Source organism: Xiphophorus maculatus, chromosome 1 (genome assembly GCF_002775205.1).
Source record: "Xiphophorus maculatus strain JP 163 A chromosome 1, X_maculatus-5.0-male, whole genome shotgun sequence".
Lineage (NCBI taxonomy): Eukaryota > Metazoa > Chordata > Actinopteri > Cyprinodontiformes > Poeciliidae > Xiphophorus > Xiphophorus maculatus.
The window spans coordinates 5,896,146-5,961,630 of NC_036443.1; the positions used below are offsets into that span (position 1 = coordinate 5,896,146).

Below are 65,485 nucleotides of genomic sequence, written 5' to 3' on the forward strand. Positions count from 1 at the left end.
ACTAAACATCCTTTCAAAATATGATCTAAGAACAATTGCCAGAAACAAGCACATGAGATTTCATGGAGACATTCACCATTCGCTATCAGAGCACCTCCGTCATCAGGCACCAGAAAGAGACTCTGACCTTTTTTGGTCCCTGTTCTTGTCCCATCGTGTCGCCGTCATTGCTGGCCTTCAGGGCCCCGAGACAGGAAAGGATTTGTGAAGACTCAGTCAAAACAGCAGGGCAGAGAAGATAAGGAGCTGACAGCTGACCTTCACATGATGCTGCGCAGGAATGGAGGTCAAAGTTCAAATGCCTCTCCTGACTGAGCAATCTGCTTTGGGTTTGAGTCTCTCACAAGTTGCCCTGCGTCGCCCTGCTCTTATCAACCTCTGCTGACAGGAGAAAAGTCCAAAGTCATGAAAAGACCCTAAAAATGATGAGACACATCCTTCAGCTGTAAAATGTGTAGTTATTGTGTGTTAGGATGACGTCAGAGGACTTTTTAAAATGAGAAGCAAATGATTCCTCACATTTCTAAACAGCATTTGCTTTTCATTTACTGGACGTGAAGGATGTGAGCTCATTGCTCCCTTTTAGGAATTACCGAAGCAGCAGCCAACGACAGAGGCTTTCATATCTGGTTCAATGCTGCCCCCTACTGGGAACGTTTGAGAAGCACTTCTTAGAACCATTAAACTCTAGTACTGGCCAGTGGGTGATGCTTTTATTTACCTTCCGTGATCGACGGTCTAAATGTTTTATCCCCGAGTGAGTAAGACATTTCTTATTCAGTTTAATTTAGTTTATTCATAAAACACATACAAATTCAAGGGACTTTTAAGGACACATGGATCCGGACAAAACTCGTGATGACAGGGGAAAAACAACTCAGAGAACGGGCACCTAGCATGGGTGAAGATTACCCCCAATGTTTATGCCGCTTATTTGTCCATCATTTTAATTGTGTTGCTTTTCTTCCTCCTTCTGTCTTTGTAAGACACACACATCACACTCAATCAATAGCGCAGCTCAATTCTACAAATCTCAGCGGACCCATTTCTAAAGACAGGATTAATCAGCACCCTAAAAGTGTTCTCAAGTGTGAATAGTGCTACTCCAAAAAAAGTTAGTCAAGTCAAAATAAGAAGTAGACATCCAAGAATTTACTTAGGTAAGAGTAGAAAACAATATTTGGTAAAAGATGCCAAATTGCCAAATGCCAAATTGATGTGACAAGGGCCCTTTAAGAAGCTATTCGGAACCCCCCCCCCCCCCCCCGCCCACTGAAAAACTACATTTCCCAGCATTCTTTTTCATACATTTACGGGTTTTTTTAAAAAATAAAAATTATATTAATCTGTTACTTACAATACATTTAAGCCAAGAAACACATTACTACAAAAACTATCTTGTTAATATATATTTTTTTTTAAAATTCGCCCCTTCTGACCTCCGTCCTCATGACGCAGCGGAAGTGGGTTCTCCTTCCTTTCCTCCATTAGGTGAGTGAGTGGTGGCAGCGCGTTTTCTGGGTCTGCTCGTTTAAAAACACATTTTAAAGTTATTTATCTCTAAAGTTAACCTGGATTGAACCGAAGTAACTCGATTTTATTTACTATTTCACAGATTGTAACCATGGGCCGCCGACCTGCTCGCTGGTAAGTCTTGTGGGGTTTTTTTTTCTCTTGCGTCAGGCCGATTTCAGCGTCAGTCGGAGGAAAATGGCAGCTGCTCCGAGTCCGCTCCATGTGCACGGAGCCGGGCACCGGCAGGCCTCGGTACACGCTGCTAGTCCCTAGATAAAAATACTGGACGCCTCCTGAAAGCTTTTTGGAACATTTGGCGCCCGTCTGAGTCGCTTTAATGCTCTCATTCATTATATTAAATTATACTGTATGCTTGCGCTAACGTTAGCTATCAGTATACTAGCATTAGCACTGATGCTAAACTGAGGTTCCTGTAGAAGTTGGTAAATGCGGTTCGTGAAGCTGCATTTTATCAGGTGACACAGCATTTGTTGCAGTGGTTCTGATGTAATAATGTATTTTATGAGAAAACTTTTCTTTCCTAAATCTAACTTCCCAAAGTGAGGAAGCAAATATTGACTTAAAGTAAATGAATCGGGTTGGTTAAGGTTTTAAAGTTTATTTAGGCCAGTTTGACCTAATTTTTGTTTTCAGAGCCAACAGTCTGGGAAAATCTGTGTGTGTGATCCTCCAGATGTTTCGTTTTATTAGCATTAATAATATTAATCTGCATCAGTTGTACATGTGAATGATTTGTTAGGGATGGGTTTAAAAATATGTATTTTAGCTAATAGTAAAACAAGTACTGCCTAGTTTGTGTGGATTTTTAAAAAAAAATCTCTGTTGACATTCTCCTCTTGAAGGAGCTCAGCCGCTCGGATAAGTAAAATGAATATGTTTGAACTGATACAGTAGGTCTGATGAGAAACCTGTTTCCTCTCTTCCAGCTACCGCTACTGCAAGAACAAGCCTTACCCCAAGTCTCGCTTCTGCAGAGGTGTTCCTGGTGAGAACGAACATTTAATGTTCCTCTTCAGAATGTTTCAGGACCTGCTGCTCAGCCTTAAACCTTCTCTTTACTGTTTTCATCTGAGAACCGTTCTGCATCATTAGCAGAACGCTCCATGCTAATGGGCGTTCTCCATGACTGAGGTTCTGCTTTGCTTTGCAGGTTGACCGTCCAGTTTTTAAACATGTTGCGATGCCACAACTGTACAATCCCATTAACATTTTAAATCCCTGATGATGTGGAACTGATAGTTTTTCACTCGGTTGAGTTAAATGAGTGAGAAGATGCTAATAGTTTCAGCTAAAAGGTTTAGCTTTACGTAAACTGAAAAGATCAAGAGTGGTTTCCCTTAATAAAGGAAAATCTTCATTTTTAGATTAAAACTTAGATTATAGATACTCAACCAGTTAGTTGTGCTTCAGGGAGTAACAGCTAGCATCTGCTCAGTGTGGAGCAAACTTGATCAGGTTAAATCAGGAAGTTCTTCATTTAAAGATGTCTGATTAGTTTTTCAGTTTTCCTAAATTTCTGTCTTTTTAGGCACATAATATAACATCAGGAATCATTTGAAGCAATACTTGTATCTGTCATAAGGTGCAAATTTATCACGCACTATATAGAATATGGATGAAAATGTGAAGGCAGTGTCTGAATCCCATAAACATTGCCTCAAGCAGAGTTTGTGCAGAAATCCTTAGAATCAGTTTGCAGTGGCACCACAATGCGTTCCACTGCTGGTTCTGCAGCTTATTAAGCCGACCGGTTCCTCTGCTGTGTGGTTCTGGTGTGCAAAGGCTGCAGACAGCGACTCTCTGGTTGTGTATGTCCTCAGCTGGGAGGTGCTGAGTGCTTTAAGGGACCACTGAGACAGTTCTGTCCTGTGTGGAGTAAATCGGCTCGCCCCCAGATCTGCTCTTCATCTTCTTTTCTCTCTTTTTGCAGACCCTAAGATCAGGATCTTTGACCTGGGCAGGAAGAAGGCCAAGGTGGACGAGTTTCCTCTCTGCGCCCACATGGTGTCTGATGAGTATGAGCAGCTGTCCTCAGAAGGTAAGAATGTTCTTGTAGTTTCTCCTGATTAAGTTTTTTATTTTTTAAATGACAGCATTGGTACTAAATATACTTAAGTCTGTTGTGTTCAGAGCAGAGTTGTTTCATTAGCCCGCTCTCGTCCTCAGAGGTCACCCTCCTGTTTGGTTCCAGCAGAACCTGAAAAAACTTCCTCCTGGGATGTTATCAAGTGTGTAAATGATTGATGTATGGTGATGCGTTTTTAAAGTTAAACGTGCGGAATATTCTGGGGGTGCTGGAGATGTCAGTGAAGTTGTTTGACTCATTCAGAAGGAGCCACGGTCCAATGACTGCAAGCTGAAATAAAATGAAATACAAATTGTATCAAAGTTGAGGTTATTTTTTATACTAAAGCTGCTAAAAGTGGATCAAACTAAAAATATTAACTCCATTTAAGAACTGGTTCTAGGTTCAGCTGCGAATTTGTGGTGAATGTCTTGCAACTTTGGAATTGAATGTAAAAATAGTTTGGTTTTTTTCCTTCTTAAGCTGCTGATCGTGAAAGTGAAGGAAGGCTAATGAGTTTAGAGACAAACGTTGAACAATTGGATCCGTAGTCAGTGCAGAATGATTCAATGTAGGTTTCATCAGAACTGAAGTTAATCAGCCTGTTAGTTTACAACCACAAGCTCCATTTTAGTTCCTCCAGTCCACTGAGAAACCTTCTGAATCCGCAGCTTCAGCTTTTTAAAGGCTTATGGTGGCATTCCTACAAACCGGACCAGCTTGTCATCAGTCCACTAATAGTGAAAGTTGCATATGTGGAAACATCGATGGATATATTCAGAACTTCTCTTCAGTGTCTGAAATGTTTCAGTGAACTATAGTTAAGGCGCAGGTCCTGTCTGGGTATAAGTTGTAGAACATCGTCCCTCCACTGAAACAGCCACCCAATAGGACTTCCATTTGGTCGTCATGGCGCCCCAGCCCATTAACCATCCTGTCCTGTCCTCTAGCTCTGGAGGCGGCTCGTATCTGTGCTAACAAGTACATGGTGAAGACCTGCGGTAAAGATGGCTTCCACATCCGCATGCGCCTGCATCCCTTCCACGTCATCCGCATCAACAAAATGTTGTCCTGTGCCGGAGCTGATAGGTGATCACACACACACACACACACTTTATTTGTGCTCAGTGTGTGGAGGATTCCAGTCTGACGGTTGCTGTTGTTCCCAGGCTCCAGACCGGAATGCGTGGTGCGTTCGGTAAACCGCAGGGCACCGTGGCCCGGGTTCATATCGGCCAGGTCATCATGTCTGTGAGGACCAAGGCTCAGAACAAGGAGCATGTGGTGGAGGCTCTGCGCAGAGCCAAGTTCAAGTTCCCCGGACGCCAAAAGGTAAATAGGAAAGAAAACTGGAATCAGGGGAAAATTTTAACTCTGCAGCTTATTAAGCCGACCGGTTCCTCTGCTGTGTGGTTCTGGTGTGCAAAGGCTGCAGACAGCAACTCTCTGGTTGTGTATGTCCTCAGCTGGGAGGTGCTGAGTGCTTTAAGGGACCACTGAGACAAAAACGTCGTCGTTTTTCCTGCCTAATTTCGCCGTTGAGCTGTAATAACACATCGTCACTCTGATCTGCAGATCCACATTTCCAAGAAGTACGGCTTCACCAAGTTCAACGCCTGCGACTTCGACGACATGATGGCCGAGAAACGCCTGATCCCTGACGGCTGCGGGGTGAAGTACATCCCCAGCAGAGGGCCCCTGTCCCACTGGAGGTCCCTTCATGCCATTTAATCCTCCTGCACACTTCCTGTGCGCCGGAAATCAATAAATGCATTTGACTACAAAATGAATGTTGTGGTTCTTTTTTTTTTATTATTTCTAAAGCGAAATCCAGAATTATAGAACAGATTTCACTGGTGCAAATGAAACCAAACTTGTTAATCTTGTTAACTTGTGCCTCGCTCAGTTGAAGTATTTAACTGTGTGCACATAAATACACCAGATCTCTAGGCTGTTATGAGTCAAATTTCACAGAATATTGTATAAAAATTAGCAATGTAAACTGAAGTAGTAAGTAGAGACAGGTTGTCCAGAGCAGAGTAAAATACTGCTGTGCAGATATTCTAGATTAAGATCTACGTTAAAGCAGTAGCCATCACAAAGACGAGCTACTGTAGTTTTACAGGAACTCAAATGATTCTAGTGTCCACAGCCTAACAGGTTCTTTTTCCTCAAGGCTCAACTGGAACCCAGTGAACAAGAGTAGAAACGGCAGTGGGAATCAGATGAATTAAAAACAACTAATTCCACATTTTGTGGAGAATTTTCAGTAAAAATTTCTCTTAAAAACTTGCACTTGCTTCATTGTTGTGGTTTTGTGAAACAAGGCATGGTGAGGTTACATAAGACTTGAGAAGCATTTCTGTTTTTGCATTGGAGAAATAAGATCTTTTAAGGAAGTCACTGAAGTCTTTAGGCTCCACATTTTCCTCTAGCCTGTTAAAGGTAGTTTTATTTTTAAGATGCCTTTCTAAAAACATGTAAATGGATCATCTAAAGGTCCAAATATGCCTCCACCATATATTACATGGCAGAATAAGATGGGATGGTTTTAAGCATTCAAAATGTAATGCAGTAAATGACAAAAATCTTCACTACAATAAGATATTAAATGAATAAAATGTTTTTCTTTCCATCACAGGATCTAGTTTACATTTCATTCATTTCTAGAGACTCTGAAGATCTTTGCAATCGTAGTGAAGCCAATCAGTGGCGACGAATCAGGTTGATTTGTGCTGCTGGTCTAGGTCGGCTTATATGTTGTTTTTTTAAATTATTGCTAGCTTGGGTTGCCTTCAGAAGTTCGAGTAGAGTCCATCTGTTTGTCATATCAGCACAGCTCCAGATGTACTCCTGGCCTCTGAGGTTTGCTGTGAACAAACAGCATCATAAAAACACAGGAACCCAGCTCAGGTCAGAGAGGAGGTAGTCAGAGAGTTTCAACCAAGTTTGATTCTAAAGGCGGTTGGGTCTGTGGTGACTGGAGCCGCAGAGATGCACGGCTCAGCCGGGGAGTCTGTTGACGGGACTACATGTAAGATTCTCATGATCCTTCCTGGTGACTCCGTCTATTTTATGAAGTGCACCAGTTCCTCCTGCAGCAAAAAAGCCCCACAACATGATGCTGCCACCATGCTTCACAGTTATGAAGTGGTCAACTGTTCCACTTTAGTTCCGTCAGACCACAGGACATGTCTCCAGAAATGAAGATTTTTGTCCCTATGTGCATCTGCAGTCTGCCTTCTATGTTTCTGTTAAAGTAAAGGCTTCTTCCTCACTGAGTGACCTTTCAGCCCATATCAGGACATTTCACTGTGGATTGTGACTCTGTCTCACCAGCTATTCCCCCCATATGTAGGGGCATTGGTTCCAAGAGACTCGAGGGAGCAAAAGGTGTTAAATCACCTGAAAATTGTTCCCAGAACTGAACCAGAATGGTGCTGCTCCCGATTCTCATCCTGATGTCTTGGCTGATTTCTTTTAATTTTCTCATCTTGTCAAACCAGAAATCAGAGAGTTCCAGGTGTGGCCTTAAAATAAATCCACAGGTGAGCCTCCAATTAGGTATCAGGTAGCCTATCAGAAGCTTCTGAAACCATGACATCATCATTTGGGTTTTTCCCCCCCCCAATGTTTAAAGAAATAGTAATTATTTTGCATGCAAACTTCTGATTTTGTAGACAATGGTGAATATATCTCTGACATATTCTGTCTCTCAGTGTGGTGACATTTACCTAATAGAAATAATGTCAGTAAATCTGCCTGACACAAACAAGAGACGTTTGGTCTGAATTAACTTAAGACAGCGAGACAATAATGTATGTCAACTTCTAATTTTTAATTATATGTGTATATATATATACCAAAAAAAGAAAGTCTCATGATTTTCTAGGGACACTTGTGGACACTTGAGTCTACAGAATATGCGTCACAAGGAGTGAAATAAGGAAATGTGACTTTCTTATGCCTAAAATAAAAAGTAAAACCTAAGCAAATGAAGCCTGTCTGACAAGATCCAGTGGCTAAATTCAAATCAGTATTTTCTGTCTTGTCATATTTCACCAGGATGAGGTCAGTTAATTAGATAGTGAGTGAGTTTTCTTTGACCGTTCTCTAGCTGAAAATAACCAGCAGCAGCTGTAAATGTGGACCATGTTTTAGTCCCACCCCCAGGAAACAAAGAAGGCCGCCCTAGTTTTGAGTTTCAGCAGAGAGAAGACGGAGAGAAAACAAGGCTAGCGCCGGTAAGTTACCTTTCTGATGCTTTGCTTTGAGTAAATCTTCATTCTGCTGAAGTTTGGGGCAGGGGAACTTCTAGGAGAACCTGGTGATTAACCAGGTCCCTGAATCACTGGGAGAATATTCCTGATTGCAACTGGAAAACAGAGCAGGAGGGAGGAAAAGAGAGTGCACGTTCTGTCAGATATGTTCTACTGTGGACACTGAAATCCACAATAGAACGTCTTCATGAAAGATGAGAAGGCAAACACATTTATAGGTCTGTTTTGTTCTGGGACAGAACTCTGAGCAGGTCTGTTCCACTCACCTATAGTTCACAGGAATGACATTCTGACGATAGAGATGTTTTTCCTTCAGAAAACACACACACGCACACACACACCCCTCCATACAGTGAATGCTCCAGAGTTAACTCTACACACTGTTTTGGAAAACAGAAGTGTAACTCCAAGTCCAGCTGCTGAGTGTTAATGGTATGTTTTGATCGAGTCCTGACCAACAACAGGAACTTCTGTTGTTGGCTTCTTTTATGGTTGGGAGAAATCCACTGGCAGCACCTTCCGAAACTGTTCAGATCATCTTTTTCTCTTCTTGTTTTACTTTGCAAACACTAACTTAAAGTTTACAGTGGTTTTATGTAGCAGACCAACACTAAGCAGTGCATTATTGCAAAGTGAAAGCAAAATGATTTACACTTTGCACACTTTTTAAAGTAGTGAAATCAAAAAAGAAAAAAAGGAGTGCGTTTGTTTACATCCTCTTTTACGCTAAACAGAATCCACTGGAGCTCTTTGAAATCCAAAGTCACACAGAAGTGGTTGTTTGTCAGATGTTTGTAAATGAGCAAACAGCATAATGGAGAACAAGGAACACAGCAGACAGGTTAGGTTCTAAAACAATATCACACGCTTTGAACATCTGACTGGGATTCTTCACTCATCAGAGAGAAATGCTAAAAGTTATAAGAAGCGGAGGAGTTTAGCACTTTGGTACATTTAGAATTTGGCAAGAGCTTTAGATGAAGTCTGGGTCCCATTTATCAGAGTTCTGTAAGTTTAACACAAACTTTTGCTAAACTGAATGTGCAAATGCGGTTTACGATAAATTCCTAAAAAGTATCGCAAACCTTTGGAATGATGTAATGTTGCATATTACTAACTTTTTCTTAGTATTTTACGTTAAGCGTATCGGCGTATCGAATACGTCGATCGCGATCTACCAGTCGATCGCGATCTACCAGTCGATCGCGATCTACCAGTCGATCGCGATCTACCAGTCGATCGTGGGAAGGTTTTGAGTCGATCTGGGCAGTAGGTCGCAAAAAAAAAAAACTAATATCATACCGAACTGAACGTTATGTTTTTAACGTAGGCTAATCTCTGCTTGGCTTGCGGGGCGTGGGCGGTTGCCACGGCAACGGGTGTACTTAAGCGACAAAGAGAGAGAAAGAGAGTAAATAGGTAAGTGGTTTTGAGTTGATCACCTGTTCGGGTTATTTTACCTTTGTTTACCTTTGCCGTGGCTCATTACAGCCGCTGTAGTTTCGGAACGTTCAATAAACGACAAACTTGGACTTATTACCTCGTGTGTTTGCGAGTATAGGTAACAATAAATATCCATCCATCCATCCATCCATCCAGCCATCCATTTTCTTCCGCTTTATCCGGGGTCGGGTCGCGGGGGTAGCAGCTTCAGAAGGGAGGCCCAGACTTCCCTCTCCCCAGCCACTTGTTCCAGCTCTTCCGGGGGAATCCTGAGGCGTTCCCAGGCCAGCCGAGAGACATAGTCCCTCCAGCGTGTCCTGGGTCTTCCCCGGGGCCTCCTCTCGGTGGGACGTGCCCGGAACACCTCACCAGGGAGGCATCCAGGATGCATCCTGACCAGATGCCCGAGCCACCTCAACTGGCTCCTCTCGATGTGAAGGAGCAGCGGCTCTACTCTGAGTCCCTCCCGGATGACTGAGCTTCTCACCCTATCTCTAAGGGAGAGTCCAGACACCCTGCGGAGAAAACCCATTTCGCACTTGTATCCGCGATCTCGTTCTTTCGGTCATGACCCAAAGTTCATGACCATAGATGAGGGTGGGAACGTAGATCGACCGGTAAATCGAGAGCTTCGATTTTTGGCTCAGCTCTCTCTTCACAATAAATATCAAATAGGACAAATATATCAAATATATTTCTTGAAGTATTTAACAAATAATACCGCGATAATTATATATATAATTAGTTTGGTGCTCTCTGGCATCTTGCTTTGAGCTCAGAGTCTGAAAGGCTTTTCCTCTATCAAACGTGCTAATTATTTTCATGTCTTCTGTAGTGGAAATATTGGTGTTGAAGAGATTTTCTCCAAAATGACAACCTTTTTCAACCTTTATATGTCCACTGTTGAAAGTGAGGAGCTAAAATTCACAAATGACACTGAAATAAATTCCAGTCCAACATCTGGTTTGAGCTGACTCCTCTGTAACGTGTTGGAGGAAAAATATCCCAACTTCAGAAGATGTGCTTTTATCTTAACAGTGTTCTGTGGTTAATCGCGATTTCTTATGTTGAGGTCATCAAACCAAATTTCAGATCTACCATAACTGATTGATACCTGCTGGCCCAATCTTTAGCTTCTGACAGAGAAACCAGTAACCTCCTCCCAGTGTCCGAATCTCACTGAGGAAGAAACTGCATTAGGTTTTCTATCACTTTAATATTTCTGCTATAACTGATGTGTATTTGCAAATAAAATAAGTCAATAGAGTTTCATTTACAATTTTTATATCTTCGTGTCATGAGGCAGATCTCAACCGGCTGGTGAGAGAAAAAGTAGATCTTGGTCTCAAAAAGTTTGGGCACCCCTGTTCTGTTTTCTTCAGGAGATGGGCAACTAGCATCTCTGCAGACCCCACACATCCTGGACCTGGACACAAGACTTTTACCTCTAGGTCAGCATGTCACAGCGTTGTCTGCAAATACCAACCACTTCAGAGATGGTTTCTAACCTCCAGGCTGTCTGTGTGATGAGCGTCCACAGAGGCCCAGATACCACAAATATTTTACTGATACCACTTCAGCGTCGTCCATTGGAAAGAGATCTGTTTGTCTATCTTTACAAGACAGAAAAAAACTTTGGTTTTTACATGTCTTTATTGAGAACAAAACTGAACAAAAGAAATGAATTGCTTGTGCGCACAAGCTTGGTGAATGCAGCTGCTTGTTTTATTAGCGTAAAGCTGAAAATGTAAAAAAAAAAGAAAAAAGCAACTATTTCTGGCTTGGGATGGACTTATTAAATCTCAGTTCGCTGTGCAGGACTGGGTGAGTTTCTGTTTGGTTTTCCTTTTGAGCGTTTCCTGTTTTTTACCCCCCTAATATTCATCTTATCTCCTTCCAGTTCCTGCGACACAAGAAGCAAGAACAGGTAAGAGATTGCTTGCCAAGCTTTTAACAGGATCATATTAATTTGGACAAAACTTGTTGCACAGCTGTAACCTGAAGTTGAATTCAGAAATATGTTTGCTACGAAATCGTCTCGAACATGGAAACAAAGAAACATGAAATTCTGACAGAAGCTCTGAGTCACACAGAAAACACGAAGTTACCCAGAAAACTGCAAACTTTTCACCACAGTTGATGTTTCCACCCAACACTTCACTGATCCAGAACCTCTCAGCTGTAGATCAGCCGATATTTGAGACTTTAATTTTAGTCTTCTTCTTATGTGGTGTTTACTGGTGGAAAAATCATAGTTTTTAAAATTCTCTAAAAACCTGTAGGAGGAAGCTGCATGATGGCATCTGGAAGGACACAATATTTCTGACAGACCATGAAAGCACCTCAGTGGAGCGACGATAAGAAAAGCTCTGCCAACAGGAGCAGCTCCAGTCCTATTTAATAAATCAGAACATGCATCCTGTTGAGGCTCATTTGTCAGATTAACCTTTTAAAAATGGACAACTTAGGTGTAGGTGTTAGATTTCACATCCATCTGTACCTGCTTATCCATGCAGGGTCAGGCTGCTAGATAATATGTAAGAATGTGAATATGGTTCATCTTTCCCTTTCTTTCTAAACACCCTGAAAGCAAAGACAGTATGTGGTCATGTCTTAGTTTCTATTTGTTATGATGTACTTGTAAACCAAACGCTGTGTTTCTCCAGCTATGACGTCCGTGTCCCTCCTGCTGTCCCTCCTGCTGGGTGTGGCTGATGTTCGAGGAGGGTCAGAGTTCAGAATCTGTGCCTTCAATCTTCATCATTTCGGGGAATCCAAATCTAACAAGAACGAGATCATGATAACTCTGGCCAGGGTGAGGACTCGGTCGTGCTGTTGCGATATTGTTGTGATGGCGTAATATTTCTACTCAAAGTGTCTACGTCATGTCATTTCAAGAAGATCTAAGGTGCTTGAAAATAAAAGATAATACTGATCTTACAGTTTTACTGTAGCTCGACATTGAGGTCCAGTTAAATTGGATGCAGTTTGCTTTTATAAACTTCACTGGATTCAAATGGAAAATCTGTTTATTATAAAAATGTTTTCGCAGAGACAAACATGGAGCGTTTTTAGAGCTTTGAAGAACAACGGTTTGTGTCACCCTTACATGCTCTGTAATTTTTCAACACAAAGAATCTTGACGTCTAATGATCCTCTTATTAGCTTGGCTTCGTAATTGAAAGTGATATGCTATAAAATCGAACTGATATAACAGAAATAGTCAAAACTTGTTGACACCGGCTTCAAGGTCAGTAGGCCAAGTGTTCACTGATTGAGAAGTAACTATCTCCAGGTAAGGAGGTTTTCTTTACTTCTGAACACCAATTTAGATGCAAAAAGACCCACTTGAGATCTTTTTGCAGTGTTTGTAGTTTCTCCCGCAGCATAATGTATTTAATTTTTTCTGTAGGTATATTTCGGCGAGGTTAGACCCTGTGAATTTGACTGCCTCTGCCTCCGGCGGATGGGTGGCGTGGGCAGGGCGTGGCGATGGACAGCATTCACCCTGTGGGTGTCCACACCACCCTGTAACTCCTCTGTTTCCCGTCCGTTTCAGATCATTACTCGCTGTGACGTGTGTTTGCTTCAGGAGGTCAGAGACCGTAAAGGAACAGCCGTATCAAAGCTGCTTCAAACGATCAGAAGGTTAGTGAACCAGCCGACTGGCTTATTTTCTTACTAATAATATGAGTAATAATAGTTGGATCTACTTTATCTGTTGGTTATTCAGGTATGACACGAGGAACCAGTATGACCTTTTGGCCAGTGAGAGGCTGGGCAGGAAGGGGTCATACCAGGAGCAGTACGTGTTCGTCTACAGGTAAGCTGCGCTGCTTCATGCACCAATGTACTGCAACTTGTTGTAAACAGAAACATCGCTCCTTTCTTTATCTGAATGCATGTAGGACCAACACTGTGAAGGTTACTGATCGGTATCAGTACCCAGATAATATGCCAGGAGATGAAGACGCTTTCTCCAGAGAACCTTTTGTTGTTCGCTTCAAAGCCCCAAAGACCTGTGAGGTTTTTTTGTTGGTTTTTTTTAGACATTTATTACCATATACCTTTTCTTTTCTCCATCCTTCCTTATTTTCCCTTCTGCCTGTTTCCAGCTATACAGGAGTTTGTTCTCATCCCTCAACACACCACTCCGACCAACGCCACTAAAGAGCTGGATGCCCTGTATGACGTCCTGCAGAACGTGAGAAGGATGTGGAGAACTGAGGTAAAGGCTAATGCCGATCATTGCCGAAGAACGGTTTAAATCAATCAATGGATAAATCTCGCGTGGTTCTGAATGTTGCGCGAGCAGAACGTGATGCTTCTCGGGGACTTCAACGCCGACTGCGGTTACTTGGCAAAGAAGAACCGGGACAAAGTGCGTCTGATTACAGACAGGAGCCTCCATTGGCTGATAGGAGAGGACAGCGACACCACCGTGAAACACAGCACGTCCTGCTCCTACGACAGGTGAGCTCGGGTGTGATCCTGCAGGTTTAATCTGCTCACGTAATAAAACTAATCGTTTTACGTTTTTAGGTCAGAATAAACAAAACATTATTATATATCACCTAGAATGATGACATATCCGTCTGTTTGGACACATTGCGTTGAGTTTTCTGCTCGCTGAAATTCTACACAATTTACAATCCACATCGATTAGCAAGCATTTCATTTTGTGCACAGAAAATCTAGATTACTATAAAGCATATCTGATCATTCCTCTTCTGTCCACTTATGATTTTCCAACAGGATTGTCATCCACGGAGAAAAGTTTAACGGAGCAGTTGTCCCTTCCTCAGCCCAGCCATTTAACTTCCAACAGGAGTACAGACTAACAGAAGAACAGGTGTGGAGTTTTTTTTTATTTTTTTATGTAAATATATCATCCTGGCTTTACATCCACAAACAAAATAGCAAATCTATATATCTTGATTAGCTCTAATCTTGATTATGCATCGATTGTATATACAGCAGAATGTTTTGAGCAGTATATAGAAAGTTCTAAAAAAAAAGGCCGAGCCTCTACACTAAAACGTTTCCGTCAACACAAATTTAAAAACTATGGGTGTTTGCTCTGTTTCTCCTCTTTTTCATTCAGGCGCTAAATGTGAGCGACCATTACCCAGTGGAGGTCCTGCTGAAGGTCAGCAGTTCCAGATCCTTCAATGGAGTCACTTCCTTTACAAGCAGCTTCACTGCGTTTCAGTGTTTCTGCCTTATAATCTGTCACCTGTTGTCATAGCAACTGGACAGCGAATGTATTGAGATGTTTTGTAGCTCACCTCTCTATTTCATTAAATATGCTAAAAAATAAAAGCGAATCACATACTTGCTTCGGTATTTCAAAGAAATTTTGAACACATTCAACCTGAGTTCAACTTTAAAACCTTTTGATTTCTAGTTCTAGAAAATGAAATAATATGCATGGTTTTTTTTTCTCTCTAACTCTTGTTTTTCTTTGGTGTTGTACTTTCCACTGTTTGAAAATTCCTCCATTTTTTTTCTCACTTTCGTCATTTTATCCATAGAGATAAAATAAATATCTATTATTTTTTTTTAAATATTATTTATTTTTTGCACCAGAAATACTTCAGTTCTGTAAATAAAAGTTGGACGTTCTTAGCTACTTTTTGTGGATACATTTTCTCTTCAGTGAATCCTCAGCACCTTCAGAGTGATTAAACTATATTTATCTAGTAACCCTGGGATTATATCTGAATATAAAAGTACAAGATTTTAATCTTTGTGGCTCCACTTGACTTCAAAGTGCAATGCTTCTTTCAGACACGGCTAAACAAGATAAAAGTAATTATGAAGACATTTTATGACTAATGGAAATGGAATAAAACCTAAAAGACAAGTATCTAAAATGGTGTCAAATAGATATATTTTTTTTCATTGCATTGGGAGCCACATTTAAACACTCCTCCCTATATAATATATAGAAAGTGATTTAATGTTGGGAACACATATGATCCCCTAACCTAACAATTTACTAAAGATTATAGGTGGAAAAATTCAGTGCGTTATTTTGCGGTTATGAAAAGTTTATGAGTGAAAAAGACAGACATGTACAGTAACCATGTGCCTCTGGAGTTGGAGGGGAACTACGCATCATTTTTACACAGGAACCTGTGCCCAGAACCTCCAGGTTCTGGCCACCTGACCCAGAGCCTACAACCATAGAGCTGCAGGCGCTACTGCTTAAGACGACCAAATCCCGCTGCACATCTACATGTTAAAGTCGTCAAAACCAAGCTAGCACAACTGACCTCCCTCACTCCCTCGCTATTTTATTAGTTCTAACTTTTTACTGACATGATACCATTGGACCCAACATTAAAATATGTTGTGCTTTGTATTCGATTTTGGAGGACATTATTTTTTGTTTCCCTTTTCCAATTCATTTTTATAAATAATTTTCCTTTTTTTTTTTTTTTTTTTTAAATTGTGCTTTCTTACACTTTTTATCTACCAACTACACAGATATATATTTTTTGCAGCTAAGACCATTTACCGTGCTGTGAGAGAAAAAAAGCTGCCCCCAAAAGTATGACTGCTCTTACGGGACAGCTTTGATTTCCAAATTAGGTATTAGTGGACACTTCAGTTAATTTTCTCCATCTTGGAACTTCAGATTTAAGATCAATAATGAAATATGCCAAGGCAAAAGAGTAGCTGCTTGATCATTTAGCCTTTCACAGCTAGCTTAACTTGCCTCCAGAACAAGCGCTAAGCTCGGTGACCTGTTTGGTGGAGCTTTATGTCCTAATTCTATATATTAAAAAAATATTTAGACAGCCAAATAGTGACTGAAAGAACACAAGTTCTCACAGTGAAAACTTGTGTTTTGTGAATATCTAACTAACAGGCTCCTGGTAGCCCATAATGTTCCAATGCTGATTTGCTGATTGACTTAGACAGTTTCAGTACGCCATACAGGACAGCTGTCCCTCTGCTTCTTTCCTTCTGCAGAGCAATGGCTCTATCTGTCGTTCAGCAGTCAGTTCAGTAGAGATAATGTACAAACACATCTATGCATTTCATGAACCCATACAGACAGATGATGAGCAGCAGGGCGTTTCCCACGATCACTAGCACCAGTGTAGTGGTCCAGAAAGCAAACAAGTACACGGTCCTGTTGCAGTATGGTGACACAGACGCCACTTGTTGTGGCTGTTGTTGGGCGCCAGTCGGGTTTCTGTTGGTCCCTCTGTTTGTGCTGTTGAGGATTTGAATCGTCTCCCACAAGTTCTGGCTGCGGTTGCGGCTGTGAAGGCTCTGGTTCTCTGAGGTCAGGGGGTCAGGAACGCCGATCCTCCTGGTGGAGCTGTCGGAATCCGTGGTGTTCTTCTCGTAGTCGGGTGGGTATATGGAATAAACGTGGTAGCTGCCTGTGAGGGCGCAGAGAGAGTTGGCAGACAGACACACAATTGATTCATGTTCATCTTAGCAAGAAACGGGACATGGTTTGCTGTCAAACAAAACGCGGCGTCACAGACAAGCCTGGAGATCGGTTCTCAGCTGGGACTGACCGACTAGAAGCCAAACGGAAGACAAGAATAACAGGATGGTGAAGGAGACGACCCAGGCGCTGTGACTCTGTGCTGCTGGAGAGAGGAGCTTCGGCAGTGCGAACAGGGCCATCATCAGCAGGACCAAGATCCCAAACACCATCATATAAACTGGAACAACTGGTCCCGCTGGACAGTCATGTATGTAAACTGCACCTGTTAGAAAAATACTGATGTTAAATTTCATCATAAACTGCAACCGTCAAGGACTTGTCTAACTCTGTGACACTGTGTATATGAAGTAGAAATAGTTAAATTATATTTTTTAGAATCATATCTAAATTACATCATAATCACTGACAGAATCATACCGAGTGGAAAGCAGCCGATGATCAAGAACAGCTTTGAAATGGAAACTCTTAATCGAGGAGTTTTTTAAAGATTGCAAAACCGACTGGTGGCTTCAGAGGATTTTGTGGAAAAATTGGCTACAAAAGAAAGGTTTTCCACCTTTACATCATGTTCCTGTTCATTCACAAACACATGCTGAGCACTAATGCAACCACTGCTCGGGAAAAAAAATATGAAAAGTGATTTTTTTTTTCCCTACCAAGAATGGAAAGTAATGTTTCACAGCAACACGATCTACAACCAAAGATCTTTACACGATCTTTGGTTGTGTAAAGATTTCACTTCGCAGTGCAATATTTTAACCGGCACTGTTTGTCTCTTCATATTAGATGCGACAGAAAAGTGACCCGGTCTGGGTGTGACGAAAGTGATATGCCCGAAGAATAGCACATTATGCAGACATATCCATCAGTAATAAGTTGATTAAAAACACACACACACACACACACACACACACACACACACACACACACACACACACACACACACACACACACACACACACACACACACACACACACACGCACACACACACACACACACGCACACACACACACACACATCCAGGGCAGGAGAAATGTGTTTGAAGCAAACACAAAGTACAAACTTGAAAAGAAAACAATGTCTGACTTACCCAAAGCAATCTGAACAACGGGGAGCGCAGCTAGAATGAGGAAGGCGCATCCTAAACACCAGACAGGAGTTCTTGTCAGTGCATCATGTTGCTCCGTTTTTTTCCACCCCCAAGATCTTTACAGCGCTTACCTGCTATACACACGCCTGCACCGACAACGCCGCACAGACAGTTCCCCCGAAACGTACCTGCCATTGTGCTAAACAGAATCTAAAGTTGCTCGGATTAAAGTTCCCGTCTAGAACTATAGGAAGATGCTTACTACAGAGATGGCAGGCGGCGGCTTGACGTCTGCTAGACCGAGTAACACTGTCTTCACTGACAACATGTCTCAACTCCTCACCAGAGTGTTCCGTTGCAACACTGAAGAAGAGAACCTGCAAACGAGGAGATTCCTCCGTTGCATCAGAATCACACCGTCACTGCGTCGCAGGAAGGCCGAACGCTGCCAGCCGCCAGTCCTGATGCTGCCGCTGCCAGGTGAAGCCCAGAGAGTAAATGGCAAGAAGGTTCCTCTGCAGCAACAGCAGCAGGACATGATTAGAAACTCGGCGGTATCGAAATGTGGTTGTATTGATTGTCTCCGTCTGAGTCGCCACATGACTGAATGTGTTACTGTCTTGCTTTCATTCATCTCGCTCATTGCTGAGGGACCCAGAAGAGGAAGGGAGGCGCCCTGCTGCGCAATCTGTGTTAGCACCGAGGGCAGCGTGTCAGAGGCGAATGTCTGAGAGATGCCCCGAATTTATATCCGCCTTATCAGAGATAAAATTAATGAGCTAATTAGAACTTTTACTAATCTGATGTTTTTTCTTATTTTGAACGATCTATTATCTATTTAAAACAAAAAACAAACAAAAAAACAAAACAACTAATTGTCCTGTTTTTTCCCCCCTTCATGATTCATTGGTTGATTCACAGCTTTATTAATTGTAATGCCTATTTTGACCCTTTGTTTAGTCATCGGTGCCTTCTTGTGCTTTTCTTGTTAAAGACAGAATGTGGTTTCTATTTTTATACAATATCTGACTTATAAACATTTGTCCATCAACATTCTGTCGAATATATATATATATATATATATATATATATATATATATATATATATATATATATATATATATATATATATATATATATATATATATATATATATATATATATATATATATATATATATGGGTTGACTGTTTATAGTAAACGGACTATTTGAAAAGTGTCATTGTGGACTTTCAAGATTTACAGCTGAGTATCCCTGACTTATATCAGGAATGGGACAAAAAGGAGTCACACACCAAACTGGATCAGGAGTGTCCTTCTGTTCATAAAGTATCATCATAAGCAGGGGGCGCTGTGGAGTCGCCCTGATGTCCATGGTAGTTTGTAACTGTTGTTGGCTTAAACAAACTAACGACGAACACATAACTTCTGAGCTCCGCAAAGAGCTGCTAGCATTCAGTAAACCAAATCTAAATAGTTCTGAATCCGCGGAGTCGGTTGGACCTGCTCGGCTCTGATTGGCTGTTAATTTTTCCCTTCCTGCTGCATCATGTGACCAACACAAGTAGCGGAGCTGATCCAGAGCCGACAGGCGGACCGCTGCTGGACCTGCAGGTAAACGCTGTCCTTTAACCAAGCTGCCGCAACCGGCTGGACAGAAACGCAGAGAGACACAACATCTATCTCACTTATTTATTCTCTAGGACGGATTAGGATTAGGCAGAGTTTTCTGTTCGCGCTTCGAGCGGCGGAAGACTCACTGGACAGCGATCAGGTTATCATTAGGCTTCAAATCCCATATCAGTCGATCGGTTTTTAATTCTTAGAACTTTACGTTTAAAATAGAACTGAAGACGGTGAATAAATAAAACATTTAATCTTTGACAGCATCGCTTTTAGGAGGTTGTAATAAGTCTGCAACATTAGAATGAACATGCAGGCTCAGCAAAATCTGGAATGAGATGTCAGCAGTTTTTAGGTTAGAAGGCGTCATTTTAATTGTGTGCGCGCGTGACTGTGTGTCACTTATAGGATTCATTAAGGCATTAGCTGCAACAACATCAGCTCTTCTAGGGAATTTGACTGCTCTTCTAGAAGTGCATTTTTGGGGACAGACACTGATGTTGGACATAGAGGCAAAATGCACAGATTGTGTTTTGTTTTGGCTGCTTCACCTGTGAGCTGTGAATCATGGCTGGTTATCCTTCAACGTTTGGGAAAATTTACCAAGACAAGAAGGCGGAGAAGAAGCAGAGCCAAGATTGAAGCTTGCAGCTCCTAAGAATCGGCAAAACCTAACGTTATGTCTGTCAGGCTACTCTGTTGGTTATATTTTGCACAAATCAAGCAGCTCTCTTACTCGTTCTCACTCGATTTTTATTACCCGAATGTTGATTAGGTGAATATTTTTGTTGGCCAAGTCCTTTAATTCTAACTTAGAATCATTCGAACATTAAAAGGATTCAGAGTCAAGTGCCTAAAGAAAAAAAATGGAGAAAAAATAAATGCGAGAAAGCAGAACTGTGGTAAATCTAGGGGTGCACCGATTGCAGTTTTCTAACCCATCTTTTAAAAAGCTTAACCTGCCCATTCCGATTTTGGCCGATACCGATTTTTTTTTTTTGTCTGAATTGTTGCTCAATAGAGCAAGAAAATTGCCGAGTTGGCAACAGTGGGGTCAGTATTGTTAATTGTAAACTTGCAGACATGACTTGGTGGGCCGGTCTGTCAGCCAAACCTTTATCACCGGAGAGCAAAAGAGGACAGAGGCTGATTCTTACACGTTTGCCAAGTTAGATAAGATCAGTGGATAAGATCGGCTTCATATGTAAAATCGGCCGATCACCGATCTCCCAAAATTAAGAAAATCGGCTGGCCGATAAATCGGTGCGCCCCTAATTTTTTGTTATTCAGCTCAAACTTATTGGCATCTACAGACAAGCTTTAATAGTTAGAAGTGACCATTTTCACACTTTTGTTCTTCTGAATGTAATAAAAACGTAGGATGACGAATGAAGCGCAGCTGCAGCTGTAGAGTCAGCATGCAGTTGGTCCTGGTTGTTGATCTCGCCATGCCGTTTGATAGGAAGCATGTCTGTTGGGAAGCTTGAAGAGTGCCGGCAGCAGATCCGGGCGCAGCTGGACGCTGTCGTGGAATTCTGGCTCAAATATTCCCACGACACAGTACACGGGTACCGTATAGCTGCACATCTGCTCCACTACTGGTCATGGTGCATTCAGCTATGGTTTCCGTGACAAACGTGTCTCACTTCCTGTTTCAGAGGCTTCTTCACTTGCATTGGGAGGGAGGGGAATGTTTATGATGAGCTGAAGTATGTGTGGCTGCAGGGAAGACAGGTCAGTCTCTGCAATGGATGTTTCAATATATTCTTCTCTCGGTGAACTTTCTTCCAGACTTAACATCTGGATTTTTTTATTGATTTGTTCTAGGTGTGGATGTACTGCCGTCTGTATCGTAGCATGGATCGCTTCCGCAGGCCTGACATCCTGGCAGCAGCAAAGGCCGGTACGTTTAAGGCTCCTGTGAGTCGAAACATTCGAAACGTTAAAACTAAATTTGGCAGTTTGTTCTGATGTTAGGATAAACACACACACACACACACACACACACGCCTTGGTGTGATGAAGCTTTTTGTCCCGTTTTCAGCCGTGATCAGTCTAGTTCAGGGCAGGGGTTTTGTTTGCTCTGAGCTGCTTTCTGATAGCCTCCCGCAGGACGAAGATGGTAGGATTTTACAGTCCGACAGTGAGCAGTTATCTGTCATGTGCCTCAGCCAATTATTGGCCAGAATCAGATTGCCTCCTTTGTCCAAGCTCTCAATTCAACAACAGCATACGTCCTCTTTTCGTAAGACATTGATAATGTCAGAGCGTAACCAATCTGTTTTGAATTCACTTTATGCATTTTACAAATGCAAAACTAAATGAAAAGGGCGTTTTGGTGCGTCAAAACATAAATCACACTGATCTGTTTGCTCCGTAGGGGGAGAATTCCTCAGAAAGTTTGCACGTGTGTCCACTAACGGAAATCAGTGGAAATGTGCCTTTTGCTTAACAAGAGATGGCAAGGCTGTCAAAGTTCAGAGGACCATATTCAGCGAGTGTTTCTATATAATGGCCATGGACGAACTGAGCAGGGTCACTGGCGACAAGGAAATGGAGGTAGGAATAAACCTGGATTACTGATGAACTTTGACTTATTTGTGTTTTGTCTTAAATTTCTAAGTCCGTAGCTAAATGATTCTTCATCGCTGTTTACATAACAGGAAATGTAAAAAAAAAAAAATCTTTAAAATTCTGCTGTTATGCCAATGAAATTTTTGCCATTAATAATTGAGAAATTTCTTTTTTAAATAAAATGTCTTTAAAAAAAAAAAAAACTGGCACGCCTTCTACATTGTTGTGCCATCTTTTGAGAACTCCCATCCCATTTCCAGTCAGCAATAAAAACGTTGGTTGTATAAGAATAATTGTAAATGTGAATCTTCCGGAAGCGTAATTCCGGGTTTAACTGTAGATCCATTAGTCCCGGAGACACACACAGTCAGCAGCTGCTTGGGTTCCTCAAGCCACCAGAGGGCGCCCCTGCTGCTGGCTGCTGAAGTAAACTGGCCAACTTTACTGTAACTTTAGTGTTTATTAGCTGATGTCACGTTCAAGTAGTTAAAACAATATGGCGCCTCCAAACACCATTTATTCGGAGGCACATTCCTGATGGTTCTCACACTGTGTGTGTGTGTGTGTGTGTGTGTGTGTGTGTGTGTGTGTGTGTGTGTGTGTGTGTGTGTGTGTGTGTGTGCGGCGCGTTTCAGCTGGAGGCCGAGCAGATGATGGAGCAGCTGATCTACTGGGTCCGGGAGGACGCGTCGGGTCTGGGAAGGCCCCAGCTCCCAGGGGACGTTCCGACTAACAGCATGGCAGTTCCCATGATGCTGCTGTGCCTGGTCCAGCAGCTGTCCGACGGCCGGCCGGAGACTGGGGGAAAGTACTCAGAACTGGGAAGTTGGTGTGTGAGTGAGATTCAGCAACATGTCCAGGTGTGTGTCCAGTGAACACAAGGTTTTCATGCAAACATTTCAAAATTAACATATAGATGTAGGCTAATTCTGGTGTCTTAATTGCTAAAAAGGGACCATTTTCAACATTTATTAAAGGTCTACTTATAGACCTCTTTCAGAATTTACTTTTTTTTTTTTTTAAATCGGCATCTTATTTACTGTTCTAAGCAATTTTACAAGCTTATCTACTTATGTACTTCTAGTAAAAAAATAATATCTTAGAATATTTACCATCATTTTTTCAATTTTTGCCACATAGACATTTAGATGATTAATCCATGTTTTGATGATATTACTGCTTTACCACAACTGGAAAAATAAATGTATAAAATAAATGAGATAATATAATATTTGTTCATGTTTGATCAAATGAATCTGTTTCTGTTTATGCTTTCTTGCACTTTAAAATAGCTTACTGTTTTTTGGACCTCAAGTGTTTTTTTTTTTCTTAGTCTAAATCTATGAAGACATATAGGTCTAAATCATGGCTACAGGCAGATACATAATTGCTTTATAAAAATGAGGTTTGCGTAAAACCTTCATGTTGAATTCAGGTCTGTTGGTCAAATAACAAATGAAGAGTTATATGTGCTTAATCATTTGCTTTGAGATTATTCTAATAAAATATATAATATGATTGTTGATTCTTGCAAGTATGAGCAAGAATCATTTCTTTAAAAACAAAACAAAGAAGTAAAAGCGTTGCCTAAAAGTTGTTTTATACACGGACCAGACTGAAAGTGGGAGGAATCAGCTGGAGTTAAAGGAAAGCTCTGCAGAAAGCCTGACGGTTTACAGACGACAGTAAAATCTGGCTGCTTGGGAAAAGAAAGGAGGGTCGACTGACTTTGCACACGAGAGTGTGCTTTTTATTTTGCTTTAGGTTAATTGTTATTCATTCTGGATTAGAATATGGTTGAAGCCTTGAGTTGTTCTGTTGTGTGTAATCTGGCACAGAGAGACGGCACAGCGATCCTAGAGAACGTGTCTGCGACCGGAGCAGAGCTGCCTGGATGTCTGGGCCGGCTGCAGAACCCAGGTGACACTCAGTGTTAGTGAATGTTGAAGCATAAGGTTAGTAATTAAGGGCGTTGTAATATAAAAGGAGTCGGATTTAAAACAAAAAAACAACAAAAAAAACAAAACAATGTATTACAACAACCAAAATGAGTTTTTGTATATCAGTGTGTGGCGTTGATTTATGGAATGGATTAAATGATGAGCTTAAACAAAGTACAAATACAAGCCAGCTTAAAAAACTGTTCAAAAAGGAACTTATTGGGAATATGTTGCATGGGATGGGTGTCTCAAAGACCAAAAATCCAATTGTTGATACTAAAAACATATAAATAATTGCACATGTATGGAGGAGAATGTGAGGTCCAAGTGTCATAAAGTGTGGGAATAATTTAAGAGTTTATCTGGAGTGGAGAGACTGAAATGTCTGTAGGTTGATGAGTATGAGAGGGGCAGCAAATCACAAGGTCTTGTGTCTTCTGCCTGCTCCTTTTCAAACAAATTATGTAAAATTGCATGCAGTGGGCACAATCATTTTTTAAATTTTTTTTCTGTTTTTACTTTTTGTCAGTTTGAAATAAATACGTTTCCTGGTTCCCAGCTGCTTGCTCAGCGGTCTCCTCTGCCGTGTCTCGTGTGCTGACTCAGGCCACGCCCTGGAAGCCGGCTGGTTCCTGCTGCGGTACGCCGCCGACAACGATAACAAGGAGATCCAGAGAACTGCTATTGAAAAGTTTGTGGAGCTTCCCTTCGAGAGTGGCTGGGACAAAGCCCACGGTGGCCTCTTCTACTTCCTGGACGTGGACGGTCACTGCCCCACTCAGGTCAGTGTGCACGCAGAAACTGCTGCGCTTCGCTTTGCCTTTCCGTGTCCGTAAAGGCGCCAGGTTGGACCTTGTGTTTGTGTGAGCAGCTGGAGTGGAGCATGAAGCTGTGGTGGCCTCACAGCGAGGCGCTCGTCGCCTTCCTCATGGCCTACAGTCAGACCAAGAACCCTGAGCTGCTGGAGAACTTCTTCAGGGTCTACGAGTACACCTTTAGCCACGTGAGTGAACCCCGCAGGCGAAGCAGCCGCAGCAACAAAACGCTTTTATTTCTAATTCTGCAAGCCATGTCAGACCTAAAGGACTCTATCACCATCTTTAGAACCAAAGTGGACTTTTATATTTTAGGAATTTCTAGATGATACGACCCACAAAACTTTTTTTTTTTTTTCCACTTTAAAGAATCTGAAGCGTACTTTTTTTCTTCTTCTTAGATGTTAGATGTTTTATGTCGACTTTTAAAGTACGTTTTCTCTTTGCTAACATGAGGACAAGAGCGCGACTGTTTGGCCGGTGGGCTTTGGAAACAAATAGTGAAGCTCGCCGAATAAAGCCTTCACAAAAACCATCAAATAATGAAAACAAACTGAAACAGATCTTCTTATAAAGTATTCTAAATACCAACAAATTGCACACTGCACTGCAATAGATTTACTTATGCAGGAATATTTAAGATGAGCAGCTGAAGCCTATAGTGCCGTGGATCTGCAGTGGTCTTGTGATATTTAGAGCAGTGAGGTAGAAGACGTGGAATCTGATCAGCTTTCTCCGTTAGATTCCCTTTTCTTCCACTTGTTTTAAACCATTTTGTGTAAAAACATGTAAAGATACAGCTAGTTTCCCTTCTGCAGGGTTTGTCCTCTAAAAATCCTGGAATAAAACTGTCTCTTTATAGACGGCTGGTCCATGTTGACTTTGATGCTTATTGTCAGAGGCAGTTTTCTGGATCACGCATCATCATTTGGGATGGTGTTTAGAAAACAAAAAGAACTGTTTGACCAATTCTTATTAGAAACTCGTCGTTTTTTAGCTGCTTGCTGTTAAAGTTTGCACAAAAAACTCAAATCCAAACCAAATTATCTGTAGTCACAGATCAGAGTAAGACTTTATAATAGAGACAACAGCGCCACCATGTGGTTCAAATGTGGAAAATAACACATTTAGCTGTAGGGCTTAGATAAACAAGCTGATTTGATGGCCAGTGAAATTAATTGTGGCTGATAAGCAGTGCTTGTAGAGATATATGATTATGAACTCCCCACATTAGAGAACATGAGATATTGTTACTATTCTTATTGTGATAAACTAAAGTTACATTTATTTAGAAAACAAAAAAAATTCAGTTCAACTCCAATTCACAATGAATGTTGCTTCAAATCACTTCTAAGGCACCTAATTTATGTACAGAAATATGTTTTTAACTTAATTCAATCATACAGACAAATTCCAAGTCTATTGCAGTTCAATATGGCTTTAGAAAACGTCCTGCTGATCCTGGCTATAATACAAAAATATCATAGTTTTTACAACAGTCTTATAGGCTTCATTCTGTATTACCAAGTTTGGATGATTATATTTAAAGTTTTATTATACACTTTAGCCAGAAAATTGTAATCTGATCTCCCGAACTGCATACTGATGATACTAAGTATGAAGCTTAATTTTACCCAATAGTTCTAAGAGTAAGGATCATCAATAGCATACTATAGCCTTTGCTGCATTGAGATTTTCTTTCACCTTTACTATCCAATCATGTTGGGTTAGCAGATAAATTCCAAAACCAATCCTTAAAACTCCACAACTGTAGAAACTATCACAGCTTATCTTCTAATTGTGAATCAGTTCATTGTTTTGTTTTTTTTCTTACAACCTCTGAACCTGTTTTGAAACTTTGATTCTTGAATGCGCAACAAGCTCTGTGACTCTCCATCCACTGGGGTGTTTCTGTCTTTGTCCAGTTTCCTGACTCCGAGAGCGGCGAGTGGTTTGGCTATCTGACCCAAGAAGGGAAAGTAGCGTTGGATTTTAAAGGAGGACCGTTTAAGGGTAAGCAGAAAACCCGCGACATTCAAAGTCGCACGTGCTGCTTAAAATACCGAGCGATCAGTCAGACAAGACTGTATAATTCTGAACATGTATTGAACACAGTGGTCATGGGCTCGGGTTTGCTGCCACTTTAATTTAAGATTGTATTAATGTGCAGGTAGTTGGCATCACACCTCACATTTGCATAGTGGTAGTTATGGATCCGGCAAATTATAGCCCAATAACCTGAGAGCATAACCTGTTACTTGGTGAGTAAAAATCTATTTCAATTCCCATCAATTTACTTAAAAAAATGTATTAGTCCAGAGAAATGAAACGTTATTGTAACTCGTTTCATACAGGTTTCTTAAAGGAGTTGTGGCCCTTCCTGGCACAGGAAGTCTTTACTCTAGTCTTTACAGTCTTTACTCAAAACAAAACTGCAGAAGCTTTTCAACTTCCTGTCACCATCTTCTCACGTTTTGATTTTATTACAGGTCGCCTCTAGACACGGGGGTTATGCTAAAAGCAGAGAAATACAAGATTATTATGTACCGTGTTTGATTTTAGGGCTCCTACACCTTGAAAAAAATAGATCGGAGTTACAACAGCAGCCTGTGCCACATTCAATATCGCTTTGCTTTTTTACTTGGGATTATGTCATTGTGTGGACAGGAACTCACGGGGGAGGACAAACTACAATATAGAAACCCAACCATTTTTACAGAAAAAAAAACACAGCTCCCTTGAAAGTGGAAATTAGAAGTGTCTTAAGGCAATGCATAAATCTTAGGCATTGCCGCTCCATGCATTCTCTGTGTTGCCCGGTGTACCATGGGTGATGTTGTTTCAAACCGGATCTCTGATTCTAGAAAACCAAACTGGTTTCATTTTTAATTTTTTAAACCAGTTAGGAACATTTTCTTTCACATTATAATCTGTGTGTTGTCTCTTCTCCAGGCTTCTTCCACGTACCTCGCTGCCTGTACATGTGTGAGAGCCTCTTGGATGATCTGCTGGGAAAACATGGCTGAATATTCAGACATCAGTGTTCAGACTCAAGGGGAACTCGTCTGACTTGTAGTCCAGAGTTCTGACTCAAGGCACACACACACACACACACACGCACACACACACACACACACACACACACACACACACACACACACACACACACACACACACACACACACACACACACACACACACACACACACAAATTTAATTTGGTTAATATACTCATTTCTGTCTGAAGTCAAAAAGAGCTACAGAAAAATGATCTATACTGTGAATTTAGGGTAAGATTCTTTTAGTACTTTGTTGCTCGGCTAATCTAACTTCCAAACACATCCATGATGGACGGGTAGACAGTAGACATTTGTTGCTTGTATCGCTACTGCAGCTGCTCTGTGTTTTTTTTAAATAGAATTAATGCTGTTTTTGAATGAAAGGATGACCACTATCGAAGAGCCCGAGTGAAGACCTCCATCATCAAACGCAGCCAATAACGCACAAAACGGAACTTTTTTGTTAAAACGTGCCTTGTTCTTTAAACGATTTTATCTTTCCGACCTTCTCGTCCCGCGTCTCAGTGGCAGTTTTGGATTGACATGTCTTTTACAATCTGAAAAATCCAAAATAAAATCTCACATTTCAGTGTTGTCCAGCCGCTCATTGATTATGAATTTCCAAATGTTTCAATAGTGACACCGAACGCAAAGACTAAAGCTGTCGTAATTGTTGGTTTTAAAGTGGACCCAAATGCAGCGAGGCAAGGTGATGAAGTTTTTAATATTTCATAAAAAATTAAGAACAACAAAAAAGAAAAACAAATAAAAATCACAAAACCACAGGCAACCAGGGTAAAAGAACAGCAAGGACTCAATGGGGGGGGGAAGCAGAGAGATAACAGGAGGAACTAGTGAGGAGTGACTGAGGATCTTGATTACTAGAAGAAGGAACAGATGGCTGATTAGAAATGGGATGCAGATGAGAAGGGAGAGAGCAGACGGCAGTCTGAGGAGAGAGAGAAAATGGCACAGGGGGCGAGGGAGCAAACCTAAGGGACTAGGAAATGAATCTAACACAAGAATAACTAGACATAAGGAACATATTAAAATTAGAGTTCTAGATACAAGGAATAAACATTATAAACTAGAACCACTAAGAAGGATTGAAGTAAAGAAAAGCAGAAACACGGCTGATCTATTCAAAGAAAGAGACTAAGGAACACAGAATAAAAAATGAAAGAAGAATCAATAAATCAAACCCTAAAACAACCCAAGATCCTAACACAACTGTTTATTGCCATGCATGTTAATATTCGTGACATATTTCTGTGCATGTATTCATTTGTTCATGCTGGGTTAATATTCAGAATTGTGAACATTTGTTTCATTTTAGAAGCAGCGTGTGTGGTGAAACGTGAACATATGGTGTTGCTCTTACCTATTTGGTGACATCTCCGGAATACTTTCTGCTCTAAAAACAGGTAAACGTAGAATATTGAAAAGAGTACAATCTATTTTACCCAACAGCCATCCAGCTCAGACACAGGAAAATGCTCCTTTGTACTTGTGTGTGTTGTTGGTGTTGAGGCAGTGTGAAGGAGAACAGGACTGGGACAATGGACAAAATTATGCCCTGCCGGTTTCACCAAGCCTGGGATAACGTGACTAAAATTTCATTTGCAATGTGTCTGTGACAGAATCCACCCTTCAGACAGACACATTGTTGTTAGATTTTAAACTAGTTATCAGTTATTTTATCAGTTATCACTTGCTACAGTTCATGACTTACTGCTTACGAGTCCCATTACTTAATGACACACTAATCGTACCATTGCATTATGTGTAAACTTTAGTGAGACATTATCCATTCGGTGCATAAACATTTTCATAAATATTCACCCCTTTAAAGTGACTGACCTCACTGAACAGAGGTCCTGCTAAACGATGCCGGCAGTGTCAATGTTGGTGAATACCTGGCTGCTTAAATTATATTACTTTGTAATTATTAGGTAAATAAGTAAGTCTGTTTTACAAATGATCTACTTAGCAATGTGATGCACATTCTTTTCCTTTACCACCTCGCAGTCACTTGATTAAAAAAAAATATTCTCTACGAGCAAATAAATGGAATGTGTTTCTCAGCACATTGAGGTATTTGTCACTATAGTAACACCCAATAATCATCATAGACATTCCAGTAAAAGTTTGAATATACTATCGATCACACTAATATCCAGTGGATTTATAGATGTGCAGTCTAAGTGGACACAGGCTAATGTAAAGTTCTGAACATTTCAACCTGAGTATTTATGTCACCTGCAGAAATGCTGTGGTGAGGCAAACGTTCATCAAGTATTTCTTTTAAAAGATGTAAAAGTTCCATGAAATTTTATTTATAAAATACTAGTCTGCAGGTGTACCTTTTTTTGTGTGAAAGTTTGAAAACTTCTATAGATGTCCAAGCAATTATTCCAACAGAAGTTAAAGTAAAAATTATAACATGATAGAATTAGATTTTGTTTTTACCCCGAGGGCTTAAAAAAAAAAAGTCATTAAAATGGCTTTCTGGTCTTTAATTCTAAAGACAAAATACATGCTTGAAATAAAATAAAAAAACAATGCCATTTCTCAATTTAATTAAATTATAAATAATAATGTATTTCAGTCCCGAATTCGAATGAAACGAAAGGTGGAAATTCTTCATTCAGTTCATGTAACAAAAAAAAAAAAAAAAAGGAAAACCTAAAACGCAAAACAAATCATCCTAACACTCCAGCCTGCAGGTGGCAGCAGCGCGCCAGGCAAACATCTGCTCGCCTGGTTACAGTCGCAGAAGAAGAAGGAAGGCCCTCAACACTCCAATTAACAATGTGTTTTGGAAGAAAAGCCAGCGCTGTTTATCCAGATATAAGCTGTAAAGTGTCGACGAACGGGTAATTTCGATACGTCAGTGATGGATACCGTCATTAGATGTGCTGACCTGTGACCCGCACCAACCGGAAAGCAGGAATTAGCCTGTTCCTTGAGACTTGTTTCTTCCTTCCCCTTCATTGTAAACCAGGTTGTTTTTTTTTAAATCTATTTAGGAGAGCGACATGGACAGGTATGTTGGAGACAACTCTTTTTGCTGTTCAGGGGAAAATAAAATAACAGAAACGAAATGGTAGGAAGGAGCATTGATTCGCTCCTTTACATCATTAAAATGCCACTCAGGCTTATTTAAACTTGATTAAGGGCTGCTTCTCTAATAAAGTGCTAAAATATTAAGGACAACTTGAAGTGAGTATTTTGAAATTGTTTCTGTTGAATCTTCATTTAGCATGAAATAACTAGCCGTCATTCATGTTACAATCTATACGGAATTATTTCAATGGAATGAATTGTATGAATGTGCAACACCGTCTTGCGTCACCGCAGCATGTGCAGCATGCAAGGTGCCTCACAGGTCTTGAGATGTTCTCGAGAACTCTGCAACAAGAGCAACAGAGCCTGAAGGTTTCTCAGAAATCCCACATCGGCCAGAGAAGCTAATAAATTAATTTCCACCTGTATTTAATCACTGAAGCTCTGTGAGATTTTCTAAAGCTCAAAATCTTCTCCTTTGGCTGCAGTTTACATTTACAACCATGCTTTTTAGTTGATCCGCTGATTAGTGAAGCAGCAATAACTGCTGAACAGTAGAATGTTTCTTGGAGATTAAAATGTGTAGTTTTGATATTTCTGTTGGTTTTCCTCATGTGTCCGTGCTTTTTTTTTTTTTTTTTTGCTATTTTTTGCAGTGTCCTCTACCAGGTAACGCCTGCTGTTGGAGCCGATGGGAGGGGTATTATGAAGCTGATTCCTGTCCAACGGAGCAACAGGCAGCCTCCCTCGGCCCAGCAGGACGTCCAAAGGAGTAACGGACAGTTACTAGGACAGTCCTACTTGACTCAGACACGTGCCCAGGTAATCAGTGATCAGTCGTTCCCCACTCAGACGCCCATCCTGAGGACCAACGGACTGTCTCACCCGACCCTGGTGCCTGTTCAGTTACTCAGTGCACAGTTCTTCCCGACTCAGACCCCTGTCCAGTCTTTCCCCATCCAGACACCTGTCCAGATAATTAATGGACAGTCCGCCCCGATGCAGATGCCTTTCCAGAGGACCGATGGACAGTCCTACCTGACTGCGGTTCCTCAGAAAGTCTTTACAGTGTTTAAGCCCCTGCTTCAGAGCGCCTCTCCACCGTTTGTTTCTCCGCTGAATGTGTTGGCTGGTAAAATGGACTCCTTAAAAACCCAAAGTCTTCAGCAGCAGACCAAGGCCAGGATTCCCCAGACCGAATCCCCTTCAGTAGGAAGCTCCAGTGAGATTCCAGCATCAGAGACATCTCCAGCACTCCGTAAGTCAGAAGTCCCAAATTTCCCTACTGAAGCACATGTCCCGAGTGTTTACTCGTCCAAGCATCAGCCAGTTGTCAAGGATCAGACCTTTTCTCCCTCGGCAAGCTTCTCTGCCAAACGCAGTTCCCCCATTGTGATCTACTTGTCACCAGACAGCACAGAGAACCCAGAGGTGGCCCTCGGCTCTGCGGCTGACAGGCTGAGAGAACTGGCGGTGATGGTAAACACTTGTGATTCGCTGTGCAAGAGTGCAGGATCAGAACCGTTCACCTGTGACGCACCTTTAAAGAAAGGACCAGCCCCCAAGTTAAAACTGATTCCAAAGGCGTCGGGGAGACCTTGCAGTCCAACACGGTGGGTCATAGAGGAGATAGGTAGCTGTTTAGCCAAAGGCCCCTCCATAAAGCCGCCGCCTTCTGAATCTGCCCACTTCTCCAAGAAGCAAGACGTTCCCAATCAAACCTTGCCGGAAAATCCAAATCCTTGGGTGGTGTATGATGGAAGGATGTTTTATGGAACCAAAGCGGGCCGCTCGTCTTCTAAGCCCCCCACAGCCACACAGTCGCTTCCTCCATCTTCATTTTCATCTTTACAACAGCCAGTCGGGTCAGCGGGATCGCTAACAAACGAAGTGATTGATCTTTGTGACGACGACTGCTCTCCGTCCTCTAACATGTCCTCCGTTTACTGTGAAGAGGAAGACCATGTGATCTTTGTGTCTTATGTTCCACCCAAGTCCAAGTCTGGCTCTGGCCTGAAGGATGGGTTGGGCAGTGGAAGCTCCAGCAGCAGGACTAATGCTACGGCTGGAAGAGACACAGGTCAGGTCCAGAGCCCCTCCATCAGCCTCAATGGTTCCGGTCCAGCAGAGGGGGTCATAGTTGAGAGTTTAAACCCAAAGTGTCTGATAGGAACCACTAAGCAGTGTCCAGATAATCTGGAGATGGACACTGAGGCGGGAAGCTCACGGAGTCCCAGCAAGGAAGAACATCCTGCAACAGTACAGGTGAGGTCACTTCTGATCACGCAGCTTGTCTTGGAGCGCTGCCTTATCCCAGTGGATCCTTTACGGATCCAGAAAACATTTGGAAATACTGACCTGATAGTGGTTCGCTGCATTTGTTGTCTTCAGTTTAGAGTAGGGGCTTAGAAGATGGGTTCTGATTCAAGACGCAGGTAAAGGGCTATTCCACCTCATTTATCGCTGCCTTAAGAGTCTTTAATCTGCTCTAGTCTAAAAACGACAAAACTTAGACTCTTTACACTTAGACTACTTTATTCTACACTAGTAACAAAATCGTGGAAACCCAGTTTGTAGTTTGTGAAACCTTTATTTAATGTGTGAGAGTTCAATAAAGGGCCACATTGGTGCGTTTCTGCATTAGAGACGGTACATCTCAGAAATCACAATGCTTTGTACTGAAGAGCAGATTATAGACTCTCAAGGTACCAAAACCTTAGGTGGAATTTTTCTTATGCCGTTTCCTGAGTCAGAAATCAACTTCAGCCTTATGGGGCCAGATCAGGGGTCCGCAACCATTACAATCCAAAGAGCCATTTTCCCCCATTAGTTCAGCTAAATAAAATAGACTTAGAGCCACAAATATTCTTATAGTTTCTGATAAATATCTACTACAGAAAATGTGTTATGAAAGAGCAACTATTTTTAGGTTTTAAGATAAACACAAATGGCAACAATACGGAAATAAATATAGGTTATTAAGCAACCCGGTACCAGTTTCAGGTTGTCTTTGCGATCCAACCAGTAGATTGAACCCCAATCAGCAGAAGTTTCTGGATTGAATCTTGTAACGCTAAGGCGATACAAGATTCTTCCTAATTCATGCATAAAAGCAGTTATCCTTAAGCAAATGTCTGATGTTTGCTGAGCTCAAAGGCATCACAGAGCATGCTGCCTGATTTAATATAGTGTTGATTACTTGGGAACCTCATTAAGGGGAAAATGGCTGATCGACTATAGGGTTACTAATTCCCTGAAATGTTCCTGCTGTTGGCATACCGATGATCCTGAGCTGGACTGTTCTCGGCCAGCGCTGCTTCGGTTGATGTGAACCAGAGTAGAAATCTTGCGATAATCCTGTAATAAGCTTTGCTTTCGGGCTGCTGTTCAGGAAGAAACAAAATCAGGATTAGATGCCCGGGGCGGCCATATTGAATTAGGAACATTGGTTTCAAGTGTTCCTGTGAAAACCTGATCACCAACCAGACCATTCATACCAGAAAGACGAGTAATTAATCAGAGCCTCAGCAAGACTTGTAACAAGTCCTGGCTTGTGCTTCCAGAGGCAGTTTTCTCTTGTTTTCAAATATCCCAGATGATGACACGTCTTGTTTTAAACTTTTACCTCTCGGCAGGTTAGATCTCTGTTTTTGGTGCTTCAACAAAGCACCAAAAAGAGGTTGTTGATATTTTGGTAAATAGTAATACTCAGGCCACTTCATCATGTGGAAGTTGACTAAAATCTCTACACGGTACGTAAGGTAATGAATATTTTTCACCTTGTTAAAACAGAGATAATTTAAGTAATATCATTTATTTGGGTTATTTTAAAAGTAGCCAGCAGTGTGCATTTTTGTAAGACATTAGAAAAAATAGGCGTCCACATGAGAGGATGCAGCGTCCCTGGACACTGGTGGTGTAATCCTGCCACACAACCACGCAAAAAATACCAAATACAGAGATACAAAACGTTTGTCATTTGTGTGAGAGAGTTTGGAGCTACATTGTCATTGTTTTAAAAAAATTTAAAACACAACTCGTATGTACAAACTCAAACATGAAATTGACGTTTTGAGATGTTTCCACTCTGGGTTCCATTTTCAAAAGCAATTGTTTGAGGTCTCCCAAAACACAAACGATTATTTAGACACGCAGTCTAAATTACAAAGTATTTTTGCAGCTACAGTACAGACCAAAAGTTTGGACACACCTTCTAATTCAATGGGTTTTCTTTATTTTCATGACTATTTATAAGGCAAGAAATCCCACTTATTAACCTGACAGGGCAACACCTATTAAGTGAAAACCATTTCAGGTGACGACCTCTTGAAGCTCATCAAGAAAATGCAGAGTGTGTGCAAAGCAGTAATCACAGCAACAGGTTGCTACTTTGAAGAAACTAGAATATAAGGGCTATTTTCAGTTGTTTTACACTTTTTTATTTAGTGCATATTTCCACATGTGTTATTCATAGTTTTGATGCCTTCAGTGTGAATCTACAATGTCAATAGTCATGAAAATAAAGGAAACTCATTGAATTAAAAGGTGTGTCCAAACTTTTGGTCTGTACTGTACATCTAATCTGGTCTCTGTGTGGACTGAGTCTTAAAAGGACAGTGTTATGCATTTTCCGGGCATATAGTGGCATTTTATAGCACAATCCCCTCTGCAAAGAAGGATTCTGCATGAGGAACATCATGTAAAACCCTGAGCATCTGATCTGTGAGACAAAGACCTTCAAACTGTAACAGAATGTCTTCAGCTGGAGGCTTTGAGAACTGATATTGTAATGACTGCTATAGGGGATTCCTGCCGCCCATAAACAGAACCATTGATAGTGACTGAAGAAAGTTAGAGAGCGTTACTGAAATCATGTTTTGAATTTGAATCCTAAAATCTTTGTATATATTTCTACAAATTTCTAACTGATGTAGTCCCTAGGCAGCATCCTGTTTCTCTGATCGTGGATTACTCCGAGCCTGTTTGATGTTAAAGGGGAGCCATTAAATATTTCAGACTTTTTTTTTTTTTTTAAATACCATTCGGAAAGAAAATAATAATAAACTAGAAAATTTCTGAAAAAAATTTAAAAGGGGCCTGCCAAAGTGCGCCTGTCGGCTGGAGTCCAGCATCCTGAGGTGACCTGTGACTAGATGCTGACAACTAGCAACAGGTTTACCAAAAGTCACAAACATCTTGCTTAACATGGACATAATCCATTCAGTATGCTAAACGTAGCAAACACATAAATTAGCTAAAATGCTTATTTAAGCTAATGTTTACATGGTGGCTTTCACGGGGCGAATGTTAGCATGTTGTCTCTAGCATATAGATTGAGTAGCATGTTGACACCAACAGTAGGATGTGGGCTATCACCAGCATCTTGACATTCTCCATTTAGCATGCGAAGCTTAGCTTTTATATAAAAATAAATGTAGCTTAAATACTACATTTAGTGTGAGGGGCTTGAATTATGACTTGATTTTGACAGTAACATGACATGTTGATGTCACCTCTGGAGATTAATATGCAAAGAAGGATTTTACATATTCATCTCTGTTTTTCTCTATCCAGCCCAGCAGATTTCCCCTTTAAGTCTTTTTTTCCTGTGTGTTTGTCTTATTTTCATTTGTTAGTTTGGTAATATCTCTGCTCAGGGAAATGTCTGATAGAATGACTTAAAAGAAAAGGCAGAAAGAATATTCAATGATATTTTGGATATGTTAGCAGTTCATAACCGATGCCTTGTTGAATAATTGTTTTGTTTTTTCTAACCAGCAGAACTCTGAACTTCCTGTTCCTGCGGGGACATCTTCATCAGCACCAGAACCTTGTCAAAAGTCCGACCACCAGCTCAGGAACATATTTGGGATTACAGCTGATGTAAAAATTTGCCTTCAAAAGATTGATGAAATGCCACATTGGTGTGTCTCAGCAAGCGTGGTACAAACAAAGTCCCGAGGTCCAGTGGACGGGAGTGACCCGTCGAGAGATGTTCTAAAAGCCAAAGAGGTTTCTCTGCAGGACTTTCCCAGTCCAGATAAACTGGACGATAACGTCCGGACTGAACGGGAGCACTCACTGTCGCCTCACTCCAGAACTCTGAGAAGTCCGTGTGTCTCAAAGGAGAACTGCTGTTCCTTTTCACCTCAAGCCAAGCCTGTGTTCGGCTACGTTGAACCCATTGACGAGGACTTCCCCGACGAAAACGACCTTCCCCAGTTACAGGACACGCCTGTCCATCCTCAGACGCAGACATGTGTGGAAGTCACCGCGAACACTAGGAGAATGGGCCGGACAAGGAAACGCACCATGTGTCTGTGCTGTGTCCCCCCTACTCTGCTTCCCGTTATCAAATCCGGCACCAGGTTGGAAGAGTTGGAGATGTGGATGTCGGCGATAGAGCCGGCGAATAAACGAGTAGGGCGAACGAAGGCTGCGAGGAAAACCTCCACGAGGATCAGCCACCCCAACTGTAGGGTACACAAGCCTCCAGCCGGCAGTGACCCCTCCACTGTCCCTGAGGGGTTGAAAAGACACGAACAGATCAAGAAACACAATGAACATCAGGCGAAGAAGCTACCCAAATGACCCGTACCAATGCTGAAACACTGCAACACTACACAGGGACAGACAGGAGCTTCACGTTCCACCTAGCTGGAGCAATAGTCAGTCTTGTAACATCTTTGCTCCGTTTCTAAACACTCTTCTGAAATATGCAACATGTTTTTATAAACTTGGTTGTATATGAACATGACTCTACACGTAGCTGCACTAAAGGGTTTCTAATAAGACAATGCTAGTATTTTACTGTTAATGTAGGTCTAGAGTTTGAGTTTATTATTGGTTTCTTATTTCCTCTAATTGTTAGTCGGAGACTATTTAGGAGTCATGCAACACTTACTAACCTCAGAGATGTAGTGTGGCCAACAAGACGCCTCAATCACAGCCCTAAACACTGCTTTTCTAAGGGAATGTGGAAGTCTTCAGGTTCTTAGAGTTGCGCATTACGGAGAAAGTGGCGCGGATCTGTACTGATGCATAATGCATTAATATTTTACCAGTTGGTTCTGGTCCTATGGATTAAAGCTCCACCCAAAGTGCTTTCTGATGTGGTTATGTGTGCCAGAAAAGTTTCTGCTGCATCTAATTTGTCAGTAAAGAAATCTGACAGTCTACCTCTGTTGTAACATCAGATTGCCCATCTAGTCTGTCTGTACTGGATCTACAAAGTTAACTGTTTTTGTTCTAACTTTTTTCTAACAACTATTAAAGTGCAAATGCTGTCATTTTAATTTACATTAATGCTTAAAGGAAAGCACACTCTTTGTGAATTCATTGTTTTAATGTTCCTACGGTAGTGCGAGTCTATTCCATTTAAGTGGCAAAGCCAAAGTGAAAGAGTTTGTGAAAAATACTAGACACCAAAAAGTTTCATGCACAAAATATTCATCTACTTTCATTTAGCCCACATTTCTACATTAAGATGTTTTCATTGGTCTAATTTCCTCTGAGTACAGCCTAAATATTCCCAAGCCCATGTACATACTTATTAAAGTAATTTGATTAGATTTTTTTTTCCAGAAACTCAATTACCATACTAAGTGAAACACATTATATGGCTAAAGACTAATGTTTGTAAGCCTTTATTTATGTTAGTGATTGCGTCCAGCTGATGAAAAAACATTTAAGATTACAATGTTAGCTCAGTCCTTTAAACAATTTAATACTTTATTTTCAGAAGGTGCTTTTAATCTGAAATTCTAATCCAGAATTAGAATTTCATATATTTATATATATATATATACTGTATATATACTGTATATGTCCTGCTAACCCGTTATACATATGCGCACTAGTACACCAAAAAAGTGAAACCTTATATACCAAGCCTTTGTTTCTAGATACTGAAAAACCAAAATTCGCATTTCTCAGAAAATTAGAATACTGTGAAAAAGGTAATTAATGGAAACTTATGGTGTCACACCCTAATGAATTAGTTGACTCAAACCCCCAGGTTTCTTGAGCCTTTAAACTGTTTCAGTCTGGGTTAGCAGGACACAATCATGGGGAAGATTGCTGGCTAGACACCCTTCGCAAGGAGGTGAAAACACAAAGGCTCATTGCTGACGAAACTGGTTGTTCACAGAGTTCTGTGCCCAAGCTTAATAATAGAAAACCAAGTGGAAGGAAGAAGTGTGGTAAGAATAGGCGCAACAGGGAGAAGCCTTCGGAAGATTGTCAGAGAAATTCAATTTCAGATTTTGGGGAAGATTCACAAAGAGGGGCTACAGTGACCATGGTGTTGCTGTTTTTGAATATTGTTAGGAATAATATTCTTATATTATGATCGGAATATTACATCAGACCTCTAAACATTTTCAATACAATATGAAATTCATTGCCACAGTGATGCATTAAGTCATGCAACACCCCACAGAAAATTTCTGGGCTGTTGTCAAGAGGAAGATGAGAAACACCAAAAGCAACAAGGCAGATGAAGGCTGATCAAAACAATCTGGGCTCCCTGCATCGATGCAGTAATTCATGCAAGAGTAGGCGCAACAAAGTAGAGAGAATAGAAATGACAGTTTTGAAGCCTGACATTTGTGCTTAAAACATTCGTTTTTGATTGGTCCAATGTAATATTTTAATTGTCTGATTATTTTTTTTTAAATCTTTTACTTGTAAGACACACTCATTAAAAATGCACAGAAGTTCAATCTTAATTTATTTTCCCTTAGTGTGACGAATCTGTATATAAGAACCGATATATATATCGATATATATTCTCGTATATAAGAATTATGGCACTTTTATACAATATTCCAGTTCTTTTTAGATTGAATATATTTTTAAAGCGCATATGTTGTCCAAACTAATGACAAGAAGAATAAATGTTAAAAAAAAAAAATAATAAGTCTGGTATTTTTTTTGTCATTCTGTAGTGTTATGGGAATTCAACGCGATTATTCCATAAAACTTAAAAACTAACCCGCATTTTTTATCATATCTATATTTATTAACACCGGATTTACCAACTTGCAAATGCAATGACTCCGGATTCAACTTCCGGCTTCGGAGCTGCAGGTTTTATGCGCTTTTATTCTGAAAAGGTCTGCCCCGGAAGTTTGTCTTTTCTCCTTAGCAAATCGAAAATGGACTATCGTGAACGTGTGACGGTTTAACTGCACTCGTCCGCTGCCGCCCTCATCAAGGTAGGTGGAAAAGGTCGAAATGGTTCTTGTGAGAAGAGCTTTTCAGTAATATTTAGCTTTATAGCAGCTAATATTGGTTCGACGAGGAGCCCTCCTGTTATCTCAATGTAACGTTTTATTGCGAAGAAGATTGTCTGGCTTATTAAATTGAGCTAACAGAAAATACTCAATGCTTTTAGTCAGAAGGAGTCGTAGGTATGTTCGCTTTATCAAAAAGTTAATTCAGACATATTTTCTGATGTATTTTCTGACGCCCTCTGCTGGGTGGGAACAGCAGAGGGCGATAACCAGCTAACATCCGTGTTCACACTTACTTTTCCGGGTTAAACACTGAAGGCGTTTCAAAACGTTATTTCCCTTTCACCTGTTCAATATTTAAAACCTGTTATTATATTTATTTAAACTTTTATAAACGTTACCTTCAGGAGCTGTGTTGTAAAACTCCCCCACTGATGCAAAAATAAATGTTAATTTCAAGTCTTCTTCGTCGAGTAGTGTTTCTGTCTGTGCAACCTGTTGTAGCCTACACCTGGGCACAGGAGAAACCTTAAAACAAAAGTGTGTTTTATTTTTTCTTGAATCAATGGAAGGCAGTAATCATGTTGACTGAGTCAGGATTTAGTTGACATGAGACGTGGATTCGTCATAATTTATTCTTTTCTTCCTAGATAAATCTAAACATGGAAGGGTGTGGAGATTGGGAAATTAACATTCCTGTGGAGGCCGAGGTGAAAACCGTTCCCCTGAAGAATTTACCAAACTCGGTCATCAGAAAAATAGGCCCCCCCGTCTTTGAGGGCGACCCTGCCCGGAAGCAGAGTGACTCAACAGATGTGACATGGATCTGTCCAGCGGTGGTCAGAAGGAAAGGACAGGACTTTGTCTCAGGCTCAGGAAGACATTTGGCTGACAACTTGCTCTCGTTCGTAGGCACGCAGGTTCCAGCCAGTCCTTTGAAAATGTCTTTTGTTTCCTCCAACCGAGCAGCCAGGGACGTGCTCATGAACATCTCCCCTGGAAGACGTTCGTCCAAAGAAGAGCTTTTGAGTCAGGACTCAGCTCTGCTGGCCAATGATGACGCTGTCATCGTCTACAAAGGGCAAATTTATCTGTGCATCAGGAAAGCCAAGAGGAGAACTCGGAGGACACGGAAACGGCAGCCGGTATGTCAGGCTGCCATGCCTTCAACATCAGGCCAGCAATCTACAAGCCACACCAGGGTAAATAGTTTAGTAAAACAGGAAGTATTGTCTATGAAAACTGAAAGGTTCATTGTTACCTCTGGAACCCACACCAACCTAAGGTCATACCGGTAGATCTGATCTTAACTTTTCTCTGTTTGCCTGCCCAGCCTAGTCTAGCCTACTCCCCTCGGACTACAGGAAACAGACATTGAATGGTTCATGAAGAGCTGAACCACGACCAATCAGAGGGGGATCTCACCCGTTACTATCTCTGATTAGTTTATGGGCTCAGTGTGTCCCTTTTGTGAACCTTAGGGAGTGTATTTTTTTTTTCTTGGGACTTGAGATTTATTTCCAGATGTGCTATTGAGAAATCTGGTCGCATTAGTGACCAAATTGGTCGCACTCTAGAGCACTGAAATCCAGATTGAAACTTTACAGACATGTAATTTTCCTGGATATGGACCATTTTCTCCAGGACCTTAGACAGAAAAGACAGTTTGCAGATGGGATGGAGATGAACAACCTTTTTAAGTTTTTCTTTTTAACAGCACATTTTAGCCAGGCTGGGTGGATCTTGATGTGCATTTTGGAGAAGGTAAATGTGTCATGAATTCTTCTCCTTACTTCACTTCTACACTGTACATCGAAGAGAATAAGCAGAGGTTAAAATGAGGAGTTTACTGTGAAACATTTCCTGTTATAACACAATCTAAGGCTGATGTTCTGTTTGCCTGTTTTGCAGGAGCTCATTGGTCGCAGACCGAAGGTAAAAATCGATGCAGGTAAAGTGAAGCGCTGTGAGAAGGCCGTGCTGAAAACAAAAGGCGTTCCCTTGGTCAGGGATGAGTCCTTGGCCCCTCAGCCTTCTGACAGCACACTCAGAGCAGACAGTAACAGTCCAGGAGGAGACCAGGAAGAGGCTTCTGTCTGGACCAATCACATGAATGGAAGTCAGGTGAACAGTCAGGAAGATGATCACAGTGGCAGCCAGTGGTGGACACGGGCGGAGCCCGTTGGGGGCCCTGCCGCCTCCACATCCAGAGATTCTGACTATGAAGAGCTGGAGCGGGAGGAGGAGATAGCTCACCTGTATCAACTCATCTAGACAGGAAATAATTAGATGGTATGGCATTTGTTTGTGTACACTCTTGCCTCTGGTCGTCTGCTCATTCTGGACTCGTTTCAAGCACACGATCACAACAGTCAGACTTGGAGGATGTCTCCATAGAAACGTTACAAAGACAAACGCTTTATTTAATGCTGTAACAGCTACTCTTATGTTTAGATCAATAAACATTATTAATTAGTGGTATGAATCTTTTGAAATGAGCATAAATAAACTGTGATAAACTGACCTCTTCAGATATTTGTTTTATTTCAGTCAAACGTCCAGTTCACGTAAATAATGTTTAAACACTGAACACTTTATCAGTAGCTTGCTGCTCTGTGGTACAAGCTGGCTGGGGAGAGGGAAGTCTGGGCCTCCTTACTTAGGCTGCTGACCCCACGACCCAATCCCGGATAAGTGGAAGAAGATGGATGGATGGATAAATAAATGCACACATACATACACTCACATGCGTGATACAAAGAATACAGACAGTAATGTTAGCTAGCTTAATTTGCTAGCTAGTTTCAAGAAACGTGCTCTTTCGCACCCTCTCCCCATACACACACACACACACAGACATAATGGATGGTGACATTGTCCATTATTGACATTTCATCATTGCTGTTGTAAAATTGCTGTTGTCATTTTGTCTTAAAAATGTTCTACAAATTGTCACAAATGTTCTGCAAATTGTTCTAAAAACCTGAAAAATGAAAAATATTTCAAACATGAAATAACTCTTGTGTGAAATAAAACACAGTAGAAAGTATTATAAAAAAAACATGATTTTGAATCAAAATGACAAAAGTAGCATAAAAACACACTGATTGTAACCCGGGTCAAAAAAGACCCAGTCACAGAAGACTGTACAGTCAGTCACTCAAGCATCAGAGGGTTGAAAAGAATAAAAAAGAACATGTTTTATATAAAATGAGTTGGACAATTTAAACCTTCTCTTGAGTCCTTAATCACCATTATTAAAATGGCAGAATGCAGCTTTTATTAATAGTGAAAAAATTTCATATTTGTTGAAACTGTCACTATGTGGTGTCAGTAAGGTATGTGACGAATAACCTGTGATCAAACTGAGCTGCTCTGCCTTCTCCCTTTGCTAACTAGAAATAAGATCAGAGCCAGGAGGTGGGTCTTAGCGCTGTCAATCACTGTCTTTTGATGCTGCTCACACCCCTTCTCCTGCTTTCCCTTGTTTTCTACTACACTGCAGCAAGTATAGCCAGTCATGAATTATCAAGCTAATTAGCATGACCACCACTGGCGTCGGATAAATGGTTTTCCTGTAACTGTAAGTCATTTTCTCTGCCATTAGCACATTTGTAGCTGTGATTGACAGCATTAAGCCCCTCCTCCTGGCTCCTAATGATTGTTTTTTTTGGTCAGCAGTGGTGCGTTTCTTCAGACAGCAATAGCAGCTCAGGGAGGAGGTGCAGGAGATTGATCTTTTCACAGATTATCTGTTTTATAGTGTCACAACCTGGTGACAGTTTTAACACAAATGTTAAAAAAAAAAAAGTTACATAATGCAGTTTTAAGGTTTCTGTTACAAGTTGTGACCACTGAGTTTAAAAAACATTTTCTAATGCGGTTCAACTTAAACCGTTTCACACGTTTTAGCCACCAGGGGGAGTCAGTGTTATTTCTCCCCTGTCAAATGGCATCACTTGAGAGGGCAGACAAGGCTTTATCCAGCAGCTGTGCACTGTCACAGTTTTTAGTGTGAGGCCGGCCTCACAGTTTGGACGGCAGGATGTGGAAGAGAGAAAAGCTGACAGATCTCTGGTTCTTCTGTTCATGTCTATAAAGTGTAGCTGCTGCTGTACTGACGTTAAGAAACTGGTGGGCCATCTGGTCCACAGGTTATGTTTCTAACATTTATTTAATTTATGTTGCGCTCTACTTCCAGTCCTTAGGCGCTCCTCACCAGCCCTTTGGGTTTTCTGAATCTGATTCATTTTTTTTCTCTTTTCCCCCTCTTGTTCTTTCTGTTAAACCTTTTTAACACGTCTCTGCAGTTATGGAGCCAGATAGTACACAAGTGAGGAAACAAAGACAAGTCCAGCAGTCCATCACTAGCACATGAGGAGTATTTGAGCAGACTGAGGGAGCAGAGTCAGAGAGATGTTCCATCCTTCAGATTGAGGATGGGATGCCAGGTTGGCAGCTATCTACTATGCTGGACCTGAAATTCTACTTTCTCTCTGCCAAATGGTTTCATCTTTAGAAAGTCTACAGCCACAGCTGTTGAAACAACCTGGGTTTCTGTGACTGAAGATCCTGTTAAAGGGGCAGTATCACAAGTTTTCCAGGCACAGAGTGTAATTCTTATAGCACAATCAGGTAACTATGTTATCTACAATTGTTATAAAAAAAGCTATATCTATGTATTAAATTTGACTTAAAAGAAGTTTGACTTTGTAACTTAATGCCTTGAAATTGGACCTCTGTGTCTTTAAAACCTGCTGCTCTTCAGGACTGTTGTGATGACTCCCCCTTCAGGAAACATCAAACACCTGCTGGCTAATTTCTGCTGGCTAGTCTGAAGGAGCTGAGTGAGGGATTTCTCAAACATGCATGAAAGAATCAAGGCAACACTCCAGGTATGTTTTCCGTGAGGGAATAACATGATGTAAATAAAAAAAAAAAAGTCAATTTTACATAAAACCGCATCTTTGAGAATTGGTGCTTTGATGATTTTCCTGTCTGTTTAGGTTTTTTTTAGGGTTTTGTTTTAGACTCAACCCTGGAATTGCTGTCTGTATGATTTTAAACTCGGCTTTCTTAAACAAAACCTGTTCTTTTAAAAATAACCAGGACTGAAATTTCACTGAACACGAGTAAAAGGAAGCAGTACAATGAAAAGCTCTGACAATGAGTTTTTCAGGTCTGTCAAAATATTTCATTACACTGCATCCTTTTATTCGTGTTCAGTGAAAATCTGAGTATCTGATTTACAGGAAGGAAACAGGACTGTTGCACTTTACTTTTGTGTTTGTTTTTGGCTTTTAAAAATGGCTGCTTGTGGCTGGAATCACTAGATAAATGAGTTTGCAGCCCGTCCTCACACTGAGGACTTAAAAGCCTTTGTGTTGAAGTGAGAAATCTGATTGAATTCCTTCTTTGGAAGACACTCATGAACGGCACACTTAGCCTGCCTAAAGGTGGACAGAACTGACCGACTCCTCTGTGTTCTCGTTCTGAGACCGGTTACATGACGGTGATATGGCCCAGTAAATACTCTGATTGTGGTTTGGGATGAGATCGGAGAAAGAAACTACGTCAGGAGTGAGGGAGGGAGGGAGGCAGAGAGGGAGGACGTCCCCCTGGTTCTCTCTGTATAAGTCTGCAGGTCGGTTGAAGTCCGTCTAGCCAGACAGGATGCACCCCTCATGCCGCCACTCTGCCCCAACACTCACACTCAAGGTAAGCCGCCGCTCCACTCTGCTGCTCATTCACTACCTAGCCAGTCAGGTTCTCTACTGGACATGATCACCTCTGCTTGGTGCAGGAAGATCAATGTTTAAATCAATAATATGGTGGAAAAATAAGGCAATCTGCTCAGATGGGAGCAGAGGCAGATCACTGTTCGGCTTCTGGATCAGCCTCACCTGCGTAAAGGCTCATAAATTACTGCAGAAACATTCAATGATAGATGAGTTATGAAGGATTACACAAAACAGAAAGACGGATTACATTTGTTTCAGCTTGAGGTTGTTTGATCATATGAGGAATACATCACCTCATTTAATTTTTATTACTGAAAGCCTGTTTTGTTTATGTTTTTAAACCAGGCTTTTAAATTCAACGAGTCCTGATGAATTGCTGGAGAAACGCTTTGATTTAATTTGATTAAATGAAGATGCTGCTGTTGTTTGCTATATTTAATCCCAAATATAAAATGAAACGAACATCTGACTGTCATTTTATTGACAACATTTCAGATTGTCACTAAGATGAGATACTGCAGAAATATTTTGTCCATATCATTATTTTTCCATCTTGCTGCCTCAGACATCAGCTTCAGTTTAGTCAGTTCAGTAGATCCAGTTAGTTTCTACCTTTAACAGAATTTTAAAGTCCATTTCTCTCTCTCTGTGTGTGTGCAGTAACGTTATTATACATCTTAAGATGCTATTTATCTTCTGTGTGCGACTTTGATTTGACAAACTGAATAAAACTGTGCTTTATTGTTATTTCAGTATAATCAAAGCAGCAAAAGTTTTATTAAAAACATTGTTAAAGTGATTCTTTTTAATCTTTTTTGAGAATGGAATGTCCTCATTTTCCTTCTGCAGAGTGGAAATTCTGATGCCACAGCAGCAAAATGACAGGCGATCTAGGAACGTAGACTCACACAAACATAAACTATATATTAAAAAAGAATAAGAAGAGCGTAGACGGTACAGGAAGAGGAACATTTCTCTGCAGTTATTAAGAATAGTGTACTTAAGTCCAAAGGAATACGCAACTGGGCAGATTAATTTAAAAAAAGAATTTACGTTTGTTCGAGCGTTAAGAACCGACAACAAACTATTTGCAAAAAAGTGACAGTAAAGGCAGGAAGTGTTTGTGAAATGAGCAAAGCTGAGCAGATGCCAGCATGGATGTGAATTCTTGGTCTGCGATCTGCTGTAGCGCTCCGGAGCGCGTTTAGAGAGCAGCAGTGTGTCACTGAAGGAGCTCTGCTGTCCAGCAGCAGCTTCACGCCTGGGGCTTTATGTTCTGCTTTCACAGTGACGGAGCGCTGGCCTAAAAGGTTCCCCCTGTGCTTCCAGGTGTTGTGTGTTCGGTTCTGCGTGTTCTACTGCAGCATGTGTCTGGCGGGTTGGCCCCTGTTCTCGGAGGGGGCCCGGCTGCGCTGCGGCTCCGAGCTCCTCAGTGACCTCCTGTTCGTCTGTGGGGATCGGGGAATCTACTTGGGTGAGCCTTCCACTCGTTTCTTCGTTTGTGTGTGCGTCACAGTCAAGCCTGCAAGTTCATAGTTTGGGGTGGGTCTTTAAAAAAACTGGTCAACTCAATGCAGAATGGAAGACTTGATTGCTTTATCTGACTGTTTTCCTTAGAAGACTAGGTTGATGAGCTAGCTCATTTCGTTTACAGGAAAAAAATGAGCAAAAATGTAGACAAAGGCTGTTTTTAAATACATTTTATGGTGAAAATTCAAGTAACAGAATTTAGGAATCTTACATTTCCAACTTCTGTAAAAATAGACAAAGAGCTTTGATAAGATGTACATTAAATTACTTTTAATATGAACACATTGGATACTTTCATAGCCCAATACTACAATTAATAATATTAGTTTGTGTTAATATGACTGCTTAAATTGATCATTTTCTGACCCAATCTGGTTCACCGTCTGGCTGCTACAGGTGCATTGAATTCCAGTATGGTAATTTTACTTTTGTGAATATCATTGTAAAACATTTTGCAAGGCAGACAGGTTCAATTCATATCCAGAGATATTTAAGCAGACGTATCCAATACAATCTAGAGAAGATGACGACTGTTGCTCAGGCAAAACATGCATGGACAATTGTCCTGCGAGTAAAATTAGTTTTCTGACCTAAAAAAGGAGAGAAATTGTTAAATATATATATACATATATATATATTTGCTTCTTATGAGAATTTTTTTTTCTAAACAAACCAAAACTTTGACCATAAAATGTAAAGTGATATTAAGATACTTTGTCAGGATACAATAGAAAGGCAGGCTTATTTTAGTTTGGTTCGAATAAAACACCGAGGAGGTTTGTGTCCTGCTCACACCAGCACAGAGCTCCTCCACTGTCGTGGCCCTGGTCACCACGTCCGAATGAAAACACAGATGTAACTCTGAGGAAGTTATCAGTCCAATAACACAAACACTTCCCTTTGATTCACGGAGCCGAGGCTCGACCCTGAGCAGCATCTCCCCGTGGACAACCACCCGGGTTTCCGCTTCCGTGTGTCCAGCTGCGGACTCAGGGGTCTCAAACTCCAGTCCTCGAGGGCCACAGTCCTGCAACTTTTAGATGTGCCTCTGCTGCACCACAACTGAACAGAATAATTAGGTCATTAAGGCTCTGGAGAACTGATCTACACAAGGAGGAGGTAGTTAAGTCATTTCATGCCAGTGTTTTGTAGCTGTGGCACATCTAAAAACTGCAGGACTGCGGCCCTCGAGGTCTGGAGTTCGAGACCCCTAAGCCCTGTCGCCTCTACTGGCCCGCGCGCAATTACCCAGAAGCCCTTTCACCCGATTACCTTTCGCCCCGCTGTGACCAAGGCCACTTCCTGCATGCGCTATCAGACCGCCGCGGGTCCTCCGACGAGGCGGTGGACTCTCCAGAACACTGTGCCTCGGCGTGTGATAGCGTTGTTGTTAAAACCGCCGCTATCTGAGAGCAGCTCGGCATTCCGGCTGAAAGCAGAGGAGAAAGTGCAAAAAACGAAATGAGGTGGAGGAGGAACTACGACGCAGTCGGTTCTTTCTGTGCTTCAGCTTCTGGAGGTGATGGACGGCTGGGTGTAGCGTCCGGTTCCGACCAAATTCTCCCGAAAAGTCGCAATGAAAACGGTGTGTTCAGGCTTACTGAAGCGAGAGCTGCTGTCGGGTGACTCTGAGCGGTCTTTGCAGAAAATATTCGAAGTAGCTTTTTTGTTACTCCGCATCAGTAGGTTGTTTTTGTTCTAACCTCTGCCGTGCAGCTTGCCCTCTTCGCGACACACATTTTGTTACTTTTTTTCCCCTCCCTCTCGTGAACTCTAGGGCAAGCAGGAAGGGCAGACGGATAACTTGTGGATTCCAGCAGATCTTCAGGCAGCAGCCAGTCAGGCTGATTGTCTGGTGAACTAATCAGTGTGCAGAAGATTAGAATTACTACTGATAATTTGATGATTCAGCTTGAATCCGTGCAGAAGTTAAAGAAACAAGAGCAACTAAATAAATAAGAGATTGAAAGCATAAGTTGGGTTGGATTCAGTTGGATTGCATTGATTTGACATCCTCATCCTAATGCGGCTCTTGTTTTAGATTTACACCATATAAACACCCTAAACTGAGTACATTCCAGTGAAGATTATTATTATTATTATTAATAATAATGTAGCATTTTGTCCTGCAAATCTCTGGGTTTACTTCGATGTTTTGTTCGTTTGCTTAAGACGACGTAAGAAAAGCAGGAGCCATGATGTGATCATACTTGCAAAAGAGCAACAATTAATCGGTCAATCGTGACGAATTGATGATTGGAATATTCGTCAACTTATTTAGTAATCGCCTAATTAGAGTATATTGACTCAAAAAACAAGGCAATTTAATGAAAGAACAACGCAGTCAGAGCAGTAATTTCGTCAAAAATACAAACATTTTGCATTTTGGAAAATCTTTTTGTCTGTAAATCTGTTTTTATCAGAACTCCTCCAATGGCAGTTTTAGCTTCACCTGGTTCAGATTCTGGAAAGAAAATAAAACAAACTTATTTAGCACCTTTTAGTGTCCAATTATTAATTGACTAATCCACTGTAATAATGATCAGCCCAGCAGAAAGGCCTAAACTTTTCACACCTTGATATTAGGATTTTTGTTGTTTTTTTTAGCTGCAGATTCACCCTTTGCTATAAATGATCAAGTGTTCACTAAAGGAATGCTGTTGTTGAATTGTGGCCACAAAGTGTTTTCTTTCCTTACATAAAACTGGAATTTAATTTTGTCCATTTCCATTTTCATTCCTAATACTGTTTGAAGAAGCTGAAGGAGTTTAAAGGAAAAAAAAATCTGCAGAAGTTCTGTTAACCCATTTGTCAGAATAATGGTTGTTTGCAGCCTCTGGTTTGTTTTGCTCCAGGTGAGCTGACCTGCGGTGCGTCTCTCCCTGCAGGTAAAGGCTCCTGGTCGGGGTACGGCCCTCGGCCCAGGGGGAAGGGAATAGTGGACCAGTGTTGCAGATCCTCCGGCTGTGAACTTTACCACCTGGAGATGTATTGTGCCAAGCCAAAAGCCAAGCAGCTAACCACAAGATCCCCAACCACAACTTCAACCACAGCAACACACACAACCACTGCAGTTCTAGACATGGTGAGACTCTGCTTTTCTTCATTTATTTTAACATGGGTTTTTTGTTTTTTTTCCGTCTTTATTTTAACATCTTCCACTGAACCTTTAAATCTTACCGGTTTTTGCAGTTTGAAGATGTGTTTCGGAAGAGGCTTTTGGAGACGCTGGGAGCTCCCAACAGCCCACAGAGAGAGGCCTACAGAAAGAAAACTCCTTCGTCGCTTCCGTGGAAAAGCAAAATGTCGTCGCCGCCGCCGCGCGTGAGGGTCAACGTGCAGAACTCGACCAGCTGGCCTCCCTCAGCCTCGGGACGCTCCGTCTGAAGACGGAATCTGCAGGACAATTTCAATGTGAAAGATTTGACGACGGCTCGAACAAACTCTCGTGTGAAGTTGGTACCTGGCGGAGTCAGATAAGAACCCAGACGTAGAGGGCTGTGAAGATCTTTGCAAGATCTGGAACAAGCAGACTGCTGAGCTGCTTCCAGACCAGCTGTCACTTCCTCCTTGACTTCCCCCCTCCCCCGTCCTTTAACACCACGACGAGCCTCTGCTGCCCGTCTGTTCTGGCTCCCTCCTCATCTTCCCATACAGGCTGTCCAGGTCCGTGCACTGGTGCGACTGGGAGCTTAGTGTGTGTGAAGCCTGAAGCTGCTCCTGCCAGCCTTGCTTTGCTTCCCACATCCTCATGTCTAACCTGCTGTTTGCTCTGTACGTTTGCACATGTTGAGTTACAGGCCAAGATCTGTCTAAGCCACTTTAGTTCACAGTTTTTTGGGTCAGCTCCGTTAGGCTTATAGCTCTTCTGTTTGCAACAAACCGTAGATACCTAGTGGGCTACAGAACGCTCTAGGCATTTATGTGTGTTTTAGCACTTTTACTCCTATGCAAAGAGAGGTTTTTATACTGACTTGTTTTCGTTCAACTTTATTTCATTTGAAGCGTAAACGTTTTTGGGTTTTTTTTGTAATAATTTCTTGCACTCACTTATTTATTTCACCACGACTAGAACAAATGTTGCAGTTTTAATAAAACTCGTAATTCTCAAGGAGAATGTGGCGTTCTTTGTCTCTTGGCTTTCACCTGAGCGTCAGGAACCGATTCGACACGAGTCGACGTGACATTTAGCAGAATCGCAAACATCTGGTTCGCAGTGATTTGGCGATTGGACGGCGATCTGTCTGGGAGAGCTCTGGAGGTCATCACACGTGTCTGCGCGGAGCAGCCCGATAAACCGACGGGCTTAAGCGACATTTCAGAGAGATTAGTGGAGAGGATTATTCTGCTGAAAAGAACGAAAAGCTTTGATTTCACTGTTTTTATCTACGCTTTTCAGCGTCGGTAAACTGGAGCGAAAAGAAAACATGTTGATAGGAATTGAATTTGCAGCAGCTTGTGGGTTTTCTGCTGAGATAATTCAACCTTGACCACCATTTTTATTGTGCTTAAATCAAAGTGATTTGATAAAACTAACTAAACAAATATAAACCGTAGCTCCTGAATCTAGTTTTTGACATAGGAAGATAAGCCCAAGATAACACATGGGGTTATGATTACATAAGCAGTCTCAATTTCTGTATCATAACTTTTGCCATATTAGGGCATCATTTTAAGTGTATGAACTGACCAGTTCATGGTTGTAATTGATCTTTTTTTTCTTGCAAACAATGAAAACGAAGTGATAACGTTGTTAAAAAGAAAATGAAACTGATTAAAAGTAAGTAGTCTTCCAATTACGGACAATTCCCACAAACCCTTCTTAGGCCAAACAAAAAGTTGAAGAACTGATCAAGGTGCTAAAAGATGGATACATTCAAAAATATGAAAGATACTGGATCACCGCTGTCCAAATCATCATCAGTTAATGAAAGGTGATCTGTGGGGGAATCCTGACTGAAGTCTCTAAAGAAAGACAAATCCAGAGGTGGATTCATCTCCAGCTGACCTGGTTAAGTCTTTAGGTGCTGTGGAAGGCTGTCAGTATCTGACTGCTCAGACAGTGTGAAGGCCAGTATTGAGGTCAGCCTCAAGATGGCCTCCACAAAAGAAAAGATAAATAATTTTTTTTGTTGGCCTCTAAGCTGTAGGAAATGAAGTTCAGTGGAAAACATAATCAGCTAAAGACTCCCAAGAGCAGATTCTCTGATCTGGTCTGGATTCAAGCAGCTGAACGTCCTTATTTATTTATTTTTTTAAACGTCCTCATGGTTGATAGGTCAGGACCCTTTCTGGAGATCTTTGAGATTCTTTCTCTGGACTTCATGTGATTTTTGTCCATTTATTTGTCCTGAATCCAAATGTTTCTCCTTAACGCGCCATATTTTATCATTCATTACAAAAAGGTCCCTAAACCCAGGGGATTTCAACTCAGTCTTTGGAGACAATTTGTTCTAATGTCTTGTATAGTTATAGAAACACCAAACACAACTTAGTTTGGCGGGCAGAAAACGACATCCTAGCTTGCTAAAAACGTGAGCTGCAGCTGACGATCAACTGAACAACACTGCGGCTCTCAGGTTTTGTTGAGAGTTTATGGGCCGCAAATATCCTCCCTGCAGAAGACCCAGTCTCTCTGCATCAACTCCTTGACTAAGCGGACAGATGAAAGCCGGCTTCTGAAAAGCCAAAATGACTCCAGCGACTGGTCGACATTACTCACTGGACTAGTTAGTGCAAACGGCAATAATTACAACTGTTACCTTTTACAAAAGCAATGCAATATAAAAACCACAAATATTATATTGCAATTCTAGATTATCTTACTCTGCCTTAGTTTAATACCAGATAATACTGATAGGAAAATGGGCTGAGAAAGGAACTTCATTAAGGGTTTGAGTCATTCTTTCCTCTATAAGTCGAACTGGTGGCCTGGAGATAATTATATGACATTTATTAACCATATACTTTTATTCTGTTCTCCTTTTTTGAAAGTTTAAGCACTTTTTAAAATTTTTTTTTTTTTACAACTTTCAGCTGTTTACAGGCAACAACAATCGTAGTAATCGAGTAATCCCAAGATAATTTCTTTACTAAGCTGCACAGCGATTAGTAGGTACTATGAATTATCACTAATTATTACATTTTGTAGTTGTTGGTTAATAAATATTGAAATTAAATGTCAACAGTAAAGCCAGAATGAAAGTAATTCTGCCTCACCTGTGTGTCTTGACCTTACCCATATGCCAACATAAAGGTAAGGTCACCATTGCATACGACGGCGACGGCGTGGCTATCTGCGCCACGGCGTCCCTCAAACCCCAAAACGTTTACTGATTTAGAGGTGAGACACTCAATAAAAATAATCTTTTCCCAAATTGTTGGCAGAAAGCAGTGATCCATGTGTCAGCTGGAGCATTCCTGCAGAGGCAGCCTGTCAGCGACCCGACGTGAACTTGAACTTGCAGCTGGAATCTAAAAGAGCTTCCATATCTGTAAAACATATATTTTAAAGATATTTAAAACATCTTTTAAATATACACTTCAGCAAGTGTATATTTACTCTCGGGCAAATACATATTTTGTTCACTTAAAGTATACTTTTATTTAATATATTTCTCAAAAGTGTATTTTGGTATAATTATATTTAAGTAAGTTTAAAGTTATAATGTCAAAATTGGTACAAGCAAGCTTTTAGTATACTTCGTATATATTTATAGGTAGTAAACTTAATACTTAGTATACTTAAAATGTACTTACACAAATGTAAGTATATTTGAAGTATACTAAAGTATATCTTTTTTTCATTAGGGAAGTCATGAGCTACATGCAAATAACCAGATTTATTTATTCCAGAGCACAGGTCAATTTCAAAAGCTGCACTGACGTCTGATTACTGCGTACAATCCAGAAATCCCTTAAACTGAAGCAGAGAACCAGAACTAAAGATTTCAAAGTCCAACAGAGAATACCTCAGTCCAGCAGGAATTAAGACCAGATGAGAATCAAGGCCTCAGACGTTTCTAATGGACCTGTTTCTTAACATTCAGTGTTCATGTCGAGCTGTGACATCGCTGCCTCATTTTGATTGGTTTATTGATTCTATTCTTAAGTTTTCATTTTTGCCTTTTGGTAGTTTCGTGGCTCTCATTATTCGCTCATAGCTTTACTCGGTAGTTTATATACAAACTGTGAAAGAAGTTAAATCAAATATGAGACTAACAATATATTTCTACACTTATGTTTTTACAGTTATAATTAATGTTAAAAAACATGTAGTTTTTACCCCACCTCTCAGCCGTTGGAGACAGCAACCCCACTAGAGATAAGCCTGTTAGAAAATGGACGGACGGACAGACGGACGGACGGACGTATGGATGTTTAATTTTTTAGACAGGTTACAATAGTGCAAATGTTCTAATTCATTTCACTACTCAGGCTGTAAGACTTTGTTTGTGTTTATCAGAGAAACAGTCTGTTTCTGCAGAGCCACCTTGAAGATCTGAACCCTAAATCATCAGCACCTTTATTTATTGTTTACTTGACTGATGACTTGCTGTGTCGACTGCTGGAGAGGAAAGTCCAAAGACATGAAGTTCATTTCTATATTGACAATTAACAACAAATATTGCTTCAAGGCACTGTACAACAAAAGAATTCACCAGGTTTGTCTTAGTTATTAATCTATGGCATCAAGTTGAGTAGATTCTATCGTTTTTTTGTTCGTTTTTTTTTATTTTTTTATGTATACCTTACCTCGACATTCCAGACACACCATTTGACAAAGATGTCCGGTTAGATGAGCCAGCACTTTAAACCATTTTTGTTGATGTTATCCTAAATATGTGATTGATTTTCATAAATCAGGGTTGGCATTAGAGTAGACAGGTTGCATAGTGATATGTGAACCGGTGTTGGTATGACCTTTGACCTCATGTATTATGAAGTGTGTGTGTGTGTGTCTGTGCAGTACACGTGTCCTATAAATAACAAAAAAATAACAAAACCAGGCAAAAGAAAATTTTTCCAAATCAGTTTCTTTCAGTATAAAACTTTGGAAACTTTAACAGAAACTGCAGGCGTGTCTGGAGAATATTTGTTTCCCTTCAATGGGTAGAGGATCCACTAGTTTTAGAATATTATTAATACATCATAATAAAATGACTCGAGTAAAAGTTAAAAGTACAGCAAGGTAAAAGTACTCCTAAAACTTTGTTGTTGTTTTTTGTTTGTTTTTGGGTTTTTTGGGGGATTTTTTTCTTCAAAAAAGTTACTCAAGTAAATGTAGTTGAGTAAATGTAACCCAAGTCTGGCAACGTGATTCATTATTACAGACTCGATCAACTAGAATTGTTTTTGTTGTTGTTGTTTTTCTTACAATTGGACAGACAATCTTCTTGCTGCAACACTATTTAATGTTAAAAACGACAACATTCATCTGTATGAATTCATCGGGGATCAGGGCTGACTGTAGCCAGCAGCTCAGTGCTGAAGCTCTTGTGCTCAGAGAGGTTTTTGCAGCTGGGCAGCGATAAGGAGCGGGTGGAGAACTCTCTTCATGGGGCAGCTTGCGTCACACGTGATAACAATATTTACTCCCACTTCTTCCCAAGAAGCCATGCTCCAACCCCCCCCCCCGACACACACACACGCACCGTTTGATTCTCATGGCCAAGAGACTGCTGTTGTTTTCAGCTATTTGCTGGTAACATTTTGCACACAATATTTTTATGGCAGGAGATTAGCAAGCTTGTGCTCAATGGAAAGTGTAGCCTGTGTCAGTGGCGTCATGACTTTGCAGCGCTCGGCTTTTAAGTGGTGCGTCTCCTTCTTTGTTTTTCAATAACAGCAGAAGAAGTGAGTCCCTCTGTGCTTCGCATGAAGGCTAAAAGTGTTTTACTCCTTTCATGCCGTACAATGATACACTCTGACACCGCCACCTGGAAAGGTCAACTGTAGCTCCTGCAACAGAGGCGGGATTATTTTCTGATAGCCTGAAAGGGGCTTGTGTTACAGTTAGAGGGCTTATATTTTAAAATGCGTGATCGTCTTTTAGATATTTCTCTCGTTTTATTAAATAAGCAGCCAACTTAAAAGCATAAAAGCATCTTTTGCCAAAACAGACAAGGGTACTCACAGGGTTTTTTTGCATAAAAAACCTCCTTTGTCCTCTTTGGACGAAGAAGGAAGATCACAAGACAGATGTGTCATGATTTGATTGACCTTTTGGGCCTAAAGGTATATTTAGACAAAACCATGACTGTGCATCACCAAAATAAATGGACCCGGTGTTTTAGTCAAGGTGGAGGAAGTTATGAGCAGTCCCTAAAACCCGTGAGTCTGAATCCAGATCCTTAGTATCTGATAGAATACTGAGGATGAAGAGGAAATGAATTTGTCAGAATAGCAGTAAGTCAAAACAAACAAACAAACAAACAAACAGAAAAAGCTCTGAAATAGTCAAGTCAACATCCAGAAGAACAATCTGACAGAGGTCTGAATGCTGAAATTGATCTTAATTTATTTATTTTTGTTTGTTTATTTTAAAAAAAAGACATCATAAATGTCATGTTATATTTGGCAAAGTCTCCAAAACAGAGACTTTGTCTCTTTTAACAATCATGACATATTTCCTTAATGATTGTTTAGTCCATATCAGTTAAATTTGTACTGAAGCGACTAATGTATTTTCATAACGGTATATTTAGATTCCAAAACCAGATGTTTATTATGAGGCTCATGGACACAGAGGGCCTTGGATATATATTTTTTTGGTTTTATTGTCTTGTTTTGTGTGCTGCAGCTGAGTCGCTGCTTCCAGATAAAGGATTTGTGACGGTCTGTGCTGAATTCTGCCCTTTTGCTTGGCATCTCCTGTTTGCAGCTGCTCTGCTGCAGATGTGACCCTGCTGACACTGCAGCAGGGAAAAAGGAGAGCATTCAGTTCATCCAGCAGCCTTGACAGAGAGATAAAGGTCTGCCTCGGTGGACTATCACAGACGCGGACAGGTGGGCCTCCTGACACACTGTGCGCAAACCTAAACTGCAACAAAAATGCAGAGAAGCGGAGGAAGTCAACATTGTGTCAGTGCCGCGTGAAGACACTTTAGACGGGACTGGATTTGGTCCAATTCCCAAGTAAACACTTCTAAACGGATTAATGCAAAGAAGACAAAATGTTTTTTTCTGGATGTACAAATACAAAAACACTCAGTAAAGAAGACCTCGTTCGTGATAAATAATATAGCTGTGAGTGAAGCAACACAGAGACCGACTGTAGCTTCGGTTCCAAATTCAATAACATATTTCTTAGAATCAGACGTCTTCTGAGCTCTGGTTTCCAAATGTCCTTTTAAAGCTACTGAGACGATGGCTAAAGGCTATGAATTATGACAAAACTCTTCTTTAATAAGAAACTTCATTATTATATGATATTTCTGTTGGTTTGTAACAAATCAGCAAGGCAGCAATGTATTTCTGTATTTGGATTCATAGTAGTCGTTTTTCTGTTATTTGCACAAAACTCCTAAAAGGCCAGTAGAACAATTAGACAGCTTGGCTTTCTCATCTAAGGGCAGATTACAGTGGAATAATCCCTCTGTTGCATACTCTATTTAATGTTTATTAGGGCAACCGTGTAGGCATATCAGACCATTACAAGGGAAAAACAAAACACACACACACACGCCCACGCCAACCCCCTCCCACACATACACGCGCGCGCACGCACAAATGTTTGCGTGACTATCTTTGTGGGGACTTTCCATTGACTTCCATTCATTTCTACAGCCTAACCCTAACCCTAACCAAAACTCAGTTCACACCTTAGTCCTAAAATTAACCCCTGACCCAAAAACAACGTTTCCCCTTGTGGGGACCAGGCTTCAGTCCCCACAAGGAACAGTGGGTCCCCACAACGTAGTATGTGTCAGGAAAATGGTTCCCATGAGATATTACAAACAAACACACACCCACACACCCACACACACCCCCACAACTCCCCACACACGCACTGTTAAATTTTGAACCCTAACCTTAACTGGGACAAGTTAAGGTCAGCAGAGGTTTAATATTGTTCAGGGGCAAAAGTAGTATACTAATGTACAGCATGTAATTTGTAAAAAAAAAAAATAGAATAAAAAAAAAAGTTGAAAATTGTGTGCCACCAAAACCATGCTCTATCACAAATAAAGCTAATAAAATATACAAGTTTGAGATTGTTATGTGACTGATTTGAGGGGAATAAATACTTTTTCTAAGGAGTTGTAACTTTGCGTGTGCATTCACATCAGATCATAATGCAGCTTATAAAAGATCGCAGCATCGTTTCAGAAAAAAAAAAAATCTAGTTGGAGAGAAGAGCGATCAATAAATGTACAATATTATCATGTTTACTAGAGAAAAGTCAGGACTGGGGACATAGACTTATTCAATTGAATATAAACTGTGCTAAAGACAAACATTTGTGAAGTGATTCTATCTGATTTTTGCCAACTTGAAGGAGCAGCTGACATAAACAAACCAAGTGATATTGAAAACAAGTGTTTTTGTCTAGTTTCTAATGAAAATATCTCAGTGCACTTGAAATGAAACAAATCTAACTAACTGAAACTAACTAAAAGTAACTTTTCAGCAAGATATGAGATTATTAGGTCAACAATTTTTGAATATAGATTAAAAAAATGCTTATAACCAGGGAATTCAAGAATAAGTAAATACGTTCTTAAATTTAGATCAATTTAAGAATGAGATATTCTTTATTCATTTATGTCTTGATTGAAGAAGATGATTCTCTGGGAAGGCCAGTGGAGTGGGCTCCATTGGCCTGCCAGGGCTCACTTTTGGGGGTGCCGTTACGAAACAGGGAAGAGTTGAAATTCAACAGTAGAAACAAAAACGCAGAGGTATACCGATACGCTGGAGAAACCAAAAGGTTATAGTGACAACTGGGACCAAACATGACCAGAAATGTGGAATAGCAGCTTCACAGTCACATGATGGATGAAATGAATTCATACAGAGCAGGGAAACAAACTGCTCTATTTACAGCCAGCAGTGGAAACCCGCTCAAACTGCTCATGTTTGCAAAAAGAACAAAAACAAGAGAATTATTTGAATGGCACTTTTTCAGATCAGCAGGACTGATCACCTTCAGACGTGTTTAGCGTAAGGCTGGTGGTGAGGCTATATTTAAATTAAACACTGGCTGTGTACTGTACAGTAGCGAAACAAAAGCTGAGTCTAATCTGGATTCACATGCTGTTCCTGCGTGAGGCTACAGCTTGTCGTGTCTGTGGTGTCTGATGGAGGCAGTGGGAAAACTTGGCCTCCAACACCTGCTCCACTCCGTTGCCCCCTCATTAGGCCCGCACCAAGGCTTGCTGTGTGTTCCTCGGCACATCCTGGACCTTCAGGGCAGTCAGCCAGACGCATGCTCTTTAGCTCGGTAGATTTCAACCTATCCCTGCGAAACCTCCCTCAGCTAAACTTCTGGTTGATAGGCTGATAGAGTCACTACTTGTTGTTATAGAAACACGTTTTACATTAATAAAACCTTTATTTTGTTTGCAAATATATCAAAGGAGGGAAATAATGACAATAAGGTTTATCTAACCAGACTTATCCCATTGATCTCATTGTTTTGTAAGAAAGACATAGCCAAGAATGGCAGCACACAAAGACAAAAAATGATAAATTCATGAAAATGGAAATTGCTTTTCTTTTTTTTTTCTGCAATAAAAATGCTGAAAAATTCAGTAGAAAAGCTTGAGCAGATTTATAGAAGAAATCAATGCATGAATGTGCCATAACTTCCTCCGGCTGGTCAGTAACAAAACTGGAGTTATTATCTTTGGACCTAAAGAAAAATCATCTTCTGTCACTCAGCACGCAGCTTCAGTTATTACAGCCAGAAACTGACCATCAGGCCCTAATATCTGAGTGATGGACTCAGACCTGAACCTTCAGAGCCACATAAAGACGATTCCAAAGTCGGCCTTCTGTCACCTGAAGAACATTTCCGGGATTAAAGGACTAAAGTCCCGGCAAGATCTAAAGAGAATCATCCATGCATTTATCTTTAGTCACATTGGTTACTGCAATAAAATCTTCACAGGTCTGCCTGAAAAAGTAAAAATAAAATGAAAACAGCTGCAGCTGCTCATGAAAACCAGGTAGCACATCCTCCCAGTCCTAAAGTCCTACCACTGGCTCCCTGTAGCACAGAGAATAGATTTTAATATGCTATTGTTAGCTTCTAAATCAATGAACAGCTTAGCACCAAAATACAGTGAGGATCTGATGTTGTTACATTAACCTTCCAGATCACTCAGGGCTTCTGGTTCTGTTCTGCTCTGCATCAGAACCAGAACCAAACACGGAAAAGCAGCATCCAGCTTCTATGCAAACATTCAAACATTTATGCTGCTTTACTCAACACATAAGTCCCATCGAAACGGTAAAAAGTGTGTTCATTCCTGTGAGTAAAATGGTTTTCTTATGACGGCTTTAGTCTGAATAAAAGCAAGACTCACAATGCAAAACATCATTAAATTAAGCAATTTCAGAAACAGTTGGAATCATGAGTTTGTTGGTTGGAATTTTCCTAACAAGCCAAATCTCCAGTGATGTGAGCTTGATAAGGTCCAGAACAAAACTAAGTGGACTCGTCTGTCTGATATGATGCTATGTTTGAACTTCACCAAGGGTCATGTAAAGCTTTATCTGTGGTGAGCACAGTGTTGTGCTGTCGGATGATGGAAACATGATGAAGCATCAGGATGTGGAGCAAGGACTCTGTGATTAGTTCTTGTTCTGTGACCTGTTTCTGTAAATGTCCAGACTGTGTGGCTCTGAGTGGATTCTTGGACTGAGCTGCTCCTTATCAAATCTGGACCGCACTGTAAGTTTGACCGACAGAAGCGCCTGGAGGGAGAGATAACTCTGTCTTTGGGATATCTGTGGGGTTTTCACCAACTTTCTCTGCATGACCTATTATCCTATATTACAAATTTTCCATTTGCAATATCCCAAATAATATCCTTCTGCAGCGGGATTTAAAGAGCCGAGTCGAAATAATTGAAGCTTTGTAAGTGATATGTCATGATTTTTTTTTTTTTAAAGCTTTGAAATTTTTAGCTACCTTATCAGTAAAATGAGCATTTGTTGAATTTTGGGTCAACTTCTTTTTTCCTCGTTTTAGTCTCAGTATAAACAATTAATAATCTGACAGAATCAGAACTGGATTAAATTTGAAAGGATTGAATAGGACTAGATTTTTCATGGAAGGAAATTTCAGTCAATGTAAATTAAATGGTTGGAATTTTTCCTTTATCTTCTTCAATAGCGAGCTGAGTGGAGACAGCCAGCAGGGAACATGATGCTGTTTGTTGATTGTCTGTCAGATGTTGTTCCTGCTCTTCAGGTTCAGTAAAATGTATTGTACTATTTACTGTATTAGCGTAATGCAATACTAGCCTCTGACCTGAAGTCCCTCCAGGACTTAAACAAATCTGAAACATGAACTTACTTTACAATTCCACATGTTTAACTTGTACATTGGGCCTGATGTCCTGGTTTATTGCAGTATGTGGGATTTAAAGTGGACAACCAACAAACTGAGGACTGTTTTTTTTTTTTTTTTTTTGTCTGAAGTCAAAAACGATAAGGCTGAGTAGCTGCTTTATCCATATTTTCTGTAAAGGGAGCTTTCTTGACAAAATAAATTCCAGTTATGATCACATAAATGATGCCACTTGCAAGCAACTTGCATATTTGAAATGACCACCAGAGGGCAGTGGAGCAAAAGCGTGGCATGCAGCTTCTACCTGTAGGGACTGAGTGAAAACCTCTGACAGGATCACCATCAGTTTATGGAGTTTGCCAGTTTACACCTCCATGCGTTGGATAACATTGTTGCTCTCATCGCCATGCCAACCAACACCAATGCTCTGTTCTTTCCACCTTCTTCACTATCATCCTCATCCCTGGAGCCCATTTGGGGAAAATGACGTTGAATCTGCAGCGCTGATGAGGGGTTTTTATTGTTTCCCTCAGTGACTGTATATCAGAGAAGTACAGGTCACTGTCACAGTTGGTAATTGATTTTCTGTTATAAATATAGCAGGATATAACAGGACATATACATCCCAAAAATATCCTTTGCGCTATGTAGATGGGATTTTAAAAGTAGGAGGAAGGAAACTGCTCAAAAAATAAAAAATAAAATAAAATAAACAATGGCAGAATATAAGGATAGCAAGATGAAGAACAAATAGGAATGTTTATTTGCAATAGCCAGTAATATTATCTGGGAAAAAAAACATGTTGTCTTTTCATATTGGATTCATGTTACCTTAAAAAAAAAAAAAAAAAAAACTTCTGTCAAGGTAACAGAAAAATAAAATATTATGAAGGTAAAACCTTTTTTTTTTTTTTACCTAAAAAATCTTTAGAAAAGATTTTCTTAAAAAATATATTTTTAAAGGCAAATCTTTCAAATTGTAAACTCAATGGAGCAGATTTCAACTACTTTTTACATATGCTGCAAGTTTTCTAACAATTTCTATTTTTTTCAACATTTCATTAACTCCATTCTGTGGCCTTCAAAATAATATATATATATATATATATATATAAAAATCTTGGTATTTATTGTGCTCACAGTTCCCACATATCCCTTGCATTCATTGTCAGGAAAAAAAACAATCTCCGTTTGCGTCAACAGGTGGCGGTGTTCTTCAACACCTCCACATTGACTTTCTACCTTTGCAGTGATGCCTTAACTAAGAAACTATAAATAGACAATTGAGACTGCTCCAGCCATAGACCCAGAGGCTCTAACATGTTTAAGCTGTACTTATACTGCAGTCAGTCACAATCTGTTTATTTGGTGCTATAAAACCAATTTGGCAATGAAAATATCTGTCAAACAAGACTAAAAACTCATCCTCTTTGAGGACATCCAGCACAGCATCACAGTGTAGCTCCGTGTGAGTGTCTTGTTGCTCATTTTGTTGTTTTGAGAATGTGTAGAATAAATCATCATTTTGTTCACCCTCACCAGACTCTGCCCTGCGTCATGGCCCTCTGTCGCTCCAGCAGCTGTACTGGTTCCGACTGTACTGGTTTCATTTCTAAAACACCTGGACTGACACAACCTGTCCATGCAGCTCTACCCTCTGAGGAGGCCTCAACATGTCCTGTCATGCCTGAGCAGCTAGATAAAGTTTTTCTTTCTTTTTTTTTTTTTTTTACCTTCCCTGCCCTGCGTGCAGCCTGTAAGCTGACAGGAACACACCCTGGCCTGTTGTTAGTGGCAACAATCCCTCATTTGCATCAGTTCCTTCTTATTTAAACACGACAAAACAGATTGAAATAATAACCATTGTTACTACCATAACAACAGACCATAAATCATTGTTTGCTTCCATCGGCTAAGATGGCTTCACACAGTATCGTACAGAAGGAAAAGCCCTCAGACTCAGAGGCACACACATGCTCTGACTGGGAAATGAAAGAAGAAGTTCGGTGAAGTTGGCAGAGATGCAACGTTTACAACCAAACTGAAGAGCAACACGATCTCCAGGATGTTGTGGCAGCAGCTGCGCGACACAGAGGTGTCAGATTACTGCTTCAGATAAGAGAAAAAAGAATCTCTCATTAGTAGACATACTGAATAAAAATAGGTTGGAACGAACAGCACTGCTGGGAATAAGTTGCTTCTTCACTACGCGAATGCACAAAGAAAATCAATCTTATTTTATGATACAGTGGTGACTGTAAAAAAATTTTTAACTAAAGTTATATCAATTGTAAGGTTGGATGCACCGACAAGGTTCGCCAGTGGAATTTATGCTGACCGCACAAATTCAAACTGCAACTGCTTTTGATTTTAAAAATAATGAAATATATAAAATTGCCTGATCATTGGTGGTCAACGCCAAGTGGTGGTCAACGTTGGGAGAAAATTTAAGGAAAAGTCATTGACCACAATCATCAAAAAGCCGTGTGAGAAAATATACAGTAGGTAGTAGAAAATTTCATCTCATCAGATGCGCATGCGGAGCCGGCCCAAAGCACTAGCGAACCAAGCGGCTTGCCCAGGGATTCCAAACCATCAGGGGACTCCGATAAATGCCAGTGTTAGCACAGACCACTAATCCAAAATGTTTCTATTCACTTATTGAGAAGGAGAATAAATGGTTTCATTAGAGATCCATTAAAATTTGTCTCCAAATGTTTTAAGACTTATTTCGATTTTATTTCAGTGAAGTAATAATTTTACTTTTTTAAAATATACAAACAATGATAACCTGTTTTTGGCTGTCGTGTTACCATAGTTACAATCTCATGCTGCGAGTTTAACAATTTCTCTGTGTCTGAGCTGAGTTTGTTTGCAAAGACATAACAGGAAATTCAAATTCTAAGTATTAAAAAAAAACAACTTTATTAATCCCAAAGGGAAATGAAATGTTGTTGCGACTCCTTCATTTAGACTCTTCAAGGAGTTATTGAAGATGGTGATGGCTGTTGGCAGGAAAGATCTTCTACAGCAGTCTGTACTGCACTGCATCTGAAGAAGCCTCTGACTGAAGATGCTCTGCCTTCTACTACATTGGTGGTTCTGACGTTCTTCACAAATACAATTAAATCCTTGTCCCTGTGAACATGGACTGATTCTGGAGGGGTTCTCTGTTTCCCTCCCCTGATAATTTCAGATGGCTTCTCAGTGAACTGCTAACTCACCGGAACAAAATTTGCTTTCCACATTTTACGAAGCAACTCTATACTTGTGATGTTCAAGATGGCAACCTGTTGTAGTAGCTCTGTTGCTTGCATTCTGATTTATCATTTTTAATAACTTCGGTTCCTCCTTTTCTGGCTGAAACATTGCTTTTCTGGAAGATTGCTTCCTCCGGTGTAGATGCTGTGCAACTGGGAGGAATTTTTCTGATAACTTCTCACTTTTGTTATAACGTGTAACCGTAGCAACAAGGTGTTTTTCAACAAGAA

General features: G+C 40.7%; 7 protein-coding genes and 2 non-coding genes across 14 annotated transcripts; 8 read left to right on the forward strand and 1 right to left on the reverse strand.

Moving 5' to 3' along the window:
• Positions 1–1,507: 1,507 nt before the first annotated feature.
• rpl10 (ribosomal protein L10) lies at positions 1,508–5,391 on the forward strand. Its single transcript, XM_005804847.2, has 7 exons — positions 1,508–1,521; positions 1,616–1,647; positions 2,463–2,521; positions 3,467–3,574; positions 4,552–4,690; positions 4,771–4,933; positions 5,177–5,391. Exons 2-7 carry the CDS (start codon positions 1,625–1,627, stop codon positions 5,330–5,332), a joined length of 648 nt encoding a protein of 215 aa, XP_005804904.1. The 5' UTR covers positions 1,508–1,521; positions 1,616–1,624; the 3' UTR covers positions 5,333–5,391.
• On the forward strand, positions 3,265–3,397 carry LOC111610044. Its single transcript, XR_002753471.1, has one exon. It is a non-coding gene; the product is annotated as a small nucleolar RNA SNORA70 (small nucleolar RNA).
• On the forward strand, positions 4,976–5,108 carry LOC111610043. Its single transcript, XR_002753470.1, has one exon. It is a non-coding gene; the product is annotated as a small nucleolar RNA SNORA70 (small nucleolar RNA).
• Positions 5,392–7,760: 2,369 nt separating the features above from the next.
• Positions 7,761–15,725, forward strand: LOC102221056 (deoxyribonuclease-1-like). 2 transcript variants are annotated; one of them, XM_023343030.1, is made up of 11 exons: positions 7,771–7,845; positions 9,212–9,300; positions 11,225–11,251; positions 11,991–12,139; positions 12,884–12,972; positions 13,058–13,147; positions 13,233–13,345; positions 13,440–13,552; positions 13,640–13,797; positions 14,080–14,176; positions 14,429–15,725. In XM_023343030.1, exons 4-11 carry the CDS (start codon positions 11,993–11,995, stop codon positions 14,570–14,572), a joined length of 951 nt encoding a protein of 316 aa, XP_023198798.1. In that variant the 5' UTR covers positions 7,771–7,845; positions 9,212–9,300; positions 11,225–11,251; positions 11,991–11,992; the 3' UTR covers positions 14,573–15,725. The 2 variants fall into 2 exon arrangements, with proteins under 2 accessions (XP_023198747.1, XP_023198798.1); XM_023342979.1 differs by lacking the exon at positions 9,212–9,300 and having other exon boundaries at positions 7,761–7,845.
• Positions 15,726–15,786: 61 nt separating this feature from the next.
• On the reverse strand, positions 15,787–18,554 carry LOC111609558. Its single transcript, XM_023338699.1, has 4 exons — positions 18,021–18,554; positions 17,890–17,940; positions 16,866–17,060; positions 15,787–16,724 (listed from the first exon to the last, which is right to left on the reverse strand). Exons 1-4 carry the CDS (start codon positions 18,082–18,084, stop codon positions 16,339–16,341), a joined length of 696 nt encoding a protein of 231 aa, XP_023194467.1. The 5' UTR covers positions 18,085–18,554; the 3' UTR covers positions 15,787–16,338.
• A 794-nt stretch (positions 18,555–19,348) lies between these two features.
• renbp (renin binding protein) lies at positions 19,349–28,489 on the forward strand. The gene is made up of 11 exons (XM_005804872.2): positions 19,349–19,503; positions 20,975–21,080; positions 21,171–21,246; positions 21,340–21,415; positions 21,893–22,071; positions 22,722–22,946; positions 23,925–24,006; positions 24,633–24,808; positions 24,898–25,029; positions 26,767–26,854; positions 27,794–28,489. The coding sequence occupies exons 2-11, from the start codon at positions 20,980–20,982 to the stop codon at positions 27,865–27,867; spliced, it is 1,209 nt and encodes a 402-aa protein (XP_005804929.1). The 5' UTR covers positions 19,349–19,503; positions 20,975–20,979; the 3' UTR covers positions 27,868–28,489.
• Positions 28,490–28,551: 62 nt separating this feature from the next.
• LOC111608934 lies at positions 28,552–38,261 on the forward strand. 3 transcript variants are annotated; one of them, XM_023335507.1, is made up of 4 exons: positions 28,552–28,609; positions 29,237–29,324; positions 31,623–33,231; positions 36,745–38,261. In XM_023335507.1, exons 3-4 carry the CDS (start codon positions 31,672–31,674, stop codon positions 37,555–37,557), a joined length of 2,373 nt encoding a protein of 790 aa, XP_023191275.1. In that variant the 5' UTR covers positions 28,552–28,609; positions 29,237–29,324; positions 31,623–31,671; the 3' UTR covers positions 37,558–38,261. The 3 variants fall into 3 exon arrangements, with proteins under 3 accessions (XP_023191275.1, XP_023191257.1, XP_023191266.1); XM_023335489.1 differs by lacking the exons at positions 28,552–28,609; positions 29,237–29,324 and adding an exon at positions 30,585–30,946; XM_023335498.1 differs by lacking the exons at positions 28,552–28,609; positions 29,237–29,324 and adding an exon at positions 30,585–30,946 and having other exon boundaries at positions 36,748–38,261.
• A 1,833-nt stretch (positions 38,262–40,094) lies between these two features.
• LOC111612146 lies at positions 40,095–42,725 on the forward strand. 2 transcript variants are annotated; one of them, XM_023352294.1, is made up of 3 exons: positions 40,095–40,184; positions 40,853–41,404; positions 42,114–42,725. In XM_023352294.1, exons 2-3 carry the CDS (start codon positions 40,865–40,867, stop codon positions 42,474–42,476), a joined length of 903 nt encoding a protein of 300 aa, XP_023208062.1. In that variant the 5' UTR covers positions 40,095–40,184; positions 40,853–40,864; the 3' UTR covers positions 42,477–42,725. The 2 variants fall into 2 exon arrangements, with proteins under 2 accessions (XP_023208062.1, XP_023208121.1); XM_023352353.1 differs by having other exon boundaries at positions 40,853–41,347.
• Positions 42,726–45,820: 3,095 nt separating this feature from the next.
• Positions 45,821–51,550, forward strand: LOC102221578 (insulin-like growth factor I). 2 transcript variants are annotated; one of them, XM_023330639.1, is made up of 4 exons: positions 45,821–45,920; positions 47,273–47,417; positions 50,362–50,558; positions 50,666–51,550. In XM_023330639.1, exons 1-4 carry the CDS (start codon positions 45,876–45,878, stop codon positions 50,858–50,860), a joined length of 582 nt encoding a protein of 193 aa, XP_023186407.1. In that variant the 5' UTR covers positions 45,821–45,875; the 3' UTR covers positions 50,861–51,550. The 2 variants fall into 2 exon arrangements, with proteins under 2 accessions (XP_023186407.1, XP_023186414.1); XM_023330646.1 differs by lacking the exons at positions 45,821–45,920; positions 47,273–47,417 and adding an exon at positions 48,891–49,058.
• Positions 51,551–65,485: the final 13,935 nt, after the last annotated feature.

Excerpts from the sequence above, each read along its gene's own strand:
- rpl10 (XM_005804847.2), top strand. The coding sequence starts at position 1,625 with ATGGGCCGCCGACCTGCTCGCTG. Across the intron at positions 2,522-3,466 it reads CTTCTGCAGAGGTGTTCCTG|ACCCTAAGATCAGGATCTTT; the intron begins GTGAGAACGAAC and ends CTCTTTTTGCAG. Across the intron at positions 3,575-4,551 it reads TGAGCAGCTGTCCTCAGAAG|CTCTGGAGGCGGCTCGTATC; the intron begins GTAAGAATGTTC and ends CCTGTCCTCTAG.
- LOC102221056 (XM_023342979.1), top strand. The coding sequence starts at position 11,993 with ATGACGTCCGTGTCCCTCCTGCTGTCCCTCCTGCTGGGTGTGGCTGAT. Across the intron at positions 13,148-13,232 it reads CAGTACGTGTTCGTCTACAG|GACCAACACTGTGAAGGTTA; the intron begins GTAAGCTGCGCT and ends GAATGCATGTAG. Across the intron at positions 13,553-13,639 it reads GAAGGATGTGGAGAACTGAG|AACGTGATGCTTCTCGGGGA; the intron begins GTAAAGGCTAAT and ends TTGCGCGAGCAG.
- LOC111609558 (XM_023338699.1), bottom strand. The coding sequence starts at position 18,084 with ATGGCAGGTACGTTTCGGGGGAACTGTCTGTGCGGCGTTGTCGGTGCA. Across the intron at positions 17,061-17,889 it reads CGTTGTTCAGATTGCTTTGG|GTGCAGTTTACATACATGAC; the intron begins GTAAGTCAGACA and ends TTTTTCTAACAG. Across the intron at positions 16,725-16,865 it reads TTCCGTTTGGCTTCTAGTCG|GCAGCTACCACGTTTATTCC; the intron begins GTCAGTCCCAGC and ends GCGCCCTCACAG.
- renbp (XM_005804872.2), top strand. The coding sequence starts at position 20,980 with ATGTCTGTTGGGAAGCTTGAAGAGTGCCGGCAGCAGATCCGGGCGCAG. Across the intron at positions 21,416-21,892 it reads CCTGGCAGCAGCAAAGGCCG|GGGGAGAATTCCTCAGAAAG; the intron begins GTACGTTTAAGG and ends TTTGCTCCGTAG. Across the intron at positions 24,007-24,632 it reads GGGCCGGCTGCAGAACCCAG|GCCACGCCCTGGAAGCCGGC; the intron begins GTGACACTCAGT and ends GTGCTGACTCAG.
- LOC111608934 (XM_023335489.1), top strand. Across the intron at positions 33,232-36,744 it reads AACATCCTGCAACAGTACAG|CAGAACTCTGAACTTCCTGT; the intron begins GTGAGGTCACTT and ends TTTTCTAACCAG.
- LOC111612146 (XM_023352294.1), top strand. The coding sequence starts at position 40,865 with ATGGAAGGGTGTGGAGATTGGGAAATTAACATTCCTGTGGAGGCCGAG. Across the intron at positions 41,405-42,113 it reads AATCTACAAGCCACACCAGG|GAGCTCATTGGTCGCAGACC; the intron begins GTAAATAGTTTA and ends CCTGTTTTGCAG.
- LOC102221578 (XM_023330639.1), top strand. The coding sequence starts at position 45,876 with ATGCACCCCTCATGCCGCCACTCTGCCCCAACACTCACACTCAAG. Across the intron at positions 45,921-47,272 it reads CCCCAACACTCACACTCAAG|GTGTTGTGTGTTCGGTTCTG; the intron begins GTAAGCCGCCGC and ends CTGTGCTTCCAG. Across the intron at positions 47,418-50,361 it reads GGATCGGGGAATCTACTTGG|GTAAAGGCTCCTGGTCGGGG; the intron begins GTGAGCCTTCCA and ends CTCTCCCTGCAG.